General features: G+C 38.1%; 3 protein-coding genes across 4 annotated transcripts in view; 2 read left to right on the top strand and 1 right to left on the bottom strand.

Moving 5' to 3' along the window:
• Positions 1-6,415, top strand: part of UGGT2 (UDP-glucose glycoprotein glucosyltransferase 2) — a 149,773-nt gene extending 143,358 nt beyond the window's left edge. The window contains exons 38-39 of the mRNA XM_072400833.1: positions 459-603; positions 2,817-6,415. Of these exons, the coding sequence (XP_072256934.1) occupies positions 459-603; positions 2,817-2,839 (168 nt within the window). The 3' untranslated portion in view covers positions 2,840-6,415. The remainder of the gene's footprint in view (positions 1-458; positions 604-2,816) is intronic.
• Positions 6,416-10,107: 3,692 nt separating this feature from the next.
• Positions 10,108-40,414, bottom strand: DNAJC3 (DnaJ heat shock protein family (Hsp40) member C3). Its single transcript, XM_072411150.1, has 12 exons — positions 40,231-40,414; positions 35,881-35,991; positions 34,396-34,520; positions 31,300-31,374; positions 23,614-23,766; positions 22,574-22,755; positions 21,142-21,261; positions 20,395-20,500; positions 17,930-18,050; positions 12,841-12,973; positions 11,365-11,513; positions 10,108-10,760 (listed from the first exon to the last, which is right to left on the bottom strand). Exons 1-12 carry the CDS (start codon positions 40,310-40,312, stop codon positions 10,603-10,605), a joined length of 1,515 nt encoding a protein of 504 aa, XP_072267251.1. The 5' UTR covers positions 40,313-40,414; the 3' UTR covers positions 10,108-10,602.
• An 11,315-nt stretch (positions 40,415-51,729) lies between these two features.
• Positions 51,730-70,496, top strand: part of DZIP1 (DAZ interacting zinc finger protein 1) — a 33,063-nt gene continuing 14,296 nt past the window's right edge. Inside the window, exons 1-11 of one of the 2 annotated variants that reach the window (XM_072411123.1) lie at positions 51,730-51,816; positions 53,702-54,262; positions 57,150-57,234; positions 59,345-59,478; positions 60,031-60,198; positions 60,760-60,903; positions 62,451-62,657; positions 64,335-64,383; positions 64,883-64,951; positions 69,512-69,651; positions 70,082-70,259. In XM_072411123.1, coding sequence (XP_072267224.1) covers positions 51,790-51,816; positions 53,702-54,262; positions 57,150-57,234; positions 59,345-59,478; positions 60,031-60,198; positions 60,760-60,903; positions 62,451-62,657; positions 64,335-64,383; positions 64,883-64,951; positions 69,512-69,651; positions 70,082-70,259 — 1,762 coding nt within the window. In that variant the 5' untranslated portion in view covers positions 51,730-51,789. Of the gene's footprint in view, positions 51,817-53,701; positions 54,263-57,149; positions 57,235-59,344; positions 59,479-60,030; positions 60,199-60,759; positions 60,904-62,450; positions 62,658-64,334; positions 64,384-64,882; positions 64,952-69,511; positions 69,652-70,081; positions 70,278-70,496 lie in introns of both variants that reach the window. The other variant, XM_072411116.1, reaches the window with a different exon arrangement.

Genomic DNA, 70,496 nt, shown 5'->3' with positions numbered 1-70,496 from the left:
TATTTCTAGAAGTATACACTGAACACCTCTAGAAATATGTCATCTTATTTTCTGTTGACATGATTGGCTTTCTGAAGGCATCACCTGCAGTAGGAAGCACTTGGCTATTTATCCTTTAACAAAGCTAAAATTGCTTGGAACGGTGGATATAAGGATAGTTTGTCCATCATATCAGTTCCTTGAAGGAGAACATTGTAAAACAAACATGTATATCTGTTTTTGGTACAGGCAAATGTTAGAAAAGGGCTTGGTAAAGTTCTTACATTGTATATGCTTTATCTGAAGGGTGTTGTTTAAAACCGCAAAAATGAAGCTTTACTTTATTAGCTCAAATGTATCTGAATAATAAAACGTAGTTGCATATTAATTGTCCTAATCTGTAAAACTGACATGCTTACTTGTATAATTTCATTGTCTTCTGCGCCTAATAGTGTATTTTGATCTGTGTTTCAATACAGTGTAATAATCCCAAAACAAAAGAACCGAAACTAAAAGCTGCTGCGCGTATAGTGCCTGAATGGACAGACTATGACCGTGAGATCAGACAACTTCTTAAAAGGATAGATGAGCAGAAAAAGAATGACACACAGTCCTCTGCCAATGGTACGAGCAAATATTTAAGTAATATCATCTGTTCCTCACTGAGGCTCATTCATTTCATCATTAGCCCTCCAAACAAGGCTAATATAAAGCACTGCATATAGTAATAAATGTTTGCATTATTTTAGCAGACAAACCACACACACAATGCAGTACAAACTATGCAATCGTTAAAAGAAAATTTAAATAATAAATACCCTTTTATTAGCTTTCCCAAGATGAAAGTTTTCCAAACATATTAGATTTCTTTGCTTGATGTAAAAACCTGACATGTTGGTCTATAAAAGGGTATTACATTGTAAAGGTTATTAATTCCAAATGTTCTCCTTTGAGCAGTGGCTAACAGTACAATACTCTGCTAGTAACATATTCTTATAATTCCACCCCCACCTATTTCTGTTATTTAGCACTTCATATAAAGATAGCTTATGTTTCCCATAATACAGTTCTGAACGTGTTAGGTATGTGCAGGTTATCTGGAATGTGAGTGAATAATAATTATATTGCCTGAGCCATTGGTAGGTATCCATTTATTATAGCTGCAAGCAATTTCACAATGAGGGCTTGCAGACCTTAAATACTGTATATACTCAAATATAAACTGATCCAAATGCAAACCAAATTACCTAATTTTACTTTGTAATACAGGAAATTGCTCTGACTTACGTAAAAACCTAGGACACAAAAATATGTGAATAAATTGTGCTATTTTTAAAATTCCCTAGGCTCTGTTCTTATATTTTTTTCTCTTTGTACAGGTTAAAATATTTTGTACTTTTGAGTTGGTAATGATGGGTCACTTGCTCTCCAACAATCTTTTGTGCATGGTTGGCCAAGAGTAGATGGTAGATGTATTTGTGTAAAGTGTGTAACAAACTGTAATATTGTCTAAAATAAAAAGTTTGTTGCACACTTTACATTGAGGATACTGCGCCATCTACTGGTAATCTACTGGAAGGACTGGAATAAAGCGAGATTCTTTTTTTTTATGGCATTTTCAGGGCAAAAAAGCTCAGTTTATACTAGTTTGTTACAGTAACAATAATTTAAAAATGTGACCCATGATTCGTGCCACTCTAGAACTATAGGTAACAAAGTTTTCTACACTTTCTAGCGGTAAAAATAAATAAGGTGGCCACAGTCTTTAATATTTCATCGACGTCTGGCAGTTCCCTGTAACATAACAACAGTCATATGCTGTAGTGTGACTTTATCTATATCTTGCTATGATTCTTGTAGTTCAAATCAATTAGTCTCTTGTAACATGGTAGTTATGTTAAAACATGGCAGTTGTATGGTTAAGCATGCAGGTTGTTACATGACACAAATATGGATCTACTGACGTATACTGGTAGAAGTTTCTACTATGCAAGAGCTGATATTTACTACTTCGTCTGGTGGCTTTACACCTAACAAAAGTATAATTTGGCCTTGCAAAAGTTGTAACTTGTGTTTTTTGGTATAGGTCACCTTTTTAGTGACTGTAAATGTAGCGTGGTGGCTTCTGAAAAAAGTTCTCTTAGTTTTGGATAGTGGAGGAAATGGTTAAAACCTAACTAAACCTTACATTTTAAAAATTGCAAGCATATAATAAACTTGCTTTACATACTTGTTGCTCACAATCCCTGCTCTAAAATCAGTTTAGAACAACATATATAAAATATGAACAACATATATAAAATATGAACAACATATATAAAATATGCTTATCTCTCATATGGAACAATATTTTTACTGTTTTACATTGCTGGCAGTCTGGTAAAGTTTTTGTAATAATGTCAGGTTAATATATGGTGAAATGGTAAAATGCAATAGTTAAAAAGGCATCCTAAAGTGCACACATTAGCGTTATGTTTTTCCATTTCACATGAGTGGTAGTTGGTCTGTGTACATTGCTATTTCTGCCTGAGGATGAGTCTAAAATCTAAAGGTCACCTGACCCTAAAGTAATATGTCACTACACGAATGCATAGAGCTCATGATCTGTTCTTCTTACCTGAATGTGTGCAATATTACCACTGCATCCATCATGAGAATGTTTAAATGCACAGAAGGAATATACTCCTTGCTTACCACATATTGGATGAAATGATGCTCTTATCTGTTTTTACAGCACTGCTGGGTCATAAAAACATGCTGGCGAAATTGTCTGAAAAAGATCAAATTACATAGTCTGGTGTTCATGATTGTCTTCTGTGTCTTTTTTATTCCATCAGATTTGAAACATGATGAACTTTAGAAATCCCAGTGCTGTGAAAAAAATCGAAAAGAAAAAGACGAGGAGACACTTGAAACAATTGTAAAATGATTTTTATGGACATGAAACAACATTCTGAAGTCATCATTGAAGTGGTGCACTGCTAAAAAGTTTCCTCCTGTTTGTATTGTATGTAATGAGGATTTAGGGTTCTAATATGTTATTGCCTTGATGTCCCAGGCACATTCCTGCTCTCACCTTATCTATGATTTTTTGAACTAGATTACACTTCCGTATTTTTGTCCATTGAGGGCTACAAAAATCTGATACATTCAGGTTTATACTGCCACGTTGGAGGGTTTTGAACATTGGCAAACAAAATCCTTTGGGTCAGCCAAGATTTATCCCACCTACTACCATAATGCCTGAGATTTTTTTCTAGTGTTCTAGTAGGATTGATGTCTTTCCTGCAACCCTGTTGTTTGAAAGACTATCCCATTTTTGCCAGTTTCTTTTGTTTTTTTTTACCTCACAGCAAAAGCTGGGTTCTACCTTTAGGAAGTTAAATCTAATTCTAACTAGTCTACCCTAGGATTGTGGGAATAATGTTCCTCTGGCATTGCTTCTGCTTTTGCCCTGTTTCTGGCAGGTTGGATGATAGCAAGGGAGCTACCCCATTAGGTAGTTAGATAAGTTGGAAGCCATCATTTAAGCTGCTACAGAATGTGTTAAAAGTTTAGAGAAACAGTCATCTACGCCCTTTCCTTCCTTTTTACCAGAAAACTTTGCATTTGTTTCTCCTTTCTCACCTCATGCATGTCATCGTGCTCCCAAGCCAAGAACTCTCACAAGTCCTGGGGTTCCAAATCATCAGACTAGCCTCCCCCAGCATAAATATACACCCCCAATTTGGCTGGATGGTGGATGTCTGATTGGCCTTTGTAAGAATGCTTTGAGGGCATCTGTCTCATGATGAACTTTGGAACTCACAGTTCCTCACCTCAAATCTTCTTGTGTCACAGCACAGATTGGAAGTCTATGGAGTCCCTTCTGGCTTTCTAAAGCAGGGAGTTATTGACCCAGTCCTAATAAAGGAATGCTATCAAGGTTTCTTATTCCTACATATTTACTGTACCCAGACTCAAAGGGGTTGTTTGTCCAATGTTGGACCTCAAGGCCCTGACTGCTCCAAAGAGCCCAAAGTATCTCCAAAGAAGAAAATGGCAACTTTTTTTTTCATTTTGAATGCCTGATAAACACAAATAAATGGGCATATTATTCCCAATGTTTGAGCAAAGGTATACTAATGTGAGAAATCTTTGCATAATTAGAATGTGGTCCTCTTAGCAAGTCCTTCCTACATTTCTTTTATTATGTGCACTTTGTATCAGGTTTATTCAGTAAGGTACAAAAAAAATAAAAAACTTTATTGACCCATAGTAATCAAATGTTGCCTTTCACACATCTGACTGTACAGAACTGAATTGTATTTATGAGTGTTTCCTATAAAGTCAATCTATGGCCTACCATATACAGGGAAACAAAATGTATTTTTGTTGCATTGCTCCTACATTCAGTTTCTTTTCTTGTAGATTGTGCATTACAATGTTGCATAGGATTGTGGTTATCACCATTGTCTTGGTTGCCTTCTCTAAAATCTAAATAGTCTGCCTTATATCCACCAAACCTGTAATTGCCTCCAACCCAAGGAGCTTTTCCTTTAACTCTGTAGGTATAGATATTCACTGCTTACCAATGACCTTTTGTGCTAGGAACCACTTTTGGTCTTAATCGGTAAGCTGTTTTTCAGGCCTAAAACCCTTTTTACTGCAGGTATTTTCTGCCTTTTATTTTAATCTCTCTGCCTAGCTCCAGTCTGAAGGTTTTTCTGTCTGCTCCCAGCGAAAGGTTTTTCAGTAGTATTTCCACCAACTCCAGGCCGGCACACCATTGGTTAAGCTCATGGTCAGAGCTTCTCTGTTTCTTGTGACGTTTCTTTCAACCAAGTCGAACATCAGGCATCTGCCAGGTGGATGTTGGATTTTTACCAATGCCTGAGGCCCGGTGTCCTTTTGGACCTGGTAATATTTTGTTGTCAGTTGCACGCCCTTTGTTTAGACTGCTTTTGGATGTCCTGAAAGCATCTGATACATGTGACTCTCAATGAATATTAGAGAAAATTAGATTTTCCTGTGAAAGTCCTTTTCTTGCAGTCTATTGAAGCACAGATTCTGGCCCCCTAGTTATTGGTGCTGCTTGCTATGAGGCATGAGAGGGGTATCTTGGGCTGACCTAAGCTTTTTGTTTTACAGCATCCAGTTGTAAAGGTGGTAGTATAAACCCAAAGTTATCTGACTCCTGGGTACCTAAAAAGTTTCATGAAAAGAGATTTTATGCTAGGTTTTTACAAAAATCTCCTCGTGTACATGTGAGTATACTTGCCCCTATTGCCCCTATCACCCGTTTGGACTGCTTCCTGTGTAACAGCAATGCAGCATTTAGGAACATTTTTTTTTTTTTTTTTCCTTCCAAACAAGCTGTAATATAGATTTTTACTTTTCAGCCAAATTCCCCACAATGTTTTAGCTTTTTATTTGTGTTCCCCAGAGTAGTTCTAGGCTACTATTCTCTGGCAGTTGTGCTCAAGTTTTATATATACTCCAAACGACTGTTTATTACATCTCAGGTTAGGTACACTGCCCTCCAACAATCTTTATATGGTAAATCTAGTTTTGTAAAGATGTATTATATTCACTGTTACTTTTCTGCATATTTCTAGAAAAAAAGATCACTATCACTTTTTTGTTTTGCTTTTTTTATTATTTTTAATTTATTTACTCACATCATGAGTTCAGGAGCCTGCTTTTTTAACTCATTATATATACATGTAATGTAAATTATGTTTTTCTTTTTTATAAGATAGTTTTTTTGTGTATGTGTGTTTATTATATATGTATATCTGTAGCATTGCTGCCTTGTTACTACTTGATAACCCTCAGGAGGCAATGAGTTATGAGATGCTAATGTTCTCATACAGTAAGGAAGTATCTATAGTTCTCTTTTGGTAAACAAGTGTTCTGAAGGTTGGGGTTAGAAGACTTTTCACCCTGCATACAGCGGCTGGATAATCTTCTCTAACATTATGGGTAGATCTACTCATGAATACTTGTTATGTTTAGGTACTTGTCTGATAATGTATATAATATATGAAACAACTATTGTGCACTTACACCTCCTAGTGAATGAGGACATTTGTTTGTGTGTGTGTATATGTATATATATATATATATATATATATATATATATATATATTTCTTTAGGTAGCAGTGGTGGACATATCATGATTGTATTTTGTAGAAAAAACATAGCACTGTATATCTGGTCATTGAGCATTTATGTATTTTGAATACCAAAAGGCCACATACTGTGTAATTTCTCTTTTCATGGTATTGTGATGTAACTACGCATTCTGTTTTCATGCACATTCACAAAATGTGAACAAACACATTTTAACACTTTAAAAACATCATGGTTTGTAATAAGTCCACCTATATCATGTCTTCGTCTATACAGGACTCTAGTAGAGAATTTTAAAAAATATTAAAATAATAAAATCATGGTGCCCTGGTGCATTCATTATAATGGCACGTGTGGGAGTTCATTTATCCAGCAAAGGCCTGAAATTATGTAACACATAGAAGGTCTCTTCTGTAATAAAGAACAATTGCATATTTTTGTATTTTAACATTAAAGCCTCCCATCCTTAACACTTCCACAGGATCAAACCAGTTCTAATTTTGTAATTAAGCTATACTTACCTCAATTTAGCCATCCAGGTCTCTTCTATGTATTTGTGGGGACTGCTGCATGATCTGAGAGCTGGGGTGTTACATGATGTGCAAGTGAAGGTTCATGCAGATTTCATGTAGATAAAAAAGACAGACATTTTCTTCTTTAAAAAAAAAAAAAAAAAAAAAAAAAAACATTAATTCCTACACACAAATATCTTCAGTTCTGCCTAAATCTTGACAGTGCTTTGTGTGCTTGTGGAATCTGCAGCCTCATCCTCATTTATCAGCAACCCGTCCATAATTATAATTTCCCTTTAATATGATTACTTGGTGCTCACACTGTGTGCCGGTTATGATTAGCTTGACACATTTTTGCCAGATTTCAGGGAAAAAAAAAACAACTGAGTTTCAAGCTATTTATGAAGTGACAAATGATTAGGTCTAATTGTGTCTGATGAGAAATTAATTTAATTGGGAAACTTGAGTTGTGCGCTAGGGCCATGTTTGTCCAACATTTGGGAAGGATTGAACACCTTCCCCTCTACACAATTCTAAACATTTACACTTTCAACAAGAGTGTCAAAAATCTAAAATCATTTCACATTTCTTTCCCCTTTACAGAAATGCAGATTCAGGTGTGTGCTCAGCTTGCAATTGCTGCTCTTAAAGTTTGTCAATGCAAAAAAAAAAGTTTTCCATAGATATTTCCATTTTCCTTGTCTTACCTCCTCAAAAGATTGCAAAAAAGGATAAATACTTCTCGATCCTTCCAGAAATCAAGTGACAATGTAACTGCCTGTGCTAGACAACCCTCAAGCAGTGTTGTCAGCCCTGTGGCATCTCATGTGAACTACAGAAAATACATCTCCCGCTATGTTGATGGGAATACACGGTGTGTTCTGTGACCATTAAACATTTCCTGTCCTAGTGTAACAATGTTCCTGCTCCATAGATACAGTACAGTAAATGAATGTTGTCATCCTGGCAGACTTCCCTGGTGAAAATAAAGCCTTATACAGTCACAACAGCTTATGACTTGGGTGATGAAGCACATTATACTAGGATCTGTTCTACATCATAACTTGGTCTGTGTTTACAAGACCAAAGTATAAGCTACAATGTACGAGGCTAGTCTGACTTATTCTTCCATAGTTCAAGGAAAACCTATGCTAAGAGCAATGTATAAACCATTTAAAATGACATCTCCCAAAAATGCTTTCTATTGCATGACACTTTTGAGTGGCAACCTGTATACATATAACTCCTTTTTTGCCTGCTTGTCTAGTGACATTGTAGCCAACTATTGGCATGGCAGCCAGGAAACTAGCTTTTCAGATTAGTAATGACACCATACATGTTTATCTTGTACAGATATTCTGCAAATCCTCCCATAATAATAATACAAAGACCACTGCATTCCCCATGTATAACACACTTCTTTGGGTTTCTTACCTACATTTTGCTACAGATTATGAGGGAAAAACTATCAAAAAAAAAAAAGTACAGATGGCACAAAAAACTTTTTTGGGGACTCCTGTCTTTTTATCTTTATTGCCACAATAGTAAAGAATAAAATGGAACCCAGCAATCTCCTGGGATATGTGAAGGATACAGGCTGCCCCTCATGCACGTGCCTTTGATTGGGCATGCTTTATAAGATAAGGGGCTTTCCTGTAATGTAAAAAAAAGTGCTGAACCCATGCATTAATTGGAAATATACAAACTACTTTTTATTTTCTATTATTACCTTAGGCAGAGACTTCATTTTCTGGCAGATACTGAACTTTAAACCTTCTCTACTCCATTTCAAAACTAAAACTAGAAAAAGATTTAGGCATGGATACATTTTATATCTGATATTGGTTTTGTCTATATTTCTTCCAATGTATTTATTAACAGGTAGTTGTGTGTATGATGACGTATTGTAGTCTTAGTACATAAACACTGTTTACAAACCTCCAATATTGGCATGTGAACATAAATGGAGTGTCTTTTTATTTTTCTTTATAAATTCATCTGTCACTTATATTTTCTTTTCCAGTTTTTAATGTTGTAGTTTTGATCCTTATTTATACATTTTATATTATATAAATGAGTAATGAATGTTTGAAATCTATGGTTTACGTTACTGTTTTCTTTTAAATATGTGGAAGTACGGCAATGCACTTCTATATCTACAGCATAATGTAAATATTAAGGTCCCTTTTAAATTAATTGTTTAGCACATTAGAGACAGGAAGGTAGGAAAAGAGGACACAGAATGAGGAGTTGTGATGGCTGTCCATCTGTGACCATAACCAAGAAAATGCGATAAGACATACAGGCGGACAATTAGTACATACAGCTATATATGAAGCCCTATGACATGCATTACATATGCTATATATGATGGAGGATGTATAGAGATACAAATAGAGAATTGTAACTCATACCCGGTAAATTGGAGGGGAGGGGGTTTTTTGCTAAATTTACTTCTGAACAATCTTTTGGCTTTGAACACCCTGCACCCTGAAGAAGGTGTCCGAGAGTTTTTAGAAATATTAGATGTGCATAAAATAATCCTCATTTCTGTTATACCGGTATTATATCTATATAATATATACTGAGGATTATACTGTGTTATGTTTGTTTATAAAGTTTTTACTGCAAATAGTTTTTGTATACATTTTTACAGGGATATTACAGGACACAAAGCCAAAGCTTGTGATCTTTTTTTCTATTGGGTTGCTGCATACAGAAAGGTATGGTGGAGTCCCAAGGAAAATTTTAAGTCCCTAATGTCTTATTGATATACATAACCTAATGGGCTGATTTATAATCTGATTGATCGAAAAATAAAAAGTTCCTTCTACGTTCATGAAAGTGCCAGTCAGTTGTTAGGATTCTTACTTTTATGAATGATTGCTAATGTAATATTTAAACATGTGATCTACTTACCAGTGGTGGTATGATTGGTAGATGGCATTCATCACTTTGATGAGCCATGGTAGAAATTAATAATAACCAAACTTCCAAAATGTATTACAAAAAAACCCAAATCCAATTATGATCTTGTAACAGTCATCGTTTTGTAGTGGGTTGTCTGGCTTTTATTTATTGATCAAGTCATTTAATATATATTTTGATATAATGAAAACCACATTGCATCTGCAGTTTGTAGTTTATATTCTGCAGGTAGTTTATAGTTAATTGTATGATAAAGAGAAGTAAATCTGCTTCTGGTATTTCTTACCTGCTAAAGTGACCCCTCTGTTTGCAGCTCAGAGTACATAAAAGGGGGGCAGAAAAGCTTCATAAAGTAAACCCCTATTACAGACCGCTTTCTTTCAGTAAGGAGCTTCATCTTCCAGTATACTGAAATGTTTAAAGATTATACCTATTACATGTAATACCATTTACATGACCTAAAATTCATGTGAAAGCCAGATGTTTGCTATGGGTTATGAATTTTGTTTACATTTCACACACTTATCTACATTCCAGGCACACATTATTAATGATGAACACAGTAAACACACAAAGCCTGCAAAAATATTATTATAATTAGAAAAACAATTGCAGAGGACGTCCACTGCTATCAGATGTGTTTAATTTAGGTTGAGATTTCTTAGTGAACAGTTAGAAGAATGAACTCTTGGCACTGGTACTGTCACTTCAATACAATTTGGTTTCTGGATCAATCATTGACTGGCTGAAGGTCCAGCAATACTTCTGAGTAACAAGTTCCTTAATTAGAAATCAAGGATTGCCATTTTAGTATTTTCGCTTCTGGAAACACTGCCATTTTAGGTGAGAAAAACTGGGTAAAGTTTAACGCACATCAGTTTTCACCAGTCTGCCCCCACCCCACCCTGGATAACGAAACGAGTCTTTGAAAGAGATTTACTGCAGGGAGCTGGAAGCCTGCACAGCAGACACTCCAAGCCATCTCCCAGGAGTCCCTGTACAGCATTGTAACAATATGTGCAATTCTCTCTCCTTTCAAGGTGCAGATGTGTAACACCAATGTAGTCTTTAATTGAAATTGAATTTAAAACTGAATGGTCCTCCTGAACCAAATGGATTGAATCCCTGCCACTGGTTCCATCCACGATGGAAATGGGCACCTCCTCCACCTTGCTGGCTCTCTGGGTCCAATGGATCTTCACCTGCGTCAAACCGGCTCCTCTTTTCTGTGCAGAGAGACAAATTTGCACTTTTTAATGGTCCAATGAAATACCTAACTATGCAACAAACAGGAATTAAGAGAGATTTATAAACATTATTTTCCTTAAATTTCCACAATAGTAACTACATGGCAAATGCCATAATTTGCTTATTCTAATATTGCCAATGATAAAAGGTCTGTCTGCTGAGTGCTGCAGTTATTGGGACAGCTAACATGTAACATGTAACAATACAGTGTATAAAGATGGCAGCAGTTCACCAATGAAATGAATATGTTTATATAATAAGTCTGCTTTAGTCTGATCACTACCGAGCAGAAGGATTAAATGCAATTCTTTTTTTTTCTGTAAATATCCAACAGTTTTTATAAAGAAATATTAATGATATGAGCTGACTGATAAAGAGAAGTGTGTTCAATCAAACCCTCTGCAGACTATAACAGCAGCCTTTGCAGATATCTAAAGTCCATGTCTAGCAATGACTTCACATCATTTCCCATACAGAACAGATAATACGAAGATGAAATGCTGTTACAATTATCCTCTGCCAGCAAAGCAAACACATTGACACCAGTCAGTGACAAGGATAACAGGTTGAACAAAACATTACCTGGATCTGTTAATACTTCTTTAGCAGATGCAATGTCAATGAATTTTTTCTCCGCTTTCTTTTTCTCCTCCTCATCTTGGAAGTTATCAGGGTGCCACTGCTGTGCCAGCTTTCTGTAAGCTTTTACGATTTCCTGTTTTTTGGCATTCCTGTGTAGCAGTTAATAAAAGTCAAATGTGAGTTTACATATTTATAGAATTCTCTCTACAAAAAAACTTTGTCTTTTCTGACATCTACTTTCCTATTTCTACTTCCATTAATGCTGGGTTTATGCTTGTGCACCATGAAAATGCTTATGTTAGTGTTTGTGTTACTGCAACAAGCAAGATCAAATGTAGGTCCATTGCAGTAACTTGTTACCGGGGGAGATAAACAGATAGCACTTCTTTCATATCTGAAATACCTAGACCTGCTGTTGAACCATGAAATGTTCTGTATTCACCCGCATACGGGTGGGATTTACCTTACCCAACTCTCTAACATGTTATCACCAGGCAGCCAGAAATAATTCTACCACAAGGAAAACTCGCGGCATTAGCATTTCTTGTTTTCTTACATCGCAGGCTATATTCTGCACACAGCTTACACCTAGGCACCTTCACAGCCCCCAGGTATCCTTGTGTGTGAATAAATCGAGGAGCTTTTTTTTTTTTTTTTTTAATAAAATGTTTTTGACTTTAATCCTACAGTAAGTTTGGAGCAGCTATTTATAACTCCCTCACTGTGTGATGTCCCACAGGACCCAGGACTTTGTAATCCCTATCCTTAGTCACCCTGTGTATCTCTACCGCTGTACAGGGACCTCACACTCTGTAGACTCCCATTAACGGAATCAAAATGACCCTCTACACTGCATGGTCATTGGACTATGGGCAAACCTGAAAATTGCACCAGATCTCCCTTACCCTATACTGACTTCACTAATCTGCCTCTTGTTCTGCTCCATTCTTATTCTTCACTTTCATACAGAAATACATCAGTGCATGAAAGCCCATGTCACACTGAGGTGATTTGTGGCAGCTACAGAAGACCTGTCCTAAAGATTTTTGTTTCACAATTGATGAAATTCAGTGTGGCAGCAATGCCAAGCAATTTCAGTTACTGAACAACTGATTTTTAGCAAAGTCTGGAGCTAGCTGCACAATTCTCAGCTTTACCAGCTACTCCAATCAGATTAATAGTCAGCTACAAATCAGCAGAGAAAGCAAGTAGGGAGATTTGTAGTTGCTACAAATCTCTACTACAACTTGATAATGTGACATGGCACAAAGTCCTGAACTCTGAAGATTGTTGTTGAGAACTACTGTGAACTACAGCAAAAGACCATGGATGCCGAATTACAAAAATTAAATTGCAAACTAACAAAATTTGAGTTATACATAGCAACAAATTGGATTCCTTCTATATTAGAAAATAAAACTGATGATATGTAACCTATTCTGGTTTATAAAAGACATAAAAGGAAATGAAATGTACCTTTTCACCCCTAAGATCTTGTAGTAGTCCCTTTTTTGGGATTGTTTCAAAAGCCGCTGTGCTTTTTCTAGGCCTTCTCTGATCTCTTTGTCATTATCAGTGTGCTGCTGTGCCGTTTCATAGTCCTGAATAGCTGTCAGAAGGAAAAGGAGTGGTTAGAAGATTCAGACCCATTCAGTCCTCATTGTTTTATGTTACAGCAATTCTAAGCTAGTCCAAGGGAACTACAGATCCAGCTGAGTGTTCCAGACTCACCTGGAGAATCCATCCTGTTCTAACAGATGTTGTTCCTGCTCTTATTAGGGAACATCAAGATTCAGCCCAACACATTTAAACAAATCAGAAGCTGTATACTTTTTATAGTTCACAAAAAAAAACGCATAATTTCAAATAAATTGTTAATATCCATCAATGCTCTGCTGCCTCCAAGTCGTTCTATCTGACATGTAACTGCCATCAGATGCGGAGTTCTATTTTAGGCCGAAGACTCCAAGGTGTCTTAAGTAAGACAAAGTATTTGCATCAGATGATTTCCAAGCAGATGTTCTCTCTCAGCAAGTGTTACATTTGTCTTTTGTGCCGTTTCCCGGCAAGACAGCAGGAGGTGCCACGCAATTTATATTACTTAGACATTTGACAGCTCTGTGCAAATCTGTCCTGAAGTATGACATGAATATATGAATCTGCAAACATTACTCCTCAAATTCCTGCAATAGGTAACCAACAGAAAGGCCACTGAAAATGTGAAATTCTCACAAGCAGAGCTTTCCTCCACATACAGAAACATCAACACCAACCTCTGCCCATCTTCAACTTTCCTGGAGGCTTCAGGCAAAATCCATAAATATATTTTATACTCCAACAAGTGTCCTATTAAACTGTGCATGATAAAATAAGAATTCTGTATCCTCTACCTACTATCGATAAACAGATGCTCAAATCCACACTTACAACGCTGACAAGAAAATGTATCCACCAGATGCTTGCAGGTTAAAATAGTGTCCAAGTACTAATAAGCTCAGCAGGACGTCACCGCTTCATTTGTACTTTGTAAAAGTAATCGCAGCATAAATACAGCACATCTGTGCTCATGTCAACACCCAGATGGAGGTGTTAAACTATCGTTTAAGATGGAGAAGATGGAGTTTATAACAAAAGGAGACAATATACATGAATTCTAATTGTATTCCAGGATTTATTCTGCAGATGTTATGGAGTATTATGAAGCTCACCAAGGGAACCTGCTTGGATGGGTTCATAAACAGGTTTGCAAAATTTGCAGCAAACCCCCCTTAACTCTATAGGAGTAAGTCTTAGTATTCAGTTTTGCCCATTTGTAGGCACAAACACAATGGACTAGAAGCCAGGCATTGCAATAAGGAACATGTAGAAACGATTAAAATAAAAGGATGGGGATTGTCAGCTCAATACACACTGACAATATGTGAACTCCATTTTCTATAGAAAGGGGGATAAGGGCAAATCATCATCATGTGCTGGGACTGCTGTTTGTTTCAACCTGTGTGCAATGTGACTTCTGATGGCGCCTGCTTGAGCAAGAGCAAATAGGAATACTGATTAAACCAGGGCTTTGTATTTTGGTACATTTTTTTTGAAGACTACATGGATTTTTACCCACAATTGACGTTCAAGGACTCTTGTGTAGGTAAAAAAACAAAAATGAAGAGGAGAGAACACTTTCCTTAACCACGTTAAGTGATTGTTTTGTGATAAACAATGGCAGCCCCATGTTCAATCATTATCAACAATACCAAGAAAAAAGACTTAGGAGTTTGGAGACATACAACATAACATCTCTTACACTAAAAATGCCCCCCCCCCTATTTTCCCTGCATGTGGGCATGTACGGTACAATTTCAAGTCATTCCAAACATCTGTAGAATGCTCAGAATAGGACTGGATGCTGGAGATTATATAACTTCTGGGGTGGTAAAAAGAAGCTGTATCTGGTGTGTATACTTGAGCATAGGCTTAGAGAAAAAGGAATGGCCTGAAACTAGCTGGCTGGCAACCCAGTTTTTCAGACCTAGTCACCTAGTACTGTACTGCTCCCCACCCCCCTATTGAGGACAATACCGTCAACCTTTCCAATGGCCATGGACATTTACCCTCTGGAGACCTTTTTCGCACTATATGCACTGGACAATGTATATTGGTGGTATATTTTTTGAAGCATTAATTATATGAAGCATACTTAACAATAATACAGCCTAATTTTCTCTGGTCTTCATCAAAACCCCAATCTCTAGTTCCACTTTAAACATTTGTAGACATTGGTAGTGCTACGAATCAAAAAAAAAACCTTCAGCAAAGGATGTGTTTCATATGCCACGTCCACTGCCACCTCTCACTCCCTGCGTTTGTTGGCAATACCCAAAAAAAAGCACAGTCAGCAGATGTTTTGTACACACAACAGCTACCTTTTATAAACATTATGCCAAGAGTTTAGATGAAATTCAGAGATACAAAGTAACATTGTTCTTACTCTGTTGTATTCACCTGCAGATCAGATTGCTTGGCTTGAATCTACAAACAATGCCAGTAAAGCCCAAAGCTGGGTACACACGTGCAATAATTGTCCTTGCAAAGGATCTTTTACAATCCTTTTCAACGACTGCACGATGCATGAATTCAACTTTCTGCTCTATGGAGAGGGAAGGGGGAGAACAACGGAGCGGCACCCTGCTGCGCGCTCTCCCCTTCACTTCCATTAGGATAGTTTGTTGTCCAAAGATCCACCAGGTTGTTCGGACGATGGGCACTGTACACACGCCAGATTCTCGTCCAATATCGGCCCCGAGCCGATTATTGGACGAGAATCATTGCAAGTTTGTACGTAGCCAAACACAGGGTACAAAGATGTTGGTAAGCTCTGATTGTAAACAAATGTTACCTCTCTTCAGGTAATATATGGTTGCATTGTTGCACACTAATCAATAATTTACATTCTATAATACAGCTCCTTGTACTGTGGGTGTCACAATGCAGAGTCATTTTTCTAGCTCTTCCATTGGCCATTCATAGAACACTGCTTTTTTGTTTATGTTTTGTTACTTTTTGGTCTATGAATGGAATAATTAAAAAAAATTTCCGACACAATATCAGCAGTGTGATGTGGAACTTAAGCTGTCCCATACTTGTTACCAATTTCATAGGAAGCGCCTATGGCCACCATTGCATTCCTAACCACATCTAGGTAATACATCAGGATCCAAGAGAATAATCTGAATGTGACATAATCCTGGCTTCATCCAGACTTACATTCTGATCCCTCAAAGTGGAGGGCATGCTGGTGAATGCTGATCTAGGCCTACCAACATAATTCTTCTGCTTGATATAGTGACAGGGAAGATGACATGTCTATCAGCCACAGTTATATTGAATCATTTATCAGAAACTTGTACTGCCTGATAATCTTAATAAGTGAGCTCTTGGTTCTTATCAACTGGCAGAGTAAATGTACAACAAAGCATGCTTGTTTAGAAGCATAAAATACTAATATATTCTACACGGCTTGCATATAAGCGGAAGAAAAAGGCTGAAAGCCAAATAAAGATCCATTATGCTCAAATGCGATTTGGCATTATGCACACAAATCCCCAAGAGAAAGCCAGTCACAATTTTCCTAACGAGAATCAATCAGCTTAAAATTCAAATGTCAATACGACATCTTTCAAATTAGCATATCTAGCCGGCTGCGTGGTTTAACCTTTTCGTACAACATCAAGGATCAGGTCCCTGGTGACAGGCAGGAACACAGCAGCTCTTCCATAGCACTGCCACACAACTTACTCTGATTAAACGGCCCGGTATAATAGACTAGTTAACAGGACACGTTCCCATAAAATCCTCAGAAGTGGAAAGGATAGTCTGTGTGTTTACATCTCCCCTAACACCTCTTATGATTTCAAATGAAAAAGGATTGCCAGATCCTCAATAAAAAGTAATAAGATAAACTAGTGTTCCCTTATAGGACACCTGTGAGCTATGTATTACCGAACAAAGTACCCAACAAATGTTCAAGTAACAAATGTAATTTTGCTGGAATAAGAATAACATCAGAAGCTATTGCATGACTATATCTAGGTGATATTAGATACAGACTTTGGAACAGTATGGTAAAGAAAGTATGATAAAACACAAAACATTGAATCAAACACGAGGAGCATTAAATTCTAAGCACATATGTCCTGCAAAACACTGCCCATGTAAACCAGCCATAGATTAATAGTACAGTAGGTAGAGGACAACCTAAACATTGCTAAAATTAGGCCATTTATATGATGAACTTATGGAACACTGTGGGTTATGTGGGTGTTTACTTTGCTGGCTTTAGTCATAGATTAGGTTGCTATTGGTCCAGTAAATCTGGATTCATTGAAGAGAACATTGCAAGTATATGATCTAACAATTTATGGCTGATCGTATATTAGACATTCATAACTCATGGATAAAGGTCTCCTGCCCTCAAATTTAAAGGGCTCTCCCACTGCTCCTCATCTAAAAGACTGTAATTGTTTTATTTTCCAGCAGTAATCTTTGCCTTCACAGTACCATGTCATAGCATCACAGTCACTTTCTTACAGAATGACCACCCACCCAACCATTTGTCTCCTCTGTACTAAAAGACTAACCTAATAAGAGAGCATGACATGATTATTTGACATTCATATGCAGAAAGAAGTTACAGCTTCTACTATAAATGGCTCGCCACTTTTAGGAATTTTAGGATATAGGCAGCCAGGATGTATTTCATTTTGCCATCCACCAACCCAAAATGTAACAGAATGTAATATGTCTGTGAAATTTTCATAAGATGTTGGTTAGTTTTTAGAATAAACTTTTTAATAAAGTTTGGCCTGAGATTTTGCCAGAAAGATAAATAAAAAATTACTAAACAAGCAAAGTTCGTTTAGTAATTAAAAAATAAAAAAATTTTACCCACATGCTTATAGGAGCTTTTAAGGAGACATTATCTGCCCTATATAAAGAATTAAAACCCATAGATGCACAAAGATTCAAGGAAAGTCTATTGTTAGAATATCAAATATGAGTTCAAGAGAAATACCTTCATCATACATTTCCTCCTGTATAAAAGCTTCAGCCCTGTCCTTCAGGGCATTGACATTCTCAGGATCCTTTTCTAGCAATTCCGTACACTCACGGATGGCATTACTGGACTGCTGACTCTGCAATAAGAGATACATAATAATGTCATCATTTAAATACATACAGTAACCAATATCATGCTGGCCTGACAACTGTAGAGGCAGGTCATCTGAAGAGGCAGGCCTGGCATTATTTAATGGGTCATGGGAACTGTGCGTTCTTTGTATTAAAATGTATCCATAGTATTTTTTTTTTTTATTTGTTTTGGTTAAATTAAGTGACGGTTTAATCTGCTGTCAGTTTTTTTTGCTATTTTCCCTTTGGTAATTTTTTTTTCCCACTTTCTGTCCCAGAAAAATCTTTCAAAGTAAAAGATATCCTTTTAGACAGATTTCACAGGAACCAGGGTTCTGTGGAACCTGTTTTCTCCAAAGAATGCTAAGGGTTATTTGAGCAATATGCACAGATTATTATGAAACTGTACTTATACAGTGCCAACATATTATGCAGCGCTCTGCATTAGATAGAGGTTTCAAATGACAGACAAAATACAAAAATAACATAGGAGGAGGAGAGGATGAAAAGAGTTTACAATTTAAGAGATGAATGAGTACACAGGTTGATAATCTCTTGTCTGATGGTGTCTGCCTAATTGGAGATAGCATGTAGGACCTAAAAAGACTAGGCACTAACCCCCAATGTAATATGAGCCATATTCTATGTATCATCATTTGTGTCTGCTGCTTCTAACAATTACAATACTGCCAACATCCCCAATATACATTTGAGAATACAAAAACAAAGAAATTACATGAGTTTAACAGCAGTAAATATCATAAAGATATCATAGATTTTTTTTATTTCCTTCATTAAAAGTGACAATAAAATACACGTCTCTTTCCATATACCAAATTTCAGGAAGAGTCTAATTGACATTCTAACATACATACGCTAGATATATTGTACACATTACTAATGTTGAGATCATCTGACGCGTTTCGCAGACTATGTCAAGTGCACACTTGGTGGGTCACAAAGGATGGTGGATCTATTCATAACTTAAATGCGTTACTATGCGTAATAACTGAACATTACTGTGGAGAACATATATGGGATACCGCCACCTCTGTATGTTGTGATGTTTTAATCCCACCTTCTGCCTGCCTCCATACCAAGGGAATAAGCATACCGGTAACTAACAACTTTTTGTGCTGATACACCTACTATCTGTACCAATTACATGCCAGAGGAAGCGGACAGTCTGCGAAACACGTCAGTTGATCTTGACGATCTCAACATATGTAATGTGTACAATGTATCTAGGCTATGTATGTTAGAATGTCAATTTGACCCTTTCTGAAATTTGGTATATGGGAAGAAGCATGCATATTTTAATTGTCCCTTTTAATGAAGGAAATAAAAAATCTATGATATTTTTATATTTACTGCCATTAAAGTCCAGTAATTTCTTTGTTTTTGTATTCTCTAATGAGCCATATTCTAACTGACAACCAATAAAATCTAAGCCTTACTCCCACTGACCACCAGTAAGGAGGGTATTCCCCAATGTAATGCTGAAATGAATGACATTACCTATCACTGTTAGGAGGCACAGACCACCCACCATATTATATCATATCTTTTTAGCTATAAATAGGTTGTTTATAACACATCTTATTAATGATTATGCTAATCCACCATGAGCAATGTCAAATCATTTTTAGAAAAGGTTTCCAAAACTATTTCACGTGTTCCTTCATTGTAAAAAGGCTAGGAAGTCCTACCTAAAATTGCCAGTCAATGCAAAATGAAATGATCTTAGCCGGTGGCAGACCCACATTTTATTCTGAATCTCTAAGCTATAAAATGTTGCTGGGCAATACAATCCACCAGCACATATTAAAAAGGGTCACAGGAGTTTTGGGGGAATGACCCGTTAATGCTGCATTCTTTTGCAGCTTAAGTGACAAATGTAACATCGGAGATAAGAATAGGGTCCTAGGCAATGTTAGATTATCATTTGATAAGAATTCCAACTGGTGCAGAAGCCACATTATTGTCATAGTCTGTATTGTCCCATCAGACACCAAATTCCTACAAGTAAATCCTCTCTTGTACAGCAACAGACTGATGCACATCTTTCACTGCATTATCCCGTTTTACTGCAGGTGAAAAAAAGGTTGTAGTTGGGCCCCCTTGACATCTACTGGGCCCTAGCCTAATAGTTAGGTTGCCTTAGGAATAATTTTCTCTGAATAGCATAAGTGCAGGGTTGTCTGCCTTTCAGTCTCCTAATAAAATAAATATATATATCATTCTGGAGGATATAGTGTCAATGTGTTTTAATTCCATTAGGCAAAAGGTTTTAAAACAGATTTAAACTAAAACAAAACAATACTTACAATGATGAATTTGGATACTTACTTTTGAGTAACAGTGACATCTACGTTCCTGAACCAGTGAAGAATAATAGGGAACATCTGGTTCTGTTTTTAGCACTGCCCCATATTTACTGATGGCATCTTCATACCTGCAAATAGATTACTTCAAAATTATCTACAGCATATAATAGAAAGTAAATTACAAACCATTTATACAATTTTACTTGAGACATCAAACCACAAAACCAGCAAGAAAGGAGTCAGGTTCATATTGGTTTTCACTACACTAGGAAAGAGAAAAGCTCTTGGCTGAGGGGTTCAAATTCCTTATTATTATGGCACAACGTGATGAAAACACATCAGCTATGGTCACAATTTGTTCCCCCCAAGGTTTCAGACTCCTAGAGCACTCTAGTATTTAGAGTCACATAGTCAGTTACACAAATTCAGAGACAACACAGATTTGCTTTAAAGCTCAGTTAAAATAACAGAATTTTAATATGCAGTCAGTCAGACATTTATATTTATTTTATAGTCTCACTTAAGCATTTACAAGTAAAACAGTCACAAATATTAGAATGAAGGGGTCCAAAACAATAAAAAGATTAATAATCTGAAACTTTTGTTGAGCTTTAAACATATCTGACAAGTAAAAGTTTTATTCCTATTTTGTTTGTATTACATAGCTGTTATGAAAACAAAATAACTAAAATATATTATGAATAAATGCATACTGTATGGAAGGAAACAAAAAATAGTGATTCATTTTAGTGATATCAGCAGATCTTACCTTCCTTCTTGTATGAGCTCCTCAGCTGCCTGGATCTGTTTGTTTAGCTTTTTCACTTGTTTGTAGTGCACAAAGCAATCTCTGTGATCTGGATCAAGCTTCAAACACTCCCGAATTTCACTATTCCATACATATAGGAGCAGAGAGGAATTATATTAAAGACAATATTAGCTAATTATACACTAATTATACACTTGAAAGATATGTGAAATTAAATGTTTTACCTTCTGAAGGATCACAGTATTTCTAACAGACAACAGAGTGAAAACTTTGATCTCCTCTGCACTAGTAACAGCTAGATAAAGAATACACCCTTTCATGCGGAGTGGACAATGCTGCAGCTCCCCAATAATAAGCTTTCTGCTCCTTCCTTAGCAAGTACTCTAGACGTATGTGCTCATGTACAAAGTTCAATTGGCTCCCAGAATTGGCCCTCCAAATCTTAGTCTGTGTGATGTTGTACAGAAGAATACCAGGACACCATTATCAGACATTCTTGCATTATAGCCTAACCTAATGTTCCCAAACTGAAGTTTGTTTAGCCGGAGACAGTTTTTGTTATTTAAAAACTATTTGTGTGGCCATACATGCTGAGATATAAGTTACAACAGGTTTTCTTAGATCGGGTTATTTTAATTTAATTATAAGAATTTAATGATTGGCCCATTTGGATATTTTATGGAATGGCATATATTGGCAGATTTGTTGTAGACTTGGCTACAACAATCAAGGAGTCTATCTGCCTTATAAATGAGCTGCTTAGGGTGAAAATGTACTTTTTGGAATATCTATATGGTTAACATTTCACAAAGAGCACCTTTTGCACTTTGAAACTAATCTAAAGTATATTTTAAGCAATATCTATTGCTACAAGATGGTGGTACATGTATGCAACTATAAGACATTGAAATGTCAAAATTTACAGCTTGTACAATAGACAGAATGTCATCAAAGGAAATTATATTATAAAGAATACACAGTTTGTTAGATTCACCACCACTAAAGGATTCCTTATACTCCTGCCATGTTCCAAGTTCACCTCTGTGCAAACCAAAGTGGATTTTCCTATCTAGATTTGCTTGGAAAAATCATTGTTAAGTGTACTTTGATCAGCAGTGTTGAGAATCTTAACTACATATAGATAAAATAAAGATGAATTTCCCTTTATGTTAGTAGTTAAAGAGTAGAGATTATCATCCATTTTAGTAAATACATTTCTAATCTTAGGAAACTTTATGGTTGCAGCTGGGCTTTAGGTTGAAAGCCAATCAAAAGAGCTCCTGAAATCTTTAACTTCACACCTCCACTCCCCTTTTATTCCGAATGTTTTTAAACACACTGTATTGTTTTGTACCATAATAGAGAAAATGTGAAAGTTTTGTTTTTTTGGCAGTAAAGAAAAGTATTGCATGTCTTGCTTCGTACACCCTACCTGAGTGACATTTCATGGTCCCCCAGGTTATAGTATATACGGCTGACTTTGTAAAAAGCTCCAGTATTATCACTCTTTAGTTTAGAGGCAGCTTTCAGGTCATTGATGGCTTTGCCAGGCTCTCCCTGATTGATGTAGCACTCTGCTCGCATTTCTCGAACCTCTGCATCCCACACGCATGTCTACAGAAAATAGAAAAAGAGTACTTTTATTCGCCTATGCAAAGCTTTCACAATATCTTAATGCGGAACAAGATGGCTCAGTGCGATATTGGAAAAACAAATGCTGCCCTTTCTTAACCTGCAAGCAGTTACTGTAATTTCCAAGAATCAATAAGAGACCCTATCTGAATAAGACCTGCAGTAAACATCCAGGCATAAACAAAAGCAACAATTGGAACAAATTCCAGCCTCTCAGCTCATAAAACACTTAAGTCTATTAACTAAATGTTCCTTGCATTTTCTGCGGTGGCACATGCTATCTAATGTTCTATAATCAGGTTCAGCATGCAGGCTTGTATAATAATGCTATTCTCTGGACGTTTCAGGTAATTAGAGTACAGAGCGCTCTGATAATAAAAAATGAAAAAACACATTTTTTACATTGAGAACAGTCATGCCACACTTAAAATATAGCATTTGCAGAACAGCAATATTTATAAAACAAATATTGTATGTGTATATAGGTAAAGAATAATGACCGTACGTATCTGTATTTAAAGTTTCTAAGGGTTATTTAAAAATAACATTTTTAAGGATTGGAGGTAATAGAATAAAAGGATATCACTTCACAGTCACACATTTCGGTGTACATTTTATAGTGAGAGGCACAGCATTGCCACCATGGAGAGCCCTACAGGTCTAAAATACCCCATAAGTCTGCATAAGTCCAGTTATTCAGTTATCCAGACTTCTACAGTTTGTGTGAGGGTTTACCACTCAGCAAACACACTTTGCTTTGACTTAAAATATTCATGCTTTTTTTTTTTTTTTTTTTTTTTTTTTTTTAAGAAAGGGTGCTTTTTCACTTGTTTCCCTTACCTCTAGAACAATGTCAAAAAAGCTTTCTGCAGTGGTGTAATCCATTTCTTTGTAGGCTTCTATACCTTGGGAACGGATGCGCTGAACTTCATCAGACTTTGCCAGCTGAGTTGTAGCTTCTACGTCTTCTTGATTACTTGGGTTAGATTTGAGCTTAGGAGAAATAAATAAAAAATTACAATCTGAACATCATCAAATTAAAAAAAATGGCATAATACCCAAGTCTAATTGTATTAAGCTAAATTACCAAGACAATTGTGTGTGGCAATATTATTCTTTTACAAACCAAAAAAAAGAATGTCATTATTTATGGGTCTGTCAGGGGCAGCAGACTGGTTTCCAGACTCTGCACTTCTCAATCTTACTGGGGTTTTGTTCATTTCAGTTAATCTTGGGTGTTTGTCTTTTACCTGTCCTTGGAAAATTACAGACTAAATCTTCGATTGCATTTTTCTCCCCAGCCTCTTTTAGTTGGGTGCACCACTCGGCACGTTTCAGTGACCACCCGGCTGTTTTTGGGTTGTTACTGAAGAGTTGGGTCACAATACAAGGGCTGCCACCTGCCTACAATTTCTTCCCACCTGGCTTGGATTTAGGTTTAACAATCCTAAATATTATAAATCAAATATTTGGTCATCATATTTTATGTTCACAGAAAATCCCAAATTTAGTTCAAATCAAAGTTGACTGAAAAACACTTGGTGTTGTAAATGGTTTAGGAGACACAAGAGCATTATACTTATAGTATCTACAGGTATTACATTCTGTGCAAAAACTACTACATCAGGGGTGTGGTCTGCACAAGCGGTATTGGAAGCAAACTTGCAGAGCTCCTAATATGACCCAAGGATATTCAGCTCTGGAGCACTCACCAGTCTCTCGTTCCTCCTATTTATCGCTCACATCAGAAGCAGCAACAGATTGCTCACGCTCTCTCCCTCTCCATACCCATATCCATACATAAAGGTTTGAGTAAAAACCAGTCATTACAAATTACAATACCTGATCCATACTAAACGCTCAGAGCTAGATGCCACATGCTTTAATCTATCAACAACTAAGAAAACATAGTCCAGATGTACCGATGTACAAACACTTCTATTCAACATTATCTGATCTTCTCTGCCACCGAACAATTAACTGCCTCCTCTGTATTACCTTCTTACACATGTCCACCTATTTATCACCTTTCTCCTCACATCCTCAGTTTAGGCAAGTGTTTCTCAAGCTCTTTAACATGGGGAAAGCCTTTCTATAATTACTTTACCCACATCTCACAGTACATTAGCATGTTGATCAGTGGGAACAATGCCTCTTACATTGCTGGACATTGGGAAGAATGACTCTTATATTGCTGGACATTGGGAAAAATGTCAGCCTTACAGATGACCACATAGTCTATCAGTGTCACCCAAACTGACCTAAGACACAAACTGCTGAAGGAACCCTGGTTTAGGCTCGCCACATCAATCACACCAGACACAAACTATTTTTTTATGACGATGTCCTTATTGTGAGCCAAACAAGCAATACATCAATATTTGACAATGAGTTAGCAGTGTCCACTTTCCATGTCTTTAATAACAGTGACTTTAATGTGTAAACCGACACATAACTAATTTTATTGTTCTGCAACACCTGTACCACTATCCCAAAATTCTTCTAAAAAAGAAATCATTTTAATAAAAACCACTATGTTTTTACTATGTAGGAATGCCAAATGATGCACAACAATTTTTATAAACAATGATCAGGGTTAAATTTAAAACTGTTAAACAAGAAGGAACATCCAGTTATGTTAGCAGTGTGACAAGCATTCTGATGGCAGAAAGAAGGCAACCTGCATGCTAGAGGAACAAGAGCAGCAGTGGAGCTCAGCAGGATTACATCCCTGTTTAAAGTCATGAAAATAATGAGAAATTCATCTCTTTCCTACAAGACATATCAGATGTGTAATACAGTTGAGCTGGGTAAAAACTGACAGAAAAAAGTGTCACATCTCACAATTGAGAAAAGATTATTGGGTTTTCTGAGGTGACGCCAGTGTTTTACAATATATTTGAACGTAAAATTTTATTGCAATTCTGACAATTAAAATGATAAAACAAAACTCACAAGTTATTAATAGGTGGGTTAAGTACAAAATATGGTCAGATATACCAGTTTATTAACTAGGCATATAAAGTCTTATTCACAGCATCATAACAAAAACAGAAAATGTAACAATTTCACATAATACCCAATGGCGACAGGAACACTTCAAATCGTAATTTTCAAAACATACCACAATGTACACCAACAAGCTGCAGTGCGTTGCTATAGTGAGAACGGGCCTACATTTATAAGCTTTTCCAATGTTTGGTTAGTCACACATACCATCAAAGTGGCTCCCCTTACCCCATGAACCCCTTTACCCTAAACTGACCCTTAGGTCAACCCTCACACAAAACTGCTCCTTTATCCAAGCCATAAAACCTAGGCTATCCCCATCAATCAATTCCCTGATAATCTGTCCCTGACATAGAACCATAACACTAACCTTATTCCAATGGTTACCTTCAAAAATGTGCAAGCATCTATATTTTTCCCCCCTCTACAAAATGAATGCAAAAATATCTTCCCAATGCTTTTGCCCTTTTTTATTGTATGTACACTGCATAGTGCATGTAATATATAATCTCAAACAACTTAAATAGCTGATGTAAATTCAGTGTGAAAGTGACATTGTCAGTAGGTGCTCCATGGCTAAAGAGGTACAATATGGGACTGGATGAAGGACTGGGAGAGGGTTTTTATGTGAAATGCAACCTGGACCAATGTGCAAGTATGATGTGCACACCTACACAATATAAACCTAGCTTACCCCTAGACAATAAACTCCCCTAAAAACATAAACCAATACAACCCACATCATTAACCCTTACCTCACAACCTTAAGCCCCATGGTTTCCTCAACATTGGCCCTAAAAGTACAGTACAAGGTTGCTATTTTTATGCACTCAAAATAAAGCGGTAATAAAATGCTGGTGCCCTAAAAAAATCCCCCATTTCCACATATCCAGAGACCTACTGTGCACAATCTTTACAGTGTGGCTATATAAGCAGCAGTAGTAAACTTTATATTTGAAGAAACCTTGTACTAAATTGTAAGCATCATCTTAGCAGGAACCCATACACAGCGATGTACCGAGAGGCTGATAGTTCCGTGCTCACAGAACATCCACATTCATTAAGTGCCCTTTTATAATACACATCAAAATAATAAGCATTTGTTTCAAATACGAGTATAAAACTTGTTTATTCACCCTGTATGTTCAGCAGGATCCTATTATTCAGCAATGCCACAGAATAAACATGAATTATTAATAAAACTGTGGTTGTGCTTACTTTAGTAAGTATATATTATTTTAGGGCATGGGCTTCATTAGCAGACAATTCTAGTTACAAGAATTTAGCTGGATACTCTGCATGCCAGTACTAAAATATACATGAAATGTAAGATGAAATACCAGTTTTTTTGTCAGTTTCCGGACCAATTATTCTAAAATGTATAAAAAATACATGCAAGATGCTCTCAGAGGAGGGATAATGATATACACCAAGTATGTGATCTCTTTTAGAATAGAATTCAAGTCATGCCCGCATCAGTATAAACAATACCCCTTACTGTGATTATTTTAAGCTATGTTATTGTAATTGTACTACAAAATGCTGAAAAAAGGCACGATGACACATTTACAAAATACAAATTAGCGGGTGCTAAAATGCATTTTATATGGTACTACTTATCAGAAAGCTAACATTAAGGTAAAGAGTGCTATTCTGCACCTAAATTACTGTTTACATCTGGCTTTTTCAGTATACGGCTTAGGACCCAGAAGACACTTTACTTAGCTGTGAAAAGATTACAAAACCTCCTTCAGTAATATGTTAGACATGTTTTCACAGAGAACAGCAGCCTGTAAAAAGCCAATGAGTTATATATAGGAGATGAGATACAGATTACTAAATCGGAGGCAAAAATCAACTTGCAGCATCACACTCTACAGGCTTTAAGTACAATCAAATTAGAATGTTTAGGTGCATGCCGGATGCTGTTCCTTTTTTCAAATTTTTATTTTTTTATATTTCATAAAAGTCAACGGTATGCCCATAAAACTTGTAAGCAGGGTCCTTACCACACTTCTACAAGATGATACAATGAAAGTTCATCAATGAACACCCAACATACAACAAAATCCTACATTTTACAGGGAAAAAATACGTCATGAGTTTGTGTGAAAGAATAATGATTTAAGAAGGGAGGAGATTTTTTCCCTTCAATTTATAAGCTTAATGACTAAATGACAATAGTATCCAGTCGTTAACAACTTAGCGATTGCCCTCAATTTTAAAAAATGTATTTGCCATAAATGGTTTATAGGCAATTGTAAATATACTGTGGGTCACAGACAGCCCACTATACCCTTGGCATTTTACTGATCCTGCAGAATCAGGGTCACTCAAAGACAACTTCAAACAGAATTATTAAATGCAGCTGACAGAAAGAAAAAAACAATATGTGAAGGACAAACTTTTAATGCTGAAAAAAAGTAATACATTAAAAAAGGGGGGACATAAATAGAATGCAGAATAAACCATAATCAGGAACAGCAGCCCATGCACTGCACCCTTTTCTAATAAAATGCTTTGCTTTATTTGTGATAAATATTTCCCAAACACCTTGCTTTCACTGTCCTCAGGGAATGCAATGTGTAATGAAAGAAATCCACAACAGTAAGTTCATAATTTGATTTTTAGGAGACTCATAAATATAACGCTAACAGCTTGTATAATTGGATCTGTGACAACAGAACCTTTTATCACTACAGGTCAGTAGTAATGAAAGCTGTATGGTGGCTTCTCGCCGACACTTGCTGCAGTAGATGAAGATGGTGCGATTATGTTCTGCCGCCATCTGCTGGGAAAGCAGGAAAACGCTCACATGCAGGATCTGTTCTCAGGGTCCAACACACTATACACACACACAATTTTTGTGTGTCAGAAATTAAAACCACTTTATGTGGGGTAAAAGTTATATAAGATGACTGTACAGCTGTAAGTGGTAAAATGTCATCTCTGCATCCAAACAGTATATAGAAGAATGAGGGATTCAGCAATGTAATATGCATCCAGTCATCATAAAAATATTGTTAAACAGCCAGGGGAACCAATCAGTCAAAAGAACTGCTGCCTCCTTCAACATAACTATAATATTGTAGTTATCTATTAACAGTTTCTCATTTTTCTCTGGATGGCTTCTTGAAGTCATCCTAGTTAACATTACTGCCATCATTATGGATGACTGTACTATACCTAATGATGCAGATGGCTATACTGACACTCCTAGTCACACTTTGTAGAATGATTGTTCCATATTTCACATAATTTTCATTTGGCTTAGTTGAGTCTCTCTATTCCCCCATGCATGCACAATAGTGAATTAGGACTAATATCCTCTACAATGTCCACAGAAAAAAAAACCTTCACTACAACACAATCTCAAACTGGTTCACCAAAAATTGTTCACAACTATGTTAATATAAAATACAAACAGGGTATTTGTGCACTGGGTTAGGCTGCCAAGCAAGTAATGGAGCCATATCAAAAGCAAAGAGACTCCTTCATTTAAAGAGAATATCTTTTTATTCAGTGTATGAACTCTTACTCTTCTTAGAACTCAAGGGAGTTAATAATCTTTTACACAGATAAGCCACCTTCGGACAAGTAAACTCTATTTAACAAAGTTGTGTGTAGCAGGAAATATTTAGCATACTTTGATTTTTATGAGTGGGATATAATCTTCTAAGAAGTTGTGTATACCAAGAGATGTACCCCAACTTTTATAAACTCTGCAAATCTTCTAATAAACTTCTTTGTGCAGTTCCCAGAAATGCTTTTGTATCTGGAAAGAAAAACCTTTTTTTTTTCATAAATCCTAATGCACAAGTCTTCGTTCAGTCTGTCATTTTGTCTCTTGGATATCATTTTAAGTCTTTGGCAAATATTGCAGAGATAAAATTAGACCAATGACAAATGGCTTCACTCTGTTGGCCTTTATGTCTTCCTAGACTCAATTTAGCTTCTTCTCTATATCCTGTGCTTTTTAAAAATGAGACTTAGGCTACGTAGACACATTCTAAATTGAAAAGATGAATGAACGAGCGCTGTACATACAGCACCATTCTGTTCCATGGAGAGGGGAGGGGGAGAACGAGCGAGCGGTCATTCGTCTTCTTTGGCTGTTCAACGTCGTTCATGGATCTGTCCTGGCGGATCCATGAACGACGTTGAACAGCCGCTGTACACGTCAGATTCTCGTCAGGAACTGGAAGACCCATCTTAAAGCATTTTTGGGTTTTTTGTTTTTGTTAATATACATTGTTTTACCCAAAAAAAATAATCTACAAATAAGGATTTGACTTATAAAATGAATTCCCAAACACTCTCCCAGAGGATAGGAAGTTTATATTTCTTTTTATAATATATATTTTTACTGCCCTATTCAGTTTCGATTCTTTCTTTCAAAGCCATTCCCATATAAATTACAAGGTTACTGCACATTGAGTTAGCATTTTTTAGCCAGCACTTTCAAAGGGAAAGTTAAAGCGAGTGATACAAGTGAAAGAAAACACATTTTCAAGCTGCCTATTCTCATTGCTGGTAATTGTCTGGTGAATCACCTTCTACTCTGTAGGTGTCACTTTTGATCTGCTGACATTCTGCAGACCTGAAAGGAAGGATTGCATGACCTCGATCTTCCATGGGAGATATTTCCTGCAACAGGGACATGTTTAATGAAGTTTCTTCATGTTCTCCCATGGTAATCCTGTATTGTATTGAGCGCGCAGCATTTGTAAGTGATTTTTACAGTGACAAGCAGGAAAATACTCACTTTAGTTTTCTTTGCTTACCTGTGCAATGTGTTTTTCATGTGGTGTATAAATGAACTGTTAACAGCTGAAATGTTACAGCCTTTTTCGGAACTCTTACTCTTCCACAATAGGATATGTTTTTTCAACCACACAAACCTTTCCATGAAATTAGTACTACAGGTAACATTTGTGGAGAAGAAAAAAAAGGGGGGCTCACAGTCTAAAGGATTATTGCACCAAAAACCAGTTACAAACTTCTGTGTGCACTTTAATAACAACAACATTGCTTTCACTGTCTTTGAGGTATGATTGGCTTTTGTTAAAAAAAAAGCCAACATTAAACAAAACCAAACCCAAAAATAAATACATGCTTTGTTTTTATAATATTGTACAATATGTCTCCTTACACCAAATTACACACACTTGTTTGTGCCACTTTCAGTCTATCAGAGGGAAGAAATGGAGATTCCTTAGTCCTAGAGGTAGCTGTGCTACGGAAATGCTTGCAAGTAGACCTAACTGGAGTTATGAGGCTGGGGTGGCTGCCCACTATCTGTTCTGTGTAAGTTCAGGTAATTCAATATGGTACAACGTACCATATTATACAATTTGTGGGGGATTTGGGGGAATGTAGTGGACCATTTTTAGTCTAAAATGGCTTCCTTTAAACCAAGCTGCATTTCATTTATAAAGAAGAAGTAGAAAGAATTCCTTATAGACCCCTGAGACTATCGATTTCTTTCTTTCCAATAATTACCTACTTACAACTCACCACTTTCTTAAAGTCGTCTGCTGCTTCATCCAACTTTCCTTGTTTCAGATAAAGCTGTCCTCTTTGTAATCTTGCCTGCAAAGATCAAAATACACAGGTAAGAGGAAAAGGAAAGACCAATTTCCTGATTCAGCTACTGTCTTCGCTAATAATTGTATATAAAGTGTTGGCTGTTGTCCAATAATGATTGGATCAATAAATAATTCTTTATTGACACATTGCAACTTCTGCAGGGCCTTTCTCACGCTGAAGAGAAGTGTAGTTTTTAAAGGAGATTCTTAGGTCATGACGTTTCCAAGTGATAAGACCAATATCACAAGTGTATAAACCAAGATGTTTGACCACAAAGATCAGACTTGTTAATGGAATCATTAGGGAGAAACAGAAGGGGTTCCCAACATGGAAGTGTGACATAGCAGAGCATGTTATATGTGAATCATTTATCTGAGAAAGGTCTTGCAAGTTGCATTGTACAGTCAGAAAAATGTCACTATTGTTTCCTGCCTCACTTTTACAGCTTTCTGCCTAAACTGCCTGCTCACTGTACAGTGAATCATGTAGCTGACATGAGAGGCAGCCCAGCTGAATTAGTAAATGGTAAGGTCAACTAACCTACCATGCTGTGGGCAAGAGATGCAAGTAACAAGACTAGCTGAACAGAATTCCATTTTCAAGCAGTATACAAATATTTCTAATGTAGATTTACCAGTTTTTCTGAAGTTCAATTTTAATTACAGCACCTCATGTGATGCAGTGTTAATGTTACTGCCTAACTAGGACAATTATAGAGAAGACAATTAAAAGAGGGAATGCAGAAAAGCATAAATAGACATGCACACGCAGCCCTTGCCAAGCTTTAAAACTGTTTATAGACTTGTGTTTTGCCAGATGTTACAGAATAAATGTGAACCATAAGGAGTGATCACAAGCAACCTGGAATCATTCATAAGGCATAGAATTGTACCTTGAAAGTTTACTTGTCATCACAATTTAAAAGAAATGACCACATATGCATTCACCCCCTTAAGACTGTATTTATTAGATGCACAATTTACAGCCCCGTATGTCTGTGTATATAGGTCTCAGAGTTGCATATATGCATGGTTCCCTGTTACATGCAGCAAGGGTTGCTTCAGCGCCTTCAGATTGACTTCTCTTTTAGGTTTATTTCTAGACATTTTAGTAATTGGATTATTGAATTTAAGACATTATTGTGTAGTAAGGCATTTTGGCTTGGGTAGCTAATCTTGCTGGGAGGCAAATTTTCTTCCTAGACTTCGTATCAGGGATTTTTCCAAACTTTTCAACAAAAATACAACATTATAATTTATTTATTTTTTATTTCATTTATTTCTTTACACCCTCTATCCTCATAAGATTTCCAGGGCCTGCTGCAGTGAAATATCTTAATAGCCTAAAGCCGACACTAATGTTCTCTAAGGCATTATATATATATATATATATATATATATGATGTGCAGTGGTTTTCTCCCCCATAAAGCTCAACCTCAGAGAGGTCTCACAGTAGTAGTCTCTAGCTGGTCTCAATCTTGCATAGTTACTTACTTTGGGTGGAAAACATGTTCTTAGAAGGATTTCCAGTTCTGCTATACTATTTTCATTCCATCATTATTCAAGTATATTTTAAGGGATATTCAAAAAAATTAGTTTTAATTTATTTATTCAAATCTTAAATAACAGTTTAACAGAGTGGGTTATGTTCACACTATAACTATATGTTGTATTCACAATATGTGGCCCCCTGTGCTGCTGTCTGTTATGTCGCTAACCCCATTCATTAAACTGAAAAGGGCAACTCGCAGAAACAGATACAAATGTGTGCTGTAGTAACACTTTGTGCTGTAATGTACAGTGTCAGGATGTCTAATATTGCTTTCCATGCACTGTCTGACCTTCCATACAGAACTGCACCACACAGTGCTGTCAATGAGCACAGTATTCTGAAGTTTTTATTGTGAAAGTTATACCAAAATACAGACTTTATCTGGACCTTTAACATGCAGCTTTGTACCTTTCACTTGAAACTTTTTAACCACATATAGATGATCTTCATTTAACTTATTATGTGACTTTGGAAAACAATTGGCCACAATGGTGATCTTGGCGTAAGATATTACAGCGTGTGCATTAATTGTAACTGATTTAAATAATTAGCAGAAATCTGAACTAGTATAATGCAAGTTAACGTGCAACAAAACACATGGTAAAGCAACACAATGTATTAACCCAGCCGTCCCATTCCAAAAATTCATAAACACCTTCAAGGGGGTGAATGCTTTTTTCAGACATTATATTTCTAAACAGTTTGTCTAGTGTACTATGCATAAGAAAATGTATACTAAATTCAGTATATGCCATTGGATTCCATGAAGATCGTGTCCTGGGAAGATTTGCACCTGGGACTCTAGTGTTACAAGGGTAGTGCGGAACCTGCTAAGCCTGATTAGAAGAAATACCAGCATCCAACAAAAGTTGGCAATATTTTAGGCATTTTTATAACAATCAACAAGATTTTGATCCCAAACTAAATTCCATGACTACATGGATTAAGAAAACCCATTAGCAAGTTTTTATTGACACCACAAAATGATTAAAACAGTTGGTGGTGGGTTGCCTTTATCCATTCAGTTGTTTTGTGATTGATAGCTAGATAAAAATTGTGTATGGACAAAATGTGTAATGTTTAGGACGAAAAACAGTCAGCACCAAGATCCAACCTAGACAGTATTTTCTAAACTCCTTAAACAAGGGAACAAAGAGTAATATAATATATGTACCGGTAATATATCTCCTGTTCCCCCTTAGCTGATGAGGATAGCAGAGCATGCTGGTACATGTAATTCCTCCACAACTGAAGACAAGGTTAATCTTAGTTAGAGTGTGCAAGCAGTGTGTGCATCACCCTGCTATTCCACATAACATTTCAGTCACATCCAGCAACACTTGAATTTCCCCAAGTCCCGTTTCACATATTAAAGGTTTAAACCTTCTGAAGTGGCGATTATAGGCAGAAAAATACTCTAGAAGCAGGTTCTTTTTTCTGCCCTCAAGTTAAGCTTTAGAAGTATTACATACTGATGTGAAGTCTGGTTTCAGCTCAATCACTCGACTTAAATCAGGAATTGCAGCTTTAGATTTGCCCATGGCCAGGAACGCTGTGGCTCTTCTGTAATATGCCAGGTAGTTATCAGGATCTCCATCTAACAAAGACAGGAAAACATTAAGCCAGAATCAAACACAGCAAAAACTGTACAAAGACATATTAACCTCTATGTGCAGATATATAAAATGACTAGGCTTGCTTGATGACAAAGCTTGTTCTCAATGCATGCTCCCTACATCCAGGCTTTAAAAATATTCTATATGGCTTATGGTGGTAAAAATTTCTAGTGGCCGCTAATATGACAATGTTAAATAATCCCTTATAAAACATATTTATAAATAGTAACCAGCAAAATGTTTTCCAAGGTTATACTCAATTTTAAAATACTCGCTGCTCTGTATCAAATTAAAAAAACGATTAAATAGAAAATAATGAAATTAATAAAGAGAATTAGAAGGTGAGAACTTGCTACTTATACCTAAACACAAAACAAAACTATAGTAACTCTCCAAATAAAATATTTCAAGCAGGCATGATTTTTTTTCTTTGCAGAAGGGACGCTGCTTATTCCTTTTTTTGTTTTAACATTTTTTATTTGTACATTTCTGGTTATTTACAAACATACATAAACAGTGCAGGGGAGAAAGATTATGGGGGATAACAATGTAACAATGTATCTCACTATCTCACAACAGAAGGGGTAGATGGGTAGAGGTTAGCGGGAGTTATGATGAACAAGAAGTATATATGGCTAGTACGAGTTATGGGGGCAGAAACCAAGTGAGTTTGGTGCAGGACCAAAGAACACTTAAACGAGTACCCCTGTCCCAGTCACATCTCCAGCATTGATCTAACATGTTCGCACGTGTTCCTTCTTAAAAGCCTGCTTTTTTATTTTGTAAGTACACTGAGCTGTAAAAGTGCAAACCAGGGTAAGATGCCAGGATATGCCAGGTAGTTTTGTGAAGGGATGAAGTATAAGACAATAGTTCCAGCATTAAAATGCACTTGGATTGTAGTTCCTGCTTAATGTAGGATTGACTTTTGTTGGTTGGTATGAAAGTGTATCTTCTTGAGCCTTACAGCTTTTTTAAACCAGGCCCCTTGTCCCTATAACGATGAAGATTTAGAAACATTCCTCATCTAGTGAGTAACATTCACCATGTTGTGCACAATACAGCTCTGCTGCACTTCTGGTACACCCACAGTAAGAGCAGCGGTCCTCATTCATTGATGCATTCTTACCTTTGCTAGTTACAGCACACCTTGTAGAGGAAGGGTGTACAAATAACAGTGGGGCATCCTAAAGCCTCTGCTATATTTTTATGGTGAAACTATTTTGGCCCTTTCATTTTCACAGCTGTAATTTAAACAAGCATAAGAAGTGTACATAGTCTTGCCATGGCACAGGTTATCAGAGAGCAATGTCTAGCCAGAAATGTACATAAATCACTTACCGATAGCTGAATGAAAATGTGATAAGGCATCTGCAAGCTGGCCAGCTGCTAGTAATTTCTTCCCCATTTCAAGATGCTTGTCCACATCTACATTACTTCCACATTCCACCCCTGCAGGGAAACAAAAAAAAACGCACATCTCACATGTATGCAGAGAAATACACTACCTCAGTAACATCAAAGCAAGTGAGAAGATCTTCTCAACATGCAGGAACAAAAACTTGAGATGTTTTAACCATTCACAACTCTGATAATAAAACTTTTTCTATGAGTCCTTGGGCAAAAAAAGAAAGATACCCACAAACAATTAAAACTGGCAGAACTTTTAACCTTTTTTACAACTTTATAAAATAATTTTGGCTTTAAAAGACAATTATTTTGTAATAGTTCCCTCCCCGTCATTGTGTTTTTGTAGACAATGTTTAGACTTGGCAAACAGTACAACTGAACTTTCTCTACTAGAACAGCAGGAGCCGCACCTTCTCTCTTTGGCCAATCACAGAGTACTTTGTATTTGGTGAATAGCCAAAGACTGGCTAAGAAGGGCAAATAAAAATGACAGGGTGCACCAACGAATGAGCGCTGTAGTGCTCGCTCACTGTCACAGTGCTGAACATGGGGGAAGAGGGGAATCTGTGGAGGTATCTTTATTTTACAACTTTTTACATAGTTCATTATTTAGAAAGTTGTAAACTTATTCTATTCTATTGGATTATGTTTCTTTTTACCATTCAGTTGTCAAGGCTAACTACCTACATGGGTTACAAGGTCCCAAGAAACCTGCTAACAACTAAGGCACTTTAAATAAATATATATATATATATGTATGTATGTATGTATGTATGTATGAAGTGTCAGCAATGTTGGAGGTGACAGTGTGTCTGATGATAACCTTATTACAATACAGCAAACTATGAATGTTGGGCTGTTTACATAGAACTCTTGGATCAGGAAAAGTGAACGTTTTTATGGCAGGATAAGCCTTGGTCACTTTAGCTATAACCTAGATAGACTAACAGCATGGTGTCTTCAAAATTAGCATCTGAACTAAACAAGATATGCTTTCTATAATTAATGAAACGTAATGCTTACCCTGGCTTACCCAGTGCAGTATCAACGTGTGTGCCGTAATAACTACCCTTGAAGCTTTAAACATGCAATCACTTCAAATAAGTATTAATTACTGGAGTTTGTACACACAAACAGCTGACATCTGACATATGGTTCTGAAGTAGTGTTCTGCAATGTGTAAGCTATTCTGTACCTGTGGGCTCCAACCTAAGTACCAACAAAGCATTTCTAAATTGCAATGGTTTTCAGTAGCGCAAGTTACTCTCCAGAGCTAATTACCTTGTTAACAAAATGCAAGCGTACCTGAAAAAATATTAACTAAAAAGATCACTAATGACCATGGCATATAAAATAATTGAATGTTATACATAGAACAGAACTAGTGGTTTATTACATTTACAGAGGAATTTTTATTAGTGGCAGAGAAAAATAAAGTGTCTTACTATGAAAACTTCCTTGCCTTTTATAACAAGCAATTCTAAAGTAAAACCTTACATCTGACAGCAGGTGGTAAATGCCGAACCCTACAAATGTCTGAACAGGCCTTTTAAATGATATGTGTAGATTAGATACTACGTAGATTCACCTTTGATTGATTCTCCATTAATACTGGTGCTCATTGCCATCCATCATGAAACTTAAGGAAAAGCTAAAACTTTAGCGTTTTCACCAGAACATGAGGTTAAGGTGAATCTTTCATTGAGAACCATCCTAATGACAACTGCCATCTTCTGGCAAAAGATAGAGGACTTTGGTGTTACCCATTACTTCCCTTATCCAAAAGTTCGGGCTCTGCACACATTTTAATTGCCCCAAGAATTCTATACCATAGTGGATCAAATATGCAAATAGCGGTCTTAGTATTTGGAGTTATGGTCAGCTATTCCCACTTTTTTTATCCTAACAGATTCCAGGATTTGCAGGGTTGTGCTCAGCATATTGGCTGACTATTGATGATAAATAAATAGGACAGATTGGTCCAATATTTGGAGAAGGTATGGGAAATCTGGGAGAGGTAATAATTAGCTTTATGTGTTACTTAGCACTTGCGGCACATGCGGGGCTCTGTTACCCACAGCAGCAAGTCCATCTGCAGATGTTATTTCCTAGCTAGAAGTTCTCCCCAGCCCCTTTTAGCTGGGCGCACCACCTGGCAATTTTCAGTAACCACTTGGCTGTATTAGGGTGAGTACTAATGAGTTGGGCCATAATACAGGGACTGCCACCCACGTACAATTTTATCCCACCCAGCTTAACAAGATTCTGGATTCACCACAGAACTGGAAAAACAACATCTGGAATTTTATTTTATTTTTAGGGGTTTCTTTATAAATGTTTCACCCAACATTCACAACTTTTATCTAAGTGTAGAAATAAATTCACACATTCAAATGTGTGAATCAAAATGTGTTCATGATGTATACATTTTCTAACTGAATCCAATGTGAAAAAAAATTGTACTTTTAGTACAATTTGGGTGTTTTTTTTTTTTTTTTTTTTAAAGGGAGTTGAATGTTGTGACACTAGTCCCACACATATGAACAATCGTAATATGCAGTAGTAGCAGTGTAAATATCAAGCCAGGGACGAGGGCCACACTTTCAGAATACTGCAATGGTAATCAAATGAGAGTGACAAGTAAGTGAACTTATTATGGAGCAATACTGCTACAGCCTACACCGCACAGATCACAGAGACAGATATGTAATCTTATCACACACATGGAAAAGGTACAGAAGTTTCTTTGGTTACAGATTCACCTTCTGTAATCCTATCCACCTGACATAAATAAATGGGCAATGAACATCACTCCTGCAGAAAATTCTATTATGGTCTTTAACAGCTGCCAGTCACATGACTTCTAGCCCCCGGGGTCACATGACTTCTAGCCCCCAATGATAGGGTTCAGGGGACCACGGCATTGCTGACCCTTCATATTAGCCAAGGTTGAGTAAGAGACCAGAGCTGGGTTTTCTGTTAAAAAGATTATACAAATTCTGAATGCAAGAGGGTCAGGATGGGTAAGCTTCATTTTGAGAAGTTTATGTAAATATGATAATAGTAAATCAGTGTTTAGTTTGAACACCCAATCAGATTTGGAAGAAAATAAAAGTATCTGGATTTTTCTAGCACAATTGGTCAGTTACAGTGAACACAACATCACCATGTTCCTAAACTCAATAGGCATTTGCTTTGCCAACTGATCGATTTCTTGCCCTTTAGCAAAAAAAAAGTCCATGGTAACAAAACATTTACAATTTGATTAATAAAATGGAAAACAAGTCCATAATTGATTGATATCTTCTATAACCTTACACAAGTCCACGTCCCACCCAGCCGTATCATGTACTGGTTGGAAGTGGTCCTAGACAGCCTTATAATTACACGTAACGTTCCAGATCTCCCGGGTGTTGCTGGGCCATCCGTAGGCCAACGTCACACTTACAATTCTGAATTAGCCATCTCAGATGTCCAGAAAATTTAGGAAAAATACTTATCTGCTTACAATGAGTCATTTCTCCATTTGTCAAAAACACGGTGACGAGTTGAGAGGTGGGGTAGCGCCTATTTACTAGGTAGGTAGACAAGAGAGGTGGTGACCCATGCAAACAGTTAGTGTTCACCCCCTGCATGTTCCATGATCCTTAGTATGCTACAAGCCCGCTACTTATACAGGGTACTTATTCCATGAGGGCATCGCCTCTGCCTCACAGCAGCTTGAAGGGATACCTGCCAGTCGCCCCGATAACATGGGCTCCCCCAATATTGGGTTTTGTGTATGAAGAAATGTTTAGGATGATTTATTAAGATCTGATCACCATTAAAGTCTGAGAAGAGTTTAGGAAATGTCATTTTATTATTGTATACAGCACGAACATACCAAACCATTCACCTCAATGCCGGGACGCACTTATTAGGACTCCGCCAACAAAGTTTTCCCCCTTTCAGTACTCGTTCCACCATGGGCAGTTTTGTGTGCTTTGCAAGTCATGGAGTAACTACGGTAGCACTCCAATGGAAAATCAGTCCAGTGATCCCACTAATGGGTTGCAATGTGGTGTATATATGAGTATATAATAGTGCCCACATTGTACAGCTATGACCAGTGCCAGGGGGTACCTCCATGGAGGGACACGTGACCCAGGCAGTGCAGGGGGGCAATACTTACCCCATGTGTTAGGTACATAGCACCCAGCTGACTGCCCCAGGACCCCCTCACCATGGCCTAATGGGCACACACTGTTCCAGCCCTCTTCTGGGCACAAGTCGCCCTCTTACCTTCGTATTGTAGATCGAACAGTACGAGCAGGAATGGGAAGAAGGACAGCAGCTTCTGAGCACAGGCGCTGGGTGACACCATGCTGGAGGAGAATGCCTGCCTGTAATATACCTGACCGGCTGTCACACCGCTGTGTATTCCGACTTCCTGCACACACTGACAGCACACCGCCACCACTTCAACTAGTTCCCAGCAAGTTCAGCTCTGGTCGTGGTGGGCTGTGATTGGACAGTCCGCTCCCGGGACTGCCCCTTATTCCTGATAGGGTAACGTGGAGCCTTGGCCAGGAGAGAGGATGATCCAAGCCCCGCCCCCTCTACGCTTCCCTGCCAAGAAAAACACGTTGTTCCGGCTCCGCCGCCTGTGACGTCACCTTCAGGCTCCAACCGCTGTCAGTAAATAAAGAGAACGTGTAGCGTCTGTGCTGCGATGTGTATATACAATGTGTGTGTGCTGCTATGTGTATATATAATGTGTGTGTGTGTGCTGCTATGTGTACAATGTCTGTATATACTGTGTGTGTGCTGCTATGTGTACAATGCTACACATGTGTGTGCTATGTTTACATTGTATATACAACATACACTGCAATGTATACAATGGATATATAATGTGGCTGCTGCTATGTGCACAAGGTGTATATATAATGTGTACAACTGTGTGCTGCTATGTGTACAGTGTGTGTTTAGTACTCTGTGCTGCTGTGTACTGTGTATATGATGTGTGTGGCTATGTACTGTGTTCAGGACATTGTGTGCTACTGTGATTTGTATTGTGTGTTATGAGCTGTATGTGCTGCTGTTTTATGTACTGTTTGTACAGTGTGTTTATAGTGTGTACAGTGTGTGAGGCTGTGTTATGCAGTGTATTGTGTGAGCAGCCCATAGTCCAAATGTATTAGGATTTCTCCTGCAATGTTTGCAGTACTTTCTTTACTGCTAATAATATAAACTCCTGTAATGGGGCTCCACACACTTCTATAGCTTCTTTTACTGTTGATGGGAAAGGTAGTGGAGTTGAGCACAGCTGCAGCCTAAGCTAGGTACACACTTCCAATAATTATCGTTAGAAAACAAACGATTACGACTGATCAACGATTATGCACGATTATATTTGAACGATCATATTGTGCACAATTCTGTACATGCTGTAACAATACGATCATTCAAAAATTATCCACCAATAGTGTACACACGCTAGATCCAATAGTTTGAACAATGCAGGGAGGGACATGTAAAGGAGAAAGTGTACTGCAGAAACTTGCACGATCACTGAACGACCGTACACACGATAGATAGCGAACGATCGTCGGCCAATCAGATCCGCCAGACATTGCCAATGACAATCCTCGTTCTTCAGCGTCGTTGGTCACCTTTTTTGTGAACGATTTTCGGCCGATCGGTCGTTTGTCGTTCGTTTCCAACGATAATTGGAAGTATGTACGCAGCTTTAGTTGGCTGGGGAATTTTACTGAGAAAAGTTTGTCTGTCACAGGGGATTGTCCACTAACCTGGTCTCCTCTCTTCTCTCATCTTCTCCATCCATTACCTGTCCTCTTGACCCAATTCCCTCTGATCTACTGTGTGCCCACTTATTCACTCTGTCCCCTCCCCCGCACTGACCAACCTATACAACCTCTGGTTTTCCACTCATGTTCCTCAAGGGTCAGTCCTTGGACCGGTCCTCTTTTCTCTGTACACCTCCTCTCTCGGTAGTCTCATATCCTCCTTTGGCTTACAGTACCATCTGTATGCTGATGACACTCAAATTTATCTGTCCACCCCTGACCTGTCTCCCTCAGTCCTGGCTAAGGTCTCATGCTGCCTGTCACCATTCATCATGGATGTCTGACGATTCCTGAAACTCAACCTGGATAAAACAGAACTCATCATCATCCCCCCCTCAAATTCCAAATCTCCCCCTGACATATATCTAACTGTTAACATATATATGTAATATGTAAATGTATTATGTAACTGTTATTCCGCCCTCCCCTCAGGCACGTTGTCTTGGTGTCACCTTTGACTCGGCCCTCTCATTTACCAAGAATGTTATATTGTTACCATATTTTTATATATTTTGTGACCTGCAGGTATTGAAAAATATGCAATCAGCTCCTCCAATAAAAGGATAGAAAAGCTTGTGTTATAGGGTGACAATGCTATGTCTCCCATGTTGCAACTAAACCCTTCGCTGGATCAGTCCTGCAACCTGTTGGGTGGCTGCCAGAGAGGATCTCACTCTCCACCCATATGGCAGCTCGTTAGGTAAGTTAATAGACTACACCAGGGATCGGCAAACAATGTCCTTTAAGCCAGATACGGCCTAGCTGGCAGTTTGTTCCGGCCTAATGCCCCTTGGCCGATCTGGCCTAATCCCGGCTGGATTGGCCAGGGGGCTTTAGGCCGGAGCTCCGGAGTCGCATGCGGCTCTTGAGCCTCCTCTTGCTGTGGCTTCCCTAATTACCGTGGCCAGCGTTAACACTTCTGACGCTGGGGTAAATAGGGAACACTCCCTGAAGGGAAATCCATCTCCTCCGCAATGCATACAGAGAAGTGGGATTTCCCTTCAGGGGGTGTTCCTGGTTGGGGGCGGAGACTTAATGTCTGGCCTAGTGTGATCCTGCCCACCTCTGAAATGGCCTAGTGGCCACAAAAGTTTGTCTACCTCTGGACTACACCAATCCCATCCTTAAATAAAAGAACTCTATTGTTCCATAAATACATACATTGTCTCTCCTGGAGCCTTGTTTCTCTAATTTTCTTCAACCAGGGGCTTAACCACAGAAGCCTGGACCTCCACATATTCACACACCACTTTGTTCATCGCTACAAGAGCTGTGGGCTTGTTTAAATGTATAAGTGAGCGCTCGTTCTCTGGTGCATTACTAGAACACATTAATGCGTGTTGCTTTAAGCCAGCCCATTAAGGTTCAGGAAGATCTGTCCAGGGAATGTTCAAAACCAGTTGGTCCTAACAATGGTCATTGTAGGATAAATTTGGAGGTTTTAAAGAGCCTCTTAATTATGGTTTGTGCCAACAAAGATTCCTTCAAGAGAGGATAAAAAGAAGGTTTTTCTCTACACCAGCACACGCTGAATAAGTAGGCTTCTGTCTACTCAGGAATGGCAAAGGAAATGTACTCATCTATATGGCCCAAAAACAACCAGATGCCTTGAGGACAGTCAAAGACCTGATAGGGTTTGAAAAGGTCAAGGGGATTTTCAAGATAGAATCTGTACAGGCCAGTCTTCCTTCTATCGATTCATCCAAGAAATTAGTTTCTTTATTTAAATTTGCAGATCAATGACTTGCCTGCAACTTTATGAAGAACAGTTTGTGATGGTGGAGAAGGAAGCAAATCTTGGTGCAGTGGAGCAGTCTTTGGCCCCATTGGATGATGGTCAGAACTAATGCCAGTTAAACACTCCAGGAATGCAGAGCCTTGAAGTGTCAGCCCAGGGCACCTGGTCCTTCCATTAGAAAGATTTGCACTGAATACTGAGCAGCCTTTCGTGAAATTTGGACAACTCAGAATGGACAACACTAAAGTATTGGAGTACATAAAAAGTGAAGGTGGGACACACAGCTGGACACTCATATAAGAACTAGCATCCATCATTAACATTCAACTTTGAAAAATTTTGCAAAAATTCTTACCAGCCTGATTACTGCCCATCGCTCAAATTTCACAGCTCAGCACTTGTTGCTAGAGATACCCGCAATCCTGGCTTCCTTTCCAGGTGCCGGGAATGAATGAACCCCATGTGTGTTATGTCAACCTGGACCAGCAAATCAAGGTGGCTGAAGATTAGGAAACAAAAAAAATAGGAAAATGCAATAGAACAGGGACAAGTGGGTATCCCCGGTTCTACTTTCAATCGGTACAGGCTAACCTCCTGAATCTGACTGCATTCTATGGCCCAGGGTCTATAAATATTCAAGTAGACCTTTTGTCAAGAATTTTTCTAGACATTGAATGGTTCAGCCAGATAGCACAGTGAGCATTGAGTAGATCTATTTGCTTTCTCTTCTTAACCATGGTTTCCCTGAGTTTACCAGGGTCTCATGCTTTCAGGCAGTGGCGATGGATGTCAGTCCTGCAGAGTAGACGTTTTGCAGGCGCTATGCCTTTACACCATTTTCACTGATCTGACTTTTAAGAGAAGTAAAAACATGTTTTAGTTTTAGGGAGGCCCTGCTGGGAAAACATTGTTCAGATTTGGGTCAAACACCTTTTTTATGAAATAAATTTCCATGCTCACAACTACAGGAAAAAAAAAAATTAGCAATGTCGGGTATGCTAAATGAATACCTAAAACAAAACCATGTTTGTTATATTAGCCAAGCTGCCCACATATAGGCACATCTTGTAGATGAGTATGGTATGTGCCAGTAAGAAACTGCCAACATTGATACTCAGTAACTATGATACTTGTTTTCAAGAGACTGCAAACATTGCTACTAAGTGTCTCATATATCCTAATTTACACAGGTTTTTGTGAACCTGAGTTTTAAGGTCAGACCCACTGTGTCCTGTTGGATGCAATAATTGTATGCCTTGTTTTTAGTGTTTAGGGCATGTTCAAAATTGGTCGTCTTACAGACTGAATATTACACTTTTTATGACGATGGTAATAATGTATTTTTACTTTTTTAACAAGCATGTTATACATTATTGTCCAGATATTACCTGGTTTTCCTTGCTGATTCTAGTGAAATAACAAGTCAATTGAGTAGAATGCAATGTAAACAAAAGGCCACAAGATGGCACTGCGTAGAAAAATATTTATATTATAACTATTATATACGGTATATATAACATGCTTTTTAATCAGCTCTACAAGGCTCTGACAAATGTTCAGTTCCTTTACAATTACCCTGCAAAAAAAAAAGTTTTAAATAATAACCAGTGGTACAGATGTCACCAATTAGTTTTTTTTTGTTAGGGTGCTTGTGGTGGTTTACAATTGCAATTGCAAAGAAGTAGCTACAGCTACTGCACACCAAGCTGACACATTATTTACATATGTACATTTTACACTGAGCTATTGTGGAAGTATGTAAATAGAAAGGTATAGAAAGAGACAAAAAAAAAACACGTCAAGAGCCCTGCCTTCTGACTTGTAAAGTACAAAATATTAATATTTAATAAAGATGTCTTTTGCAAGTTTCTAAAGCTCTTAAGTTTTTGTAACAAGTCTCAATAATCTGATCAGATTTGCAGAAAATTTAAAGATCTTTAAAGATTCCCTAAAAAAGCAGCTAACCTTGTGTCTCAAAAGTTGTTGTTTTAAATTAGCAAAAATAATAATTATGAATTTTGTTTAAAAGAACAGTAAAGAATAGGTAGTATCAGCTGAGCTTTAGCCTTGCACAAATGTGCAGACTTCTCACCTGCACTGAAATTGTTAACTTTCATTTTACTGCACAAAATGTTTCTTAAATAACCAGTGTCTGCACATTGACAGCTACCCAGTACCATCACTCCCCCATTCATTCTTTATGGAGTTGCTGAGGGCATACACCACTTGTAACGTCGCTTGAGAGGCAGCCATTTTTTGGCACAAAAAAGTGGTAAATGCGCCGCAACCTAATGACCTGTGTTAATGTGGCCTAAGTCAGATGCAGCAACGTCTAGCCTTTAGGGTTTATATTTACTGGAATTCTACTTAATCAGTGCATTTCCATTCAAGTGCATGCAGCTGTGTTTGAATGGAAAATGCAGACTTTAACATAAAAAAAAGTTTGATCAGCTATGTCTACAGTTAAAAGTGCACCTTAACCAGATATTATAGTTACATACATGCAATGCAATTCAAACACATGAACACAGCCTCTGAACTGCCATGTGTACTGCCAGTTAAAGTTAGGAAATTCTGCTGACATGCATTTGCAATTGCAATTGAGACTTTGATAACTTGGTCTTCCAAGCATCCAAAGTTATTACACAAGTCCAATCTTTGTGGACAACAAAGACAGACAATTAATGGGTAACACTTGAACCCTTTTCACTTTCCCATAATCAAACACAATTAGTGTTATTAGCTTGTTTATTTGGCCTACTCTCCCCAAACTCTGTGAGACCCACATCAAGCAATATTTGGCACCTAGAGTTCTTGTAAGAATATTAATATGCAAAACCTGTTTGTCAATTTTCTGGTCCCTTTGGACATTCTTGAACTCACAAACAAACTAACCGACAACTAGAGGGACTAACTGACAAAAATAAAAAAATCTTTCTTAGAAAACTTCTATTCCCATTAATAAATCCCATACAAAAAAAGTATTCTACACTATAAAACCAATTTAAGGAACAGATCTTAAACAGCCAAAGACAAACTATCCAATTGTTATCCAATATTTCCAACGCATTTCGCAGATAAAACTGTTTACTCAGGGGATAGATAGTGGTATATTACCAAAAAGCCTTCCTATAATTTAAGCATGAGCCCAGATATACAACACCATAGCCTAGGCGTCAGGTATTCTTAAGTCATGCATATACCCAAAGTGAACCAGATTGATTCCATTCACTCTTTGAAGTCAACTGGTAAAAAGGAGCTGTGGATCCCCATTCACACCTATGCCTGCATGTTAAGTCTGAATGATAATGCACACAGAGAGGTGTGAAAGGGCCCATATAGCTAAAGCTTAAAGCTCAACTAAACCCCAAATCCAACAGGCAGTTTCCAAAACCATTGTGTTAATTAGTGTAAATTATAAGTGTCACATTTGTAACTTGATGGGAAATGTAGTCTGGCATCTACTGTGTTTCCTACTCTGGTTGGAATTTAGGGATAAAAGGCGATGTATTGCAGTGTGCAGGCACAATTGGCCCATAAGACAGATATTTTTCACACCACGTTGTGTCTTTACAGAACATTTGTTTGCATTCACTGACCAACCTGGTTACTATTAGAATTTTTCTTCACTTTTAGGTTTAGTTGGTTTTCAAACAACTTACCTTACAACGCATAGATGTGAATCATGAACCATTATTATTATTATTATTATTATTATTATTAAACAGGATTTATATAGCGCCAACATATTACGCAGCGCTGTACATTAAATAGGGATTGCAAATGACAGACTAATACAGACAGTGATACAGGAGGAGAGGACCCTGCCCCGAAGAGCTTACAATCTAGTAGACCATAACCATGGAAAAGAATAGGATTTCTACTTGAAGGGTATTCTCATATAGTAATATTCATGTGTTTTATTCAATAAAAACAGGCATGTGTGAACAGGTCTTTACTGTTCTCCTTGCATTCCTAAAGGAGTAAAACAAGCAGAGGTGACAAATCATCAACTGAGCTTGTAAAGAGCAGAGATCCCTAGCTGAAGGATCACACAAGCGAATTGGATCCCATAGATGGGGAGGAGAGATCACAAGCAGAAGTAATTGGATTGCTTGGGTGGAAACAATGCATCACCAGCTATAGTGCTTGGATCACACAAGGGGAGGGATGATTCACCATTTGAAGGAATTGTATTACACTACTGGAGAGGATTTTCCTATGAGAGAACTTTACATTTGTTCACTAATATCTTAATAAGAATTGAAGAAAAGAAAAGCAAAGGGGTTTAAAGGCTATGCATAGTCTTTAAACCTGTTTGCATTCATTTTATATTTTTTTTTTATATATTTTAATTTTGTGTTGACTACATAAACATATATACACATAGATTCTGCAACCACTAAGAGGGAAGGTGAACACACCATTAAGTTGCTTATTAGGAAAAGACAAGAAACACAAGAAATATTGGAGTTGGGACTGCTCACTAACATTGATTTTATCAAAATGTTGTTGTTGTTGTACTGTGGAGTGACAATTTACACTATTTTTAGATATGCTAAAACCAGACAAAATTGATAATTTGTGTTCTGCTAATTATCTGAACGAACAGCCTGGAAGTACTAAGCATACATCTTAATTATCCTGTCCAGATCTCTTACCAATTAGCTGAGTAACACCATGTAAATATATAGTCCAATCCAATTTTATTAGAGGATCAAAAATATAAAAAAATCTTAATATGATACTCCCCCCTCCACCTCTTGTATTGTAAGCTGTTCAAGTGGGGTCCTCTCCTCCTTCTGTGTCACTGTCTGTATTTGCAACCCCTATTTATTGTACAGAGCTGCATAATATGTTGGCACTATATACATCCTGTTTAACAACAATAATAATAATATTCGGTGTGTTTTAATGTTTGGAAAACATTGACAGTTGAAGGAATACCTGCAGCCTGTTGGTACATATGTCTAAATGCATTACCCTCCTTCTACTGCTCCAGCCCCTGTAGACATTGGTCTCCTGTGCATACTAATTAATCTCACCCTGTGTGACCCTGCTGCTTAGTTAAATATGGAAATACTGTGCTTTACAAGTACTTAGGAAAGGGAAGCAAAAGAGTTGTCTATGTTACCCAAGCCAATTAGTTTGCAACTGAACTATTTTGGGTAAACTGCAATACAAATAATTGTTAGGTATATTGTAGCCTGAGAAGGCCCACAGCCTGATAAGTGTAACAAATAGAAAAGATGTATGTGTAAACAAAACCAGGCATCACCCCTGGCCTGCTGTTGTATTTTTCAAAGATTTTATTTCTTCACTTTCATATTAGACTTTTCTGTTGCCTCCATTTTTGTTTATCTTATATTGTACACTTTGCACACATTTCTGGTATTTTATATCATACATCCTACTTCAGGAAGACAGCCATCAGTAGTAGCACTAGCTTTGTCCACATCTTCTGTCCTGACACTCACCTCTGTGTCTGTATAAATGCAGCAGTCTGTCCAAAAAGTTTTTTGGGGGGCCAACTAGTGCATTAAAAAAAAATCACTGAATCCAGAAACTGTTGGCAATACAGGTAGTCTTCGAGTTACTATAGGGATGCATTATGGCAACTGCATTGTATATATCGTAAATTGGAAAGTGGCCTAGCCTATCCACGAGTCTTATAGAATGTTGATCAGTATGGAGTACTGTATGCTGCAGCAATTCAAAATATGCAGAAAGAAAGAAGACTTAATTGGCACATGTAAAAAATCAAATACCAAAAACTTTTTATTTAGAAAATTTGTAAACACCAATAAAAGATTATGCCATTAGTGTTAACATGCAAGACGGCACGATTATTCAAGAGTGAGGGATGTCACAGGGTGAGCGATGCTTACACCCTGGCATCGTTCCCAACGTATTGGTGTTACGTTTTGGCTTCCGCACAAAACTTCTGTATTGTTATCATCATAATAAGTTTGAAATATCATAACTAGAGCCATGGTAACTGGGGGAACATCTGTACTAATACTACAACTGAAAGCTGCACATAATTATCATCTGTTGCATTTGTGTGAACACAGTAATACTTAGATTGATACAATTCATGTAGATATTAGAGATGCCTGGGGCTATGGATATTCTTTGCTAGTGTCTGTGCTATTGTTCCTGTTAATCAAGCAATGAATATTCATGAAGAGTCACTTGTAAACCACACTTCCTTCCACACTAATTCCTCAGCACCACATCTGACCTGGGCTACCTAACATCCTGTATCCAGGAATGCATGATAATTATTTCTGACAGATCTATTAAATATTGGGGGAACGTGCAGAGATGTGTTCCTGATCCTAGCCTTGGCTCAATTAGAAATGAGAACACATGGGTCTTAGCACAAAACCAGCAACCAGAAATAATCATAATGAGAGTTTTCAGTGTTCTGTAAATGAAGATAAATCAGTAGCAGTTGCTTTGTTAAAGTATCACATTGTTGCTGATTGGCACAGACCTCAGTAGAGTATCCTGGTCTGCTAGAGCTCAAAGAAGCCTTTGAACCTTTGGAAAAGAGTCTGGGATCTTCACCTTAAAGTGGACCTGTCATCACACTTCAACTTTTTTAAAAGGGTGGCTGTCTCTTTTACATAATGAAAAAAGTGTTTTCTATTTTTAACTCTTTTAGAAGGACCCCTCTCATTCCATCTTGATTGTTGCAAAGGTGAAGACTGAAGAGGAAACTTGCAGCCTCCTGGCATACTTGTGTTGTATATCTGGCTGTGGGGTGCTCATTCTGTGCCCCATCATCAAGGGGCTTTCCTATTATAAAAACATGGAAGAATGCCTAGAAAAAACTTTCAGGCCCTTAGGGAATCCCTTCTATAATTACAATATCCACAATTCAAAGTACTCTAGTGTGTTGGTCAGTGGGATGAATGCCTCCTACATTACTAGCCATTGGTAAGAATGTCACCCTTACAGATAGCCAAAAAGAGCATTGTTGTCAGATACACTGTAGAGACACAAACTGCTCATAGCAAGGAACCCCTAGCAATCTCTGGAGGAACCCTGCTTGGGAAACACTGGTCTAATGTAAAGTGCTTGGTCTCACGCATGCACAATATATAGATACTCATTTTTTTATGTGGAGGAGGAAACGTCACCCAATGTCACGCCCTGCACAGTGCAAGATCGGCATACATCAGGAGGAACTGGAAGAAGGAGGAATAAAGTTGGTGGCGTTGGGTGGAACGGCAAGCCCCGGAAAGAAGAGGGAAGCCGAGACAGAGCATGACTTGCTAGGCTTGCTTTGTGCATAGATTGAGGGCTTTTCACAAGTAAAGGTAAATACATTTATTTTTCACTACCTGAATAAGGCTGTCCATGGCCTAAAAGTAAATGGCCTATAGAGTTAAGGACATCTTACATGCGGATGACCCCTAGAAACGAACGGGATTCCTTGCTTGCTCGTGTGCAGGATGGAGGCTTGAAGGGGGGGGTGGGGGCAGTTTGCATGACATGCTCCAGAAGTTAAGGAATGTCTAGGCTCCATAAAGTTTTTGTTGCTTTGTGAATAACTCACAGTGAGGATTTTATACAGTAACTGACACCACGCTGCCTTATAACATGTTTAGACAAACATCTGTCCTAATTACATATTAATAAAATAATGTATCTGTTACGGCTTACATACAAATTCAACTTAATAAACCTATCTTGTATGTAACCCGGGGAATACCTGTACTGTAATACAAAGTGTCTGCACACAGCAGCCATAAGTATACAGCCTAAAACACCAAATGTGAGACCAGTAAGACACCTGATATCTCCCCTCCTATGTGTCAGACTTCCCCCATCTCCTAGATTGTAAGCTCTTGGGGGCAGGGTCCTCTCCCCCTCACTGTCTGTATCTGTCTCCCCTATTTAATGTACAGCGCTGCATAATATGTTGGCGCTATATAAATCCTGTTTATTAATATGACCAGTGCAGTGATTGCAGTACATTTCACAATATAAAGTCAGACTGAGGGAGAATAAGGCCGAGCTCCCCACACACAGGCGCTGCTGCCACATTCCCCCAGCAGTTTGGCTCTTCCATCTCCCCAGCTGTGCTCGCTCCACACAGAGACCAGCAGGGGGCGGGGCCACCTTCTACATCTCAGTCCGTGCAGAGCGGAGATTGGGGGAGGAGGATTCTCGTGTTGCCCTGGTAACCGTGCAGCCCACCCGTGTCCCCCGCCTAATGCCTAGAGATGTGCGAGTCCCCGGATGAAGGAGAACTGTAGGAGGGAGATGGTGAGTACAGGGGGGGGGGAGTTGGGGGGCGCAGTGTTCTTGTGAGGGGTGAAGGGGGGGTTATGAAGTTCTGTGTGCCCGGGGGGTGTGCGGTGCTGCCCGCCGGATGTTAGCTGTGCGGGGGTTTATGACCCGGGGACATGGATTTCTCCCGGGTTATTCTCACGTCTCCCAGGAATGTGCAGCCTGTGAGGACTTGTCCCGGGATAACACTCACCTTCTCAGGCTGCAGCTTGTCCCGGGCTGCCTGTGGGCTCCCCGAGACCTGGTTATGGCAACAGGGAATTCCCAGGCTGTGTGAAAGTTATTCACTTACTTTTTCACCCTGCTAACCCCTATTATGGTGAATGTGCCCATACTGCTGGGCATCACACCCCCAGCACAGGACAATGGCATGCACAGGCAGGGTTTGCTTTCCTCTGATGTTAGATATGTGTCAGAAGGGGAAAATATTTGTAATCATCTCGGGTGAAAATCTTAACATATGTCCCCTGACATCGCTCAGTGATCCAAATATAAGTCAGAAAACCGTCTGACCGTCAGCTAATGGCTGCTGAGATTTACCATGGGAGGGACGCAGCATGACACATCCAGCCCGTCCTCCCCCCTCCATAGAATGGACAGAACATCTGTACATCCTTCCTCCAATATCACTCTGTCCTGCTGCAATGTCCAATGGGGGGGGACACGCAGAGAGACACTTCCAGCTCATCCTCCCCTCTCTATACAGCAATGTCTGCAGACAGCTCATTCATTGCACTGACACTGGAAACAGTCACTAAGGGTCCCTTAGAATCTTGATCTATTAGTTTGGAAAACTTTTGTTCATAGAAGTGTCTGACAGGTGATAAGGACCAATTCATCAATTTGAGTTTGGTCTAGTTTTAAAGAAGAGAATAAAAGAAAGATTTATCCGGTGACAATAGTGATTGGTTTGTGCTTGGGCTGCAGTATGATGGTGCTACAATTGATTGGTTTTCAAACCACAGCAAACATTTTATGAAACAATTCAAAATCCACCCTACCTGTCTCCAGAGACCACCAAACTCCTTGTACATGCTCTTATCATCTCTCGTCTGGACTACTGTAACATCCTCCTCTCTGACCCGACTCTCTCCTCCACGATCTATCATGAATGCTGCAGCCAGACTCATCCATCCTTCCCTCCGCTCCTCTTCCGCTGCATCTCTTTGTAGTTCTCTCAATTGGCTTCCATTTCACATTAGAATCAAACTTAATATCCTGTGCTTTGCCTTCAAATCCCTACACAGTTCTTGTCCCACTTACATCTCTGACATGGTAAAAAAATACTCCCCCTGCCGCTCTCTTCCCTCCTCCAATGACATACTACTGACTTCCTCACTCATAACCTCATCACACGCACCCCTTCAGGGCAGGGTCCTCTCCTCCTCATTCTGTGTCACTGTCTGTATTTGTCTGTCATCTGCAACCCCTATATAATGTACAGTGCTACGTAATATGTTGGCGCTTTATAAATCCTTTTTAATAATAATTATTTAAAAACAAATCAAATTAAAGTTTATTCTTGTATGGCTACCTTAAGGCTCACAAAATACCACACAGTCCTTTAGTTCTATCATCAACTATGTGGTGCATATAAATTTGTTTCTTATTTTACCTGAAAGATGACCGGAGCATTGGATATTGCATGAGATTTTCTTTTTTTATTATTCAGACACAAGACAAATAATTTAGTTTTGCTTTGTGTATTTAGCCGCCTGAATTCAGCCTCAGCAAACTCCAGAAAGACATTATGTATTGAAAGCTAAGCTGAAATCAGCATGGTGAATATTGTTCATGTATGTTTTTATTTGTTTATTATTTCCTGGTTTAGTTTCTTACATATTCCTATGTTTTTTTGTAGCCTTTCCATGATAATGTTTACTACCCCTTTGAGAAGGATGTGTCTCAGGTCTCCGCTGCGTTGAATTCTCCTCGGATGCCCCATCCTTTCCTCTCTCCTGGCAGGATGCCTTCCTCTACCCATGGCACACTTTTCAAGTTCCGCTCGCGTCATGAATGTGTGGACTGGAGAAGAATTGGAGCTATTGATGTGGACAGGGTAGCAAATGAGCTGGATTTTCAAACTCTTCAAGATAATATTATGGGCATTACTTTTTGCAATATAGAAAATGAGAAGTGTCCGCGCTGTCACAGCAGTCTGGATCCTGTATTGATTAAACTGATTAGACTCACTCAGTTCACTATTGAATATCTGCTGCATTCACAGGAGTATCTAACTTCTCACCTACAGACACTTGAGGAGAAGGCCCGGGCAGCCATAAATGAGTCTGAACAGCTACAAATGAAAATAACCAAACAGGCTGCAGAAATCAAGTCGCTGAAAGATGAGTGCAGGATGAGAAAGAAGATGATTGCTGCACAGCAACTGATGATCAGTGCCAGCACCGGACCCTGCCACAAGGTAAACTGAGATGATTACAGGGGACAAGTATGTAAAGAGAACACAGTGCATTATTTTCAATTTAGTGCACACATGCTTGCACATAGTTGTAAACTGATATTACCTGCAAAGCCTAGGCGATCAAGAATGTATTGGAGCGCAAAGCCTCCCGGGATGCGTGACGTAGGTATCCCAAGAGGCTTTGTGCTCCCATTCATTCTCTTGGGTGGTTCTTGTGGGCATGCCTGAGCATCTCAGGCATATGCAGAAGGAGCCCTTTCGTCAAAAGGGAAAAAATTGCCGATCTCATGCATGGGCAGTGTGATCAGCAAGTTTTTTTTTTCCATCTACGTCACCTGATCTCACGTCTGGGTTGGGTGATGTAGGAACAAGAACCCAGAAGAAGAGGAGAAGATGGCAGCGCCCGGATTGCCGGCCTAAAGACAGATGCCGGGACGACACGGGACCCGATGGAAGAAACCTTCGGACTGATCAACAGCTCTGTGGGACTTTTGAGTTTAGTTCCTCTTTAACTAAGGCCAGTGAGCAGTTCAGGAGAACATTTTGCATTGTGGGTGTGCCGTTCCAGTTTTGTGTTAGGTTGGCAGATGGCACAGTTGTTCAGTTGTGTGGTGCGTGAATTTGCTGTGTTCTGTGTGGTGACATCAGGGTGTACAAACCCCTTCCCACCAACCAGAAAGAGCTCCTACTCCTACGAGCCTTCCACTATATATGGAGAATGACTTGAATTGTCTTAGTAGGTAGTAGGTAAGGCTACGTACACACGTCAGATTATTAGCGTCCGATTGTCACCTCAGGGCTAGTATCGGACGAGAATCTGACATGTGTACAGCAGACATCCTGGTGGATCCATGAACGATGAGCGTCAAACGACCACAATAGAAATGAGGGGGGGCGAGCACAGCAGGGTACCGCTCACTTCTTCTTACCTCTTCATAGAGCAGAATGGCGCTGTATGTACAGCACTCAGTCATTCAGTTTTCAGTCTTTTGTCGTTGGAAAGGATCAAAAATCTAACGTATGTACACAGCCTAAGAGTGCCAGAATTTAGCCAAGATCAGGAGTTGGGGGCTAGCATAGACTGCTAGAGTTCACCTGGTGAGCGACTCGCTTGACCCGAGTATAAACCCAGGGCACCAAATCCACCTGTCACTAGCAACATTAAAAACAGTAACCAATAGAAATGCCAATAAAATGAACATGAATAGATACATTTATAGTGTATTATTTTTAAACTTTGATTCAAAAGGGAAAAAATGGACTCAATCTATATAACTATAATGGTACATTTGCTATCAAATTTTGTTATTGTTGGCCATTAATAGATGGAGCTGTGTCCTCATATGAAGTCTGACAACTCTAATCTTTCAACCAGAGACAAATGCAGTTCCACAACATCACTAGATTTCACTTTTGTACTGACTTTTTTTCTGTCAAAAAATCTTGAGTATATACGGTAAACTAGATCGCTAAAAATGTTTTAATATGAAATTGGAGCATTAACCTCCTTAGCGGTAATCCCGAGTGTGGCTCGGGGTGAATTTTCCATACCATACACTCGGGGGGTGGTATGGCCAGGGAGTTTTAAAGTCCTACCTGGTTCCCACATTCCAGCGGCGTCCTCCAGCAGTGCCCGGCATCGTCTTCCCCTGGCGATGCCAGCCAGGCATCTGTGTAACCTGGCGATTCTTGGCCAGCATCTGCATCCCCGGCTTGTGAATGTTGGGGATGGGAGGCCAGGGGAAGCAGATGCTGGCCGGGCATCTGCTCGCGAGTGTGTGGCTTGGAGGTGGCGCCAAGTGGCTAAGAGATGGGACCAGGCGGGAAATTTAAAATACTAAGTTTTTTAAATGTACGGCTTTTACATTTAAAAATACCTATTATTCATACCGCCAGGGAGGTTAACTTGGGAACATTTGGTCTGATTTAGATTAAGATAAATTATCATGGAAGAAGCTGAGTGATCCAGCAAACCTGAAATAGATTGAAATATTTGCCAACTAATTGCAAATGAATTTTAGGAAGTCCATTTCAGGTTTGTTGGATCACTCAGGTTCACCCAATAAAATCTGTCCTCACAAGTCTAGAAGAGCTTTAATAAATCAGGCTCAATATTTGTAATTGATACTTATAACCATTTTAATCTAATGCTAGGCATACACTGTGTGAGTTTCTCTAAGGGCTCTATTTATAAAACAGGGAATCTAACATTCCCTTAAACATTACCTGTGAGAATCAGTTACTACCATGCAAAAACACGAACCAGGAAGATTCCCACAATGTAATGTTTGAGAGAATGCCTAATTCCCTGTTTTATAAACAGAGCCCAATGTGTTATTTTTGATCTATAATAAAATCATATTCACTATTTACAATTCATTTTCACCATTATATCTGACCAAAATATCGATCATGACAAAAAAGCGTTTGAATACGCTTTATAATAACATGGGTAACCAGAAGGCAAAATACATATTACAACAGTGTATGGTTAGCTTTGGTCTGTTGGGGCTGATTTATAAAAAGGAGCACAATAGCCCGAAAACAACTTATTAGGTTTAATTTTAAAGAAAAACAAAACAAGAGTTCTGATTGCTTACTATAGGCCATCTGTGCTCATTTTTTCTAGTTGCCACACATGTTATATATATATATATATATATATATATTATACTGTTATGTACTTAAAGTCACTTTAGCACACCCCTGATTTGTGTTGTCTTAGTTTGTGTGTTTTTTGTATTTTTTTAAACAAGACATTGTATTGTTTTTTACTTTAACCCAATATTAGTGTTGTATGTATATAATAGCTGTGGTAGCTGATACTAGATTTCTCATGAAGAAACTTATTTATTATATTTATGTATATATGTGTTCTTCTTTCCAGTGCCAACATTGTGAGAAGTCTTTTGTAAATTATTCGTATTTAGAAAGTCACATAAAGAGGAGGCATCCTGAAGACACTTCTTTGGGTAATTATTATTATCTATGTAAGAGCAGTACATTGTAGACCAATATATTACTACAATATATTGGTAGACACATGTTCTGGCTTTTATTACCGCCAGTGGTGTCCCATATACAAGGACCCATTTGCACTTCTGTGCCTAAAAACAGCTTTTTCTGGTCTTACAGTGCATTAATTCTTTTTCTTTTCATTATATGTATATCTGTTTGTATTGTGCTTGCTGCAAATTCCAGCAGTTATTATTTTAAAACGCACTGCAATATTATGATTGGGTGTAATACAAACCTTTGAAAGCAATGGTATGGAAGTTTTGACATGCTTTAACTGCAGCTTAAAGAACAACTCCAGACAAGAAAAAGAAGAATAGTTATCAAGTAACAAAATGACATTCCAATGAACAAATTCCTCCAAAGTTCTCTACAAAGTGCTTTGTATTAGTGGACACATCCATAGCTCAGCTGTACACACTGTGTGGGACCTGACAGTGAGAACTGCTCCCTCATTAGGTGATGCACTGATGTTGTTCCCCTTTTCTCTTTTGCCAATTGCTTGCTTTTTGCAGAATAAAAAGAGTTTTGTGGCTGGTCAAGAAGAGAAGGTGCATCACTGAATGAGAGCCATGGTTCACTTTGTTGGAGTGCCGGAAGTACAATGGAGCTGTACTGTTTGCTGGCACGCTTGCACAATGGTCTGTTTCCTAGCTAACAAACAAACTAAAATATGTCTTTCTTCATTCTGACATACCATAGCAGGAAAAAGTGAATCTTATTGGTTGCTGGGTACAAAATAAAAATAGTTACACACTCAGATACTTCATACATTACACCAAGTATGGCTAAATACACATTATTTGTGTAAATACATTAAATTGCGGGAAATCATTTTGCGGTCATTTTGAGTAATTTATGTTAAAGATCATATATTACCTATTACAAATATGACATGTTCAAATATAAACAAATATGTTGGTAAGTAGGGAAGTACAGAATGTCTATAATGCTGAAACGTATAATTCTGAAAACAAATGTCTTGTCTTTTATGCAAACAAGCCAGTGTCAGTCAAATCAAGTGAAGAATGCTTCAGTAGGAAGGGTGTATGTATAGTAGTTGGGTACTTTCAAGAAGAATTCTGCTCTGCTGGCCCTTTGCCTCATATCAGACCTGAACACCCTTGTTGATGAACCAGAACTTTTCAATAGTTGTCTGTCAGGCCACTTTTTCGGCAGAAATATGTGAGTTAGTAGCACAAAAGCAAGGAAAACAATGCTAAACACAGGTAGAACTGGTTGTACAGATAGAGGAAAGCATAACAAATCTCGTCCTCTGAATATTATTTAATATGCCTATTTTCTGATAGAGACCATTATCTTCCCCTTGTTATGTCCGATAGTTTCTTAGGAGTATTTAAATTTCTGAAATAATGTATAATCATCTCTGTTTTAAAAACAATGCTCTAGGCCAGTCCACATAGCTGACACAAGTAAGGTGCCACTTTACTGATACATAACAAACAAAATTGTATGAAGGTACAAACCAGTCTACACTGCTCAAAAGTTTTATTTCAATTCATTGGGGTATATCAGGATAGCATGGTGTCCTTAATATTAGGATTTTTGTTGTATAGACCAGCGGTCGAGAACATTTTTTGTGCTCCACGGCTCTGCTCGGTGAACTGGCCAGACTCGCGGACCATGTCTCCCATATGTATCGCAGGCTCAGGGTAGTGGGTTATGTCTTTGGACACAACCCACCCACTCTCTCGTTATAGGCTCAGACCTGCAATGGGAGAGAGAATGGGTTCTGGCGTCATGACGCCACTCTGGGGGAACTTTGAGTGACACCCGGCTCCCCGCACATGCGTGGTCCAGAGCCCGTAAGTTTAGTGGTCTGCAGGTTAAAAAATGTTGGTGACCACTGGTATAGACTGATGAATAGATGAGTAGTAAAACGCTACTATGAATATTTGGGATTTGGTTATGTTTAATATTTCCTGGGACCTTTATATTATATCTGCAGTCATTGGAAATATCATTAATAGTTCAAATCTAAGTGAATCCAAGTGTTATCTAACTGTCCTGTTCAGTTTTTTATTATTGCCTTTTTACCTCTTTAAGGTGGAAAACAAAAGCAAAGTCCAAAGCAATATGATAACTTGCACTATGAAATCAACTTTCTTAAAGAAGAACTACAATTTACCAAAAAGCAGCTGGAGACCGAGAAAGCAACTCATGTGGAAAAACTATCCCAAGTAAGATGACTATGACCAAATTAAGAGTTACTGGTCAGTTCTGTATAATAAATTATTTCATTTTGGAGATGGCATAATTTTCCATGGTGTTATTTCAAATAAATTATTTGTCCGGTATATAACTAACTTGTGGGTGTTCAGGATTTGGTTAGCATGAGCCATTTTGTCCTGTCTACTAGTCCTACAAGTCCGTAGGACTATCAGAGGTAGCGATGTTTATAAAAAAGGGCAATTAATAAAATGTAATATACAGAACACTACTGAGGTATATGGACTGTTATATAGGGCTTGATTTAATAAAGTCCTCTAAAACTGGAGAAAAAAGACTGTCATAAGTGAACCTAGTTGATCCAGCAAACCAGGAATGCATTCCTAAAATCATTTGTTATTGTTTGGCAACTGTTTTCAATCTTGGACTAGATCCATTTAATTTGCTGGATCACCAGGTTCACCCATGAGATATAAAAAGGTTTTTACCTCTAAATAATGGGCTATAAATTGGTGAAACCTTTTTGCCCACTATACAAAACTGCATCAATCTATTTTATACAGCTACAGGAAAGTGAGCATAGGAAAACAATGGAGCTGGAAGTTTTGAAAAAGTTTGACAAATGGAAAGCAGAGGAAAGAGAAAACTTTGATGAAGAAATGAAAAAAGTTAAGGAGATGTTTATGAAGGAGCTTAAAGAACTGACAGATAAAAACTCCTGTTTGGAAAATGTAAGTAATAGCTCTTGCAATATAATCTTACATTAAAGAATTTTGTTACATGAAAAAAATGCACCAGAGCCTTAATAAGGCAATAACCAAGAGATGCTTCAAATAAACATTTAACAAATAGCATTAAACCTGAAGTCTTTTAGAACATTTATGGTAACTATAAATTTTTGTGTCACCCTGCCTCTAAAAGCAACATGTAAAAGAAAAGGTAATACATTTACCTTTCTGGTAACCCCTGAAAGCTGTTGTTTTGCTCTGGCCACTGCATGTTTTGCACACTTTTTTAAAATACCCATCCCTCCTGTATGTTGTAGCCCCCCCCCCCCCCCCTTTCCGGCCTCCTGCCCATTCATCACAGGGCTGTTGTCACTTTGAAAAATTTACCATTTAACTACATACAAAATTACATACATACTAGAATATAGATGGCTAAAGGGCAAATCATTTGTTATTTGCTGTCTGTGTAAATCGCCAATTGCTGTGGTGATGTAAAGTGTGAAGTATGCACTATGACACCGGCTAAAAGGGATTTCTTATGTTATGATGATTTGCAATTTACAGGAGCTGATTGACATAAAGAGACAGAACCAGCAAAGGAAGTCTGGGTTAGGCAATCTGGAAGAAAGTCCACAGAAAGACACAGAACAGAGAAAATCTAAAAATCACTTTGACACAGAAAATATTAAAGAACTCTTAGAAAAGCAGGTATAGTTATTCATTCATTCTAACTTTACTTTTGTCATTTATGTTTACTTATGATATGTTTTTAAAGATTTGACAAGAATTATAGGGGTGTATTTATTTTTTTCATCTCAGATACACCAAATGTTTACCCAAAATGTACACATTTTATGGATTGAATTCAGTTAGAAAACATGTTACTCATAATTCAGGTAACAGTCAAATCACATATCAGATCTCAATGATCGAAATATTTAGGTTGAAAATCTTTATTGATATATGTGTGTAATTTATTGAGAACAAAGTGATGTAAGAACAGTCACAACCAAACCAAACAGTCACAACCAAACCCAACCAAAATGTCAAAATTAGACGGAAATTTAAACCCAAAAACTGAAATTGCGGAAATGAACGAACTTCATTTCATCACACCAACTGATGAAGCTGCTTCTTAGTTTGTATGGCCCACTTGTACCTTTATCCTGATAATGTGTGGGCATACTTCTGATGAGACAATGGATGGTGCTTCGGAGAACCTCCTACTAGGCACAGATCAGGGCATCACTGAGCACTGAGCAGCCTTCTACTTGGGAAGTCAAATGTCCTGATTTATACTATACTGGAGAGTTTGTATTGGACTCAGGTCTAAGAAACATGGGGACAGTCAATGGCATCAATTTATTTATCATTCAGAAACTACCTTCTCACTCTGGGCACATGAGGATGGGCATTGTCCTGCACCAGGAAAATCTCAGGCTCCATTGCATTAGGTTAGGGTTTGACAGAGTACCATTAGCTAGCACATGGATGTACTGCCCTCCAAAAATACACGTGCCCCCTTCCCCAGACCATCACTGACCCACTGCCAATCCGGTCATGCTGCATGATGTTGCAGGCAACATACCCTTCTCCACACTGTCTCCCGACTCCTTCACTTCTTTAATATCTACTTAGTGAACCTGCTCTCTGTAAAGAGTGTGTTGATTATGTGTTTCCTTTATTTATTTATTTTGAGTAGTGTAAAAACACACCATTTAGAGGGAAAAAAATCATATGGAGAGCAACCCAAGGAATTTTAAAGTTCTCTCATGACAGTCAACCTACATGGATAATTTAGCCTCTGCACTGTTCTTATGAATGCTCATTCAATAGACATGCATATTTAGCCCATGGTGAGAGAAGGGGAAACATCTTAGCACCGATACAGCTCTCAGATGTTTGCTGAGGGCTTGCAGACAAGAAATATTTCCCAATTCCACTTGCATGTTACGTTCAAGCAAACATCTGTGGGATATAGGCAGCATATGGTGATTTTTACCTTAAAGATTAATCTACCCATTACTGATATGTCATTATTTTGTATGCTCCTGTGTTTGGGCTTTTTAAAGATGTTTAGTATTAAAGGAGTCTGAGAAGGGTTCAGAAATAATAAATTGTTGGCCTACAATGAATTTGTGGTGCCTGCATATGAGTTCAGTGTAATAAGTCTTGCAGAATCAGTACAATGCTGTAAAATAGGCTTTTTAATGTTTTTTTTTTAAAAAAGTCTTAATTATATTATATATTTAAAGGAAGAAAAGTGGAGAAATCACATCCAGGAACTTAGACAAGAGTATGAGCGAGAAAAGAATCAAAACATCCAACTTCTTCGGCAGGAATATGAGCTGGAAAAGAACCGAGCTGTACAGCAGCTTCAGCAAGATTTTGATCGTGAAAAAAACCAAATTGTACATCAGCTTCAGCAAGAGCGTGACAGGGAAAAGAATGAGAAGAACCAGGTCATACTTTACCATTAAGTGTTATAACAATGATCAGAACAAGCTGGCATTCTTGTGGTTTTATTGATATTCAAATGTTTTGGGTGGAGACTTTGGGATATGGCAGTTTTTAAACTCACTGACACTGACACACTGACTCATAAGTATTCAGAGTTTATTATAGCTTCATATTATTATCTGTATACTTGTTTCTTGTAAGTGACTAAAATAATGTTGAAGCCATATACAGACAGGTAACTAACATTTTTATAAGAGAATCAACATTGACAGCCTCTATTTTTTTATCAGCACAGTACACTATGATAGCTGGGGTAGGATTTATAGCTTGTGATAACTGACATGAGACCTTCACAATTAAAGAATACAGCAACAGTCCACTGTGGTAAAAGCTTCACACCTTTTTAGCCTTACATGTCTTCACCCAAATATTGGAGTAACAATATAATACAAACAAATGTCTCTATTTGTATATGTAAAGTCGAGTCGTTATTACATGCTTCTGCTACAAAGATAGATCCTGTAGATAGTAGCTATTATGTTGGAGGATTTCTCTTCAATCATAAATAGAACCATAAATGTAAAATATGATCAGAAGGTGCAGTAAAGGTGAATCATTCAGGCTGGATTCAAATGTATGCACTTTGTAAACTTGCAGTAAAACATGGTTGTACTGTGCAGAATAGTAACACTCTAAACACAGTGCATTATGGTGCCATTTTTTGTAAGGCACACCAGCCATTGTGCTGCAGTTCACATGTGTTTTAGTGCGCCACAACAAATGGATATGTAAAGAGAAGACGCATTATGTGTACATTTGTTGTGTGTGGGCAGGCTATTTATATTGAATGTGTTGCCTGACTGCAATCCAAGTTAATGTACAAAGTACCAAACATGTGGTAGAGCATCTCCAGTCTAATAATGTAAGATCTGGGCAGCACGGCGGCTCAGGGGTTAGCACTCCGGCCTTTGCAGCGCTAGGTCCCAGGTTTGATCCCCAGCCAGGACATTATCTGCATGGAGTTTGCAGGTTCTCCCCGTGTCTGCGTGGGTTTCCTCCGGGTACTCCGGTTTCCTCCCACATCCCAAAAACATGCAGTTAGGGTTAATTGGCTTCTCCCTAACAATTGACCTTAGACTACATTAATCACATATGACTATGGTAGGGACATTAGATTGTGAGCTCCTTTGAGGGACAGTTAGTGACACGACTATGGACTTTGTACAGTGCTGCGTAATATGATGGCGCTATATAAATACTGTATAATAATAATCTGATTGAAAGCTTTTATCCTATCCATCGAAATTTATATTGCAACATATATAGATTACACATTTGTAGATACACTGGGTTCCCTTCCCAAAGTTTAGGTGAACATTTAAATGTTTATCCCCATACGGGTATGAATTCTGCCAGTGTGTATTAACTGCTTCTAAGTAACAAATGTCTTATACAAATTATGTCCCTACTTTTGCTTTCCATATTACTTTATACTTTTCTGACTGCTGGAAGTAATTTAGGAACATTAAGCAGTCATCAATGCTGTATTACAAGGAAAGGCAAAAGAGGCAGCTTTGTACAGAAGCCCTTTAAAGACTGTTCTTTGAATGCAGGGCAACTCCAAGTGCTGATATGTAATAGATGTCTAAGTGTTGGATATCTTCTTTATTTTCCTACAGATTAAGGAATTACTGACTAAGCCACCTACAGTTGTTAAAAAGCATTCTGGTAAGCTTGATACATCAACTGCTTTGTTTAATAATGTTTTCCTGTGTTCTGTAGACAAAACAGGAGGAGAAGATAAAGAATACATATGTTCTGACAGCTAGCTGGATGTGGTATCGTACACATTCCTGGTAGGCCATGCTGGTTTTCCCTGGCATTTGGGTGTCAATTGTGGTTAGAATATCTGAATTTTCAGTCTATATAGTCAGCTAGGAATTGTACCAATATGTCTCCAGTTTTTGGTCTGTTTGGGTTTCAATACATCACTGGCAAACAAGCACTTTGTAATGTATAGTAGTTGGATCTATTATATTTGTGTCGTAAGCAAGCACTTGGCTACCTGACTTTACGTTAGTGTTAGATAATTGTTAGAATCGGTTCCTCTGATTTGAGTAACGGCAGCTCTTACATGTTAGTAGTGATGTTCCTGCTTGTTTCACCAGATGTATTATCTAAAAACAGAAGAGTTTGCTTATCATTGTTTTAAATTATTATTCTGTAGAGCCAACAACCGGGCAATCATTACACAGTGCTGAAAGGAAACATTCTGCAACTGCTTCCTCTACTAAAGGTAAGGGATACTTATTTGTGTGACATTGTGAAATCAGCTTTACCTTGTGCAAATACATTTTTGTCTCACTGTGCACACTGACAAAATAAGTGGATGTGTTGTCCCACCATCACCTTGCATCGGAGATTGCTTTGCCGAACAGCAATCTTAATAATGTATTGGTCATACACTTGTTGAATTGACCAGGTGGCTTGATCTTCATAGGGTAGATCTGTTTAGAATGCAGGTACGAAAATTGCAACCAATGAGTGCCCTGTGTATGTTAAACAAAAAAAATAGTGTTGAAATTACACCCCACGATACATCCTCAGAATAATATGACCAGGAAAAGCAGCTGCAGTGCAGTGACATCTTTACTTTGATGTTGTGGAAAATAGCCACATCCTTCATGTTTCTGAAACACAATAAAATGGTTTATGTTTACATAAAACATTTATAAAGTATAAAAGTATGCACTTTCCCTTCGATGTAGTCTATTTTGAATTCTTCTAAAATGTTCTTACCCTCTCTTCTCTCCTATGCAGCTATCTCAGGTACTGGTATGTTCCTCAGTTTTAGCCCATAGAATAGTCCACAGCAATGAGTGTTCCCACCCTTGGTGACTATCAGCCAATGGCAATGCTCCCTGCTGTTTACCTTAACAATTAATGGGCCCTGTTGTTACACAGTGGCATTCCCACTGTGTCCCTTAAATAGTGCTGGAGATACTGCTGCCTGATTGCAGCCAAGAATTAATGGCTGTTTGCATTCTTATTCTGGGCCCATGAGGCTCTGACCCATATATTAAGCACAGTATTCTCCTCAGCTCCTTTTAGCTGGGAAGAACACCTGGCACTTTTCAATAACCACCTGGCTGTTTTTAGGTGTTTACAGAAAAGTACATTACAGGGGCCACCACCCGCCTTTACCTTCTTCTCACTTCAGTTTAAATAAATCTGGGGTGAATACTGAAGTGGATTGGTGTCAGAATGTATTTATTTATTAAGATCGAGTCAGCAGGGTGTTTGACTTGTCTTTATTCAGATTCTAGTCCCAGGAATTATCTTTATCTAAAGGCCCAGTGTACACAGGCTTCAGCTCTATGGCGCTAGTATAAAGAGCATTATCTCCTATTAGGATTTATGAAGCATTTAAAAATCCTAAAGCACCTAAAAGGTCCTGAAATAGAGAGGATGATACACAGCCATGTTGGTTTATTTTTGAATTTGTATGTTCCAGGTCTATTATCTCTCCTTCTTTTACCTCTGACTTGAGCCAACCATGAGCGTGATTTATTTGTTTCAGGTCAATAACTCACCTAATTGTAAAGTAAAGAAATACATAAAAAAGTAAGAATGGCAAGTCCTTTATTAGTCAAATTACAGAATAATTTGAGTACCCTTCAGCTTCCAGTCTAGGACTGTTAAATACAAGTCTAAATCGGGATGCCGGCTGTGGCTTTGAACTAGCATTCTGCAGGCATTTAGCAAGATCTGATGTTTGCTAAATGTTTATTTAAAGGAAAAACTAGCACTCCCTCCCTACAGTATATGGTAGACTCCCAGACTGCAGCTGAAGGGCACTTGATCCTTTTAAAAAAGTCTGCTTTTAAACTTTAAACTTTTTCATTGCTTTGTAAAAGGCTCAATGGACCTGATTCAGATCAGTGTAAAGGTAATGCCTGAAAGGACTGGATATTGATTTGAGAACAGAACCATAAGTCTTATAACTCTATGGCTCCTCATTCTTTAAACTCTGTTCTCTGACTATTATGTCCTCTTGCGCTTAGTGTCAGAGCAGGCACATTTATTGGAGACTATTCAGGAGCTTTCAGAAGATAAAGGTAAACATATCCATCCCTTGATTTTGTATCTCATCTTTATGTGCTGTGCTGTCATAATTATTTTCAGTTTGCATGGAGTTTAGGTTTTCTTTTTACATACATGTATTCCAGGATTCCATTTAAATCATATAATGGTGCTCAGGTATATTTTAAGCGTTTAATGATGCTTGCACAGAGAGAAATTAAGAGGTTGGCATGCTGGCTTCAGGAGGATACTAGATAGGTAATTGTCTCCAGCTTCAATGCTGTCTGTACCCTGCACACGTACCAGGAAATGACTGGATTAGTATTACAGCTACAAGGCTAGCATTTTTAAACGTAGTAAATAAACATTTTTAATAAGATCAAGAGTATTGTTCATGTGCCTAGGATAATGTCACAAAGGTGTTCCTATTTAGGTCTTCCCCTGTTCGCAGTATCCAGGAATAAGCGGAGTATGACTGAAATGAAGTGTTTATTTGTTTTCGGTATATTCTAGTTTATAGTATAGATATACACAGTGAAGATAACTTTATTTATATACATGCTTAGTTAATTTGCCTTGTTAATAAAAACAAGCCTGGTTGTTGGTTTGTTTAGCCCATAGATGGCAGCACAATCAAAGCTTTGTACAAAGCAGTCAATCTATACAGCCAAAGCAATTTGGGTTGGTAGAAGGATGATCAACACTTACTTAGGGACATGAGTAATAAAACTTTTTGGGAAAGTCTACTTACCTTTTAAATACATTTGTCTTTTTTACTGTACATAGTTGAATGATTGATTTGGACATAGCTTCTCCTTATTTGGAGAACTTGGTGAATGTTTACTTTTAAGCAGATTTACTAAGGTAAATCAACCTTACTGCATAGGGGATGTATGCAGTTTGTTTTTAAACAACTGTTCGGCGTTACTTACCAAACATGGCACCTATGAATTGCGGCTGCTTATGCAGTGCGCCACAAGGTGCCTCAACACATGAAAACATACGCATGGTGGGGCATTTTATTTATCCAACCATTGTGATTTTATTATTGAAGTGGTTTAAAATTTGAATTGTATTATTTCCAGGTGTTTATAATTGCATTGGGGTAACAACAGTAAAATATTTTGGTATTTCCTATTTATATTATTTTGTATACCTATATAAACCAAGTGATCTTTCCTTCCTGTATTTGGAATTCTGGCTAACTAGTTTTTGGTTAGAATATTTACAGACTTCTTCTTCCTCTTGGCCATGATAATGTTGTATGGTTAGAAGTCTTCATCTGATTCTTTAACCTGAATTGTAGTCCAGCAGATTCTTGGGTTTGCGGTCACAAGAGGGTTAAAGCCAGTCCCCAAGATTTCAGAAACTAGTTTAGATTTTACACATTACACATTAAGTAGCAAAAAAAACATGGTGCAGTATTACTGCTTAGGTCCGGGGTCGGCAAACTTTTTGGACTACTAGGCCATTTCAGGAGGTCAAGAAGCCACACTAGGCCCAAAGAAACAAGGTGTCCGAGGAAAGGTTTTTTCCAACCTTGACTACAAGCGAGCAGCCTCAGTCTTCCGCTCATCCGCAGTGTAGTCTCTGTACGTGTGCGCATGCTTGGCATCGAAATGCCCCTTGGGATTCGACCGCTTGAAAGTGCTGTTGGTGTCGTTGCACACTAAACACAGGGCTTTGTTGCCGCCTTGGACGAAGAATTATTCGTCAGTCCATTCTGGGTTGAAGACACGACGTTCCAGGTCAATCTTCAGGAGACTGGTAGCTGTGCGTTGCTTCTGCTCTTTAGGCATAGTAATTGGGGTAACTGTGCGGGAACTCGATGATATCGTGGGAATTTGTGATAACAATTCAATTATGCCGGATCCAACAGTAAATAACTAGGGGGGGGCATTAGACCGGACTGGAATACTGGCTAGGCCGTATTGGGCCTAAAGGCCGGAGTTTGCTGACCTCTGGCTTAGATAAACATTGCACTGCATGAACAGAAGCATGATCTGTGTTACTATGTATTGTATTATGCATGCATTCCATACATTTTTTGTGCGGTTTTTGCTGTGTATCTTAGTCATTCAGCTTTCACCTGCCAATAATGTTGATGATGTGCTAATTATCATCTATATTTCTATTGGCGATTACATAAAGTGTAACTATCAGCGATTACATAAAGTGTAACTATCGCAAACCCCTGTGTTAACTATCTGTCAGTATAGTTAACACAGGGGTTTGTGGGGATTTTCTTGTCTTACAAAAATTTAGCTTTATTACTCATTCGTCCTATTAGTAGATCTAATCGTTTTCCATTTCCTGAACAGCACAATCTGTCCAGCAAAGCTGGCACATAAAGGAGTTGTGGCAAATTATTTACACTGACAGGAGTGCTCACAAGAGTCTGATTTTATGGCTTAAACCTTTTTTAAGTGGTGTTATACCTGCCTTTTTAAATCAATTGCAAACTTCAGGGCTCTGTAAGAGTACTTTGTCCCACAGAGTGACAGCACTTCTATATGATTACACTACAGAATGAATGAACATAGCAGGGCTTCTGCCAGGATCAATGGGCAATAAACTCATGTTACAAGGGGAACACAGCAAAACAAACAACTGTTGTGTTACTGCTAGAGACAGGCTCTATTACATGTGATACTTTTATTTTACCCATAGTTCCACCTATAACAGAGCGGGGAGGTAGCACAACCCCAGCACAGTTTGGTGTCTGCCTGTTTAGTACAGTAATGGATGTCTTTGTATTCTCATATGATTATAGACATGGAAACTGAGGATCAAGGCACCATCAATTACCATGTCAGACAAGAGGTGAAGAATGACCATTCATTAAGAAAAGCTATTAGAAATGTAATTGAACAAGATTTAGAAGAGAAGTTGGAAGGCCTGGGATTTAAAGTGGTAAGTGTTCATCACAAAATAAATAGTAATTGGCAATTTCCACACCTAGTGAGCCTAAAACGGATTTGATTTATTTTCATTTAAAATGAATCTGTCACAAACAAAACAGAATCTCAATACTATAGAGCTGATAGAAACAAAATCCAGTTTTTATTTTTGATATTAGTATAGTGTAGTGGAAAATTAGCTAGTTTTGGTGAATTGGACATTGGTAAAATCTCTGACACAATACAGAAAACACTATCGAAACAAAATGTTTGGACACTGCAGACATTATTTCAAAATGGCAAAATCATATTATAAGTGTAACAACGTTAACAATGTGTTTTAAAAGTGAACTGCTGCATTTCCAGAACCTTTCCCAGATTCAAATTTTGCTGTTAATGCTTTAGTTTTTGTGAAGTTTATTAACACATTTTATTCTTACCAGGGGGTGCGTGGTATTCCCAGTGACAAGTTTCAGAAATTAATGGATTCAAGGAAAAATAACAGACACGCAAAGGAGAAAACATTTCCTGGGGTTCAAAAAATGTATGAAAAGTTTGCCAAACACGTGACTCAAAAGGCGCGGGAGCAACTATCAACATCTTTCAAATGTGCTTCTTCAAGTCAGTTTGTTACTGATGGTATGATATTTTATCCCAACAGAGAGGGGGAGGAGAGGGGAAACCAGTCATTGTAACTACAGATTATCAACCAAACCATACAAAGAAACATCAGAGACAGCCTAAAGCGTACCTAAACTCAGAGATTGCACTTTACATAAAAGGGTAGATAACCCTTTTTATGTAAGGTAAAAATTCTGTTTGTTTAGGTTTTTTATCGCCACCACCCAATTGGCGATC

The sequence above is a fragment of the Pyxicephalus adspersus genome, chromosome 1 (assembly GCF_032062135.1).
Source record: "Pyxicephalus adspersus chromosome 1, UCB_Pads_2.0, whole genome shotgun sequence".
Lineage (NCBI taxonomy): Eukaryota > Metazoa > Chordata > Amphibia > Anura > Pyxicephalidae > Pyxicephalus > Pyxicephalus adspersus.
Note: the sequence above shows the minus strand (reverse complement) of the source record. Positions and strands in the feature narration are given on the sequence as shown.

What these genes read in the sequence shown, in the direction of transcription:
- DNAJC3 (XM_072411150.1), bottom strand. Translation starts at nt 40,312, where the DNA reads ATGGTGTCACCCAGCGCCTGTGCTCAGAAGCTGCTGTCCTTCTTCCCA. An exon ending in GGAGGAAATGTATGATGAAG is followed by an intron (nt 12,974 to 17,929) that starts GTATTTCTCTTG and finishes TCCTTCTGACAG; the next exon opens with CTATTCAGGACTATGAAACG. An exon ending in AAGATCTTAGGGGTGAAAAG is followed by an intron (nt 11,514 to 12,840) that starts GTACATTTCATT and finishes ACTGCTACACAG; the next exon opens with GAATGCCAAAAAACAGGAAA.